The following is a 72,089-nucleotide window of genomic DNA, read 5'->3' as shown; positions in this document are numbered from 1 at the left end:
TTCCCGCCGCATACATAATATACAGTTAATATCTATATTCTACTTTTGCACATAACTATACGCAGGAACATGTGATCTTTCTCTAACCAACACCGGAATGTTACCCTTAAAATATCCTACAGCTGGATGCTAGACATCACCTTATAACCTTCGTCTGTCCCATCCTATCATGCAAAGGCGAATCCCTTAGTCCTGGAATCATTTAAACTGTTGATACTTGCTGATGTGGTGTAGGGGAACTATGTGTACAAAATGCACTATTTGGGTTAAATATGTAATGTTCTGATAACCCTCTATGCGCTCACAAACTCCACCGTAAATACCCATACCACGCGCATGATCGCAGGAGCGATCCTACGCAAATTGCGGATATGTGCACGCACGGCGGAATAAGTGCACGCGCAGCGGGCATGTGTTATGGGGTTAGTACATGGTGTATGCATTACAATATTTTTCGACTTTGACAGTCCACCCTTTGGCAGTCAACAATAACTGCCACTATCTAAACATTAAACAGAAAAATATACAATACAATATCTATAGATGATTGGATGGTATGAGGAGAGGTGTAGGTGAGAAATGTATGACCTAGTGAGATAGTACAAGCATGTATGTATGAATCCATGTCTGAGGGGCATGTATCATCGTGCCGTATATGTTCTAGATAAGCTTCGAGGTATTGCGAAGTATACATTAAATCCTTCTCATCCCGTATTAAGGGTCTGTAAGTTGCCAACAAACACTACCGAGCTCTTTTCGGCTTCTTGTTCCAACAAATGGGGTGCACATTTAGATGATGATACATGGAGGGGGAACATATGTGAGTGTTAATATATGTGGATATCACCTGTCGACTATGTGTGTCACTACCTGAAGGTTGTAGAGATGAAGATAAGACACATATGTACAATACATTCACATAACATTTGCGTAATCATTCTTGGGTGTTGATCGAAGTTTCTTCCGGATGGGTGTATTTTTGCTGAAACACAGGAATAACGGGTGAAAGAAACGGGCCGTGGAATTCTTTTGCAATCCTTATCACAACATCGTTTCTATAGATGGGTCATAAATTAAATCTGCTGCTGTAGCAATGCCCTCGCTCCTTAAACTCATAACTTTTGTACTGCGCTTGCGCCGCGTTAAAATTCGAACACATCTAAATATCAAGCCAATAATTATGACGACTCCCAGGATACAAAGGAGAAACTTTCCTACACTCATAATAACATCTTGAGCCCATTCTCCTAAACCTGAGAACCAATTGCGTGGGTTCAACCATGAGACCCAGCCAGTCAGTTCATTACTCACAGCAGTCAGGGTAAGGTTGTGTCTCCTTCGGAACTCCCACTTCAACTGCAAGATATCGTCCATCTTTTGATCAATTATCTCAGTTGGGTCGTCAGTGCTGTTTGTAATATACGTGCAGCACTTCACACCATATTGAGTTGCCAAGGTGACACAGTACCCGCCTGTCACCGCTGTGATATAATGGAGGACCATCCTGTGCTGGATCAGTTCCATTTTGTAAGCTTGCAACTCCCTTCCTGTATACCTGAAGGTGTCATCATACATCTCGGTGATATTATCTATCAGGTTCGCTAGCGCGTGGATGTACCTATAATTTATAATTCCTCTGGCAGTACGGGTGATATCTAATGCAAGAAGGAATTGAATCCCGGTGGATTCGTGGATCAAATCAGAGGCTACGTGCTCTGTCCTATCTATAAGGTGTCTCTTAACGATGTGTTCATAGTGAGTGTGAGTGTAAGGAGCTTGAGCATTGCGGTGAACGTCTTTCATCTTATTATGGTCATAACTTCTGGCAACACTCTTCCAATGTAACACAATCCCTCTGAGTTTGGGGCAAGCCACTTATACGCCTTCCTCCCACATATGAAATAAGCATCATCGGGGAGAACATATGGGACAGAATATGACATTACCATATTACAAACCTTCCAAGTGAAAAATCCTATCCCTAACTCTCTCATCTGTTCAGTACACGTATCAGGCTGTATGATATGCGCACAGTACCCTGGTGATACTTCTCCAACACGCATGGTCTTACTTCCTTGAGTATACCTGTACCGAAAATACCTTCCACTGTTGGCTATTTGGCGTATAAGTTCAGAGTCTACGGGTGTCCTATCAGCTCTGTGCGAGAATGCCATGGTTTGGTTATTCCATGTCACCTCCCAATTTCCCGGCTTTCGGGAATTGGAAATGTTGAAACACACTAAGGATCTATCTACATGGTACTGGTGGAGCTTCAAACTAGGGGGCCTAGAAATATTAAATTTCTTGTCCACCGGTCTCCCACCCCGTAATTCGAGTACCTCATCTATCGCTAACGGGTATGGTACTAATCCTGACTTGCTCTGACCTTGAGGTACTTGTGAGCACACCCAGCATTCTGTCTGGTTTAAAACCTTACCCACTAATGAGTGATAATCACTCAATGGATGACGGTCCATGTTGATATTAAGGCTGGACTGACATCTCTGGATGCACCCGTCCTTAACTATGTTCTCACAATTCCTACAAATACAATCTTCCTCAGCCAATAACCCTTCACAGTGCCTCCTAGTTTCTAGACTACCAGATCGTTTTCTGATACTTGCCTTTGCTCGATGGATGTGTTGCTCTTGGAATTCTACAAATCCGTCCTTGTCATCAAAACCCATTCCAGATCCTTTCTCGACCTCTCTGGAACTCTCACCGAAACAGACTGTTCTCGTCAACAACAGGATCAACAGGAAAACCCGGAACGCAGTCTCTTGGGGTAAGTCCATCTTGTTAAGGGGAGAGAAAAGGGAACAAGAAGGGGGGAAACGGAAGGTAATGGGAGATGGAGAAAATAATAAAAAGGAGAAAGAAATTTGGTGCGACAACCGCCTCTGATCTTGTTGTTCTCCGCGCTCAAGTGCCGTGACAACAGTCCTGCCTCTCAGCCTTCCCGGAACAGACACTCCAGTGATATGATGTTCTCTACACTCTGCTCTTTGTCACGGGCTTTCTCTGGGTCAGCGACCTTCTTACAGTGGGACGAGTGGACCCAAGTCTCTCTCTCGGCAACCTTTAATGCTGTCGTGCTGGTTAGTAAGACTTGGTACGGTCCTTCCCACCTGTCAATGAGGCAACCTGAGCGTAGAAAATTTCGAATCATTACATAATCCCCAGGTTCAATGTCATGACAATTACTGTCTGGCAGGTCAGGAATCACCAGTTTTAGATTTCTGTTTTGATTCCTCAACTGCTGGCTCATCCTAACCAAATATTTTACAGTCACCTCATTATTGCATTTCAAATCATCCTGGGGGTCAATCATTACGTGGGGTTGTCGACCAAAAAGAATCTCAAAGGGTGATAGGTTGAGTGGGGACCTGGGAGTGGTTCTGATGCTGTACATATACAAGTGGCAAAGCTTCTGGCCATAACAATCCAGTTTCAGCCATCACTTTGCTTAGCTTGTTCTTAATAGTGCTGTTTACTCTTTCCACCTTCGCACTCTCCTGTGGGCGGTACGGAGTATGCAGCTTACTATTAATTCCCATTAATTTGCACATAACCTGAAAGACTTCACCTGTAAAATGGGTACCCCTATCGCTTTCAATAATTCTAGGGATACCATATCTGCACACAAATTCCTGCACAATTTTCTTTGCATTGAACGTAGCAGTATTTGTGGCAGCAGGGAACGCTTCTACCCAATTTGAAAACACGTCAATACAGACTAACACATATTTTAAATTTCTGCAGGGTGGTAACTGTATGAAATCAATTTGTATTACCTGAAAAGGGCCGTCTGTTGGCGGGACTATGGGATGGTTCTGTTGGTATTGACTTTCCAATATTCTTCCTCAAGCAGATAAGACATGTCATTGCTCTCTTACCCGCATGAGAAGAGAATCCTGGCGCACACCAGTAGGCTCTCACCAGCTTACACATACCCTCTTTGCCCAGATGAGTCAGACCGTGTGCCACCTCAGCTAAGCTTGGAAGATATGCTCTGGGGGCTACTGGCTTACCCTGTCCATCTGTCCAGAGTCCTGAGGACTCCTGCCCATATCCTTTTGACCTCCAGACCGCCTTTTCCTGTGGAGAACACAAATTTTGCATTTCACTTAATTTTTGTGTGTTGACGGTGTTGAATACCATCAGTGGTGTGATATTTGTTTGTATGGGGGTGCTGGCTGCTGATTTAGCAGCTTCGTCTGCCCGGCTGTTACCAAGTGACACTGGGTCTTGACTGTAAGTGTGGGCTTTGCACTTGATAACAGCCACTCTGTCTGGTTCTTGTATTGCTGTTAGAAGCCTTTTTATATGGGATGCATGCGCTACAGGTGTGCCAGCTGCCGTCATGAAATTTCTGAGGCGCCATAGGGCCCCGAAATCATGCACTACTCCAAAGGCATACCTAGAATCTGTGTATATATTGGCTGACTTACCCTTGGCCAGTTCACACGCTCTGGTTAGGGCGACCAGCTCAGCAACTTGTGCTGAGTGCGGTGGGCCCAGGGGCTCAGCTTCTATGATACCTCTGTCATCTACGACTGCGTATCCAGTACACAGGTCTCCCGAGTCCATCTGTCTGTGGCAACTACCGTCAGTGTAAAAAGTAAAATCTACGCCTTCCAGTGGGTTGTCACTAATGTCGGGTCTTGCAGTGAAAGTTTGGTTCAGATATTCCATACAATCATGTGTGTCAGTGTCTGTACTAAATCCTCCTTCACCATCATTCTCATCCTCCACCCTTTGTGCCTGTCCAGGCACACCTGGTAAATAAATTGCAGGATTTAGTGCGCTGCATCTTTTTATGGTTATGTTTACAGGGGCCATTAGTGCTAATTCCTACCTTGTAAACCGTGCAGATGAGACATGTCTGGTTTGGGCAGAGTTCAGTAAGGCTGACACTGCATGAGGTGTATGGATGGTCAGGTTGTGTCCTAACACTACGTCTTCGCTTTTCCTCACTAGCAAAGCTATCGCTGCAACACTTCGCATGCATGTGGGGAGAGACCGTGCTACGGTGTCCAACTGTGCACTGTAGTAAGCTACCGGCCTGCTGGCATCACCATGTCTCTGGGTTAGGACACCTGCCGCGCACCCAGCGCTTTCCGTACCGTACAATTCAAAAGGTTTCCCATAATCTGGCATGCCTAATGCAGGTGCCTGTGATAGGCACTCTTTAAGTCTCTCAAATGCCAGTTCGGACTCATCTGTGTGAGAGATCCGATCTGGTTTGTTCGAGGAGACCATTTCCTGCAAAGGTAAAGCCAATATGGAGAACTCTGGGATCCAGTTTCGGCAGTACCCACACATTCCAAGGAAAGTGCGGATCTGTTGCTGGGTTTGTGGCAGAGTCATGTCGCGAATCGCCTGTATTCTATCAGCGGTGAGATGTCTAAGTCCTTGTGTCAAGCAATGTCCCAAATATTTTACCTTGGTCTGGCACAACTGCAACTTGTCCTTTGAAACCTTGTGTCCCGTATTAGAAAGGTGAAACAGAAGCTGTTTCGTGTCTTTCAAGGATGCTTCGAGTGAATCAGAACACAGCAGTAAGCCTACATACTGTATTAATACTGACCCGTTCTCAGGTTGAAAGGATTGTAAACAGTCATGCAAAGCCTGGGAGAAAATACTTGGGCTGTCAATGTAACCTTGGGGTAGGCGAGTCCAGGTGTACTGTACTCCCCTGTATGTAAATGCAAACAAATATTGGCTGTCAGGGTGCAGAGGGACCGAAAAGAAAGCAGAACAGAGGTCAATTACAGTGAAACATTTTGCAGTAGGGGGGATTTGCATGAGAATGACAGCTGGATTTGGCACTACGGGGAATTGGCTCTCAACTATCTTGTTTATCCCCCTTAGATCCTGCACTAGCCTGTAACCCCTCCCCCCACTCTTTCACAGGGAAGATGGGACTATTGGCGGTGCTGGACGTCCTAACTAGGATGCTCTGTTGTAGCAAGCGCTCTATGACTGGGTACACTCCTAATTCCACCTCTGGCTTCAGAGGATACTGTGGGATTTTTGGAGCTATCCTACCATCTTTTACTTGCAGTACTACAGGAGCTACATTTGCCATCAATCCAGTGTCTTGTCCATCTTTGGTCCAAAGGGATTCCGGTATCTGGGAGATCATTCCCTCTACCTTGGATGGACACTTGTCTATAACAGCAGAGTGTGACATTAACCTTTGTGGGGTGTCTAACATATCCTGCACTTCCTGAACGTGATTCTCGGGTATATCTAAGAAGACACCCTCAGGAGTACAATATATGACACACCTCATCTTGCACAATAAATCTCTCCCAAGTAGATTAGTCGGAGCCGATGCAGCTAGCAAAAAGGAATGCTTGGTCTGCAAAGGCCCTATCGTAATCTCCGCTGGTCTACTTAAAGGGTAGTGTTGCACTATTCCTGTTACCCCCATTGCTGAAATTGTTTTGCCCGTGGTTTTCATACCTACCGTTGAATTTAACACTGACCTGGCCGCCCCTGTATCTACAAGAAAAGGTAGTGATCTACCAGCTACATCAACTGTGACCTCAGGTTCATTTCCAAGGCTAGCAATCAACTTCACTGGCTGCAGACTACAGGTGTGGCCTAACCCCTATTGTATGTTGTGACCCTCCCGCAGCGCGCTGGCAGCTACAATATGTGAGGGGGGTAGCTGGGAATTTTCAGAGGACTGCCAGTCCCTCCTAGGTGGGGTACCTCCTTGTTTCCCCTGCATGTTGCTCATAACTCCTCCTATGCGATCCCTGATCCCTATTACGTGTATCATAATGTGGTTCATGTTCTGGTCTAGGGGGTCGATATACCTTATGTGTGTCCTTATACCTACAATTCCGTGCATAGTGTCCTTCCTTCTGGCAGGTATAACATTTTACTACATACGACTTACCATCAGGGGTCTGGGGTTTCGGCTGATGTGGCTTCGTTGTCAGGGCTTTTATACTTACTGTCATCAGCTTATCCCCCTGTGACTCCCTGTGCTTAGTGATGTTCCGATCGTGCTCGATAGCGGACTCTCTTAATGCAGCCACCGAGATACCTCTCCAGTTGGGTTGAGTGGTTTGTACCCTTGTTCTCAATGTTTCTTTTAAGCCGTCCATTAATACTGAGACAGCCACCTTCCTGTGGTATACATTTTCCTTAATGTCCTCGACCCCAGTTTATCTAGCCATTTCCTGCAGTGCTCGATGGAAATATTCAGATGCCGTTTCACCTTCTTTTTGTCTTATGGAAAAGATTTTGTTCCATTTGACAACAGTAGGGAAATATACTCCTAATTGTAGATTGATCTGTCGTACATTCTCCTGAGTGTATTCATCAGTGAGAGGTACTTCTACGTCTAGTTTACAATCAGTAATGAATTTCACGGGGTCAATATTGGAGGGTAAACATGCCCGTAGCACTGTTCGCCAATCTTTGTTTGTGGGTTCGGTGGCGTTACCTAATTCTCTAACAAACCTCTGACATGCGGCTAGATCCTTTCTGGGATCGGGAAATTCAGACATTATTGTCCTTAATTCTGTCCGGGACCAAGGACAATGCATAGCAATGTTCCTGACGGGAGTGACTCCCTGTGCGTCAGTCCTCCCATTGGGGACTGCGATCACCCTGACAGGATTTAGTTCAATTACATCATTCTGAGTTGCTTCTACAATGTGAGGTGCAATTGTCTCTGCATAATGTACTGTACCGTACTTACCTGTGGACACAACCTCACCTACTCCTCCGCTAGGGGCCTTCACTACTCTTATTGGTTGGTCCGTGCCCACCTGGGTGTCTTGTATGGTGGCTGCTAGAGAGAGTGCCGATATCGTGCTGGGCTCATCTTCTTGCTCGCAGTCCTGAGGGAAGTTTAAGATGGGATACAACTTGCACGGGTTAGCATTAATACATTTATCAAGTTCACTCTTATCATATATTAGTATGCCATTGTCTGTAGCCTCTTCTCCCCTGTAATATACGGTGGTGGTGGTGCAGTTGCAATCAGTTTCCTGCTAGGTTTGGAACCGGCTGCGTGAGCTAGTTCCCTCTGCATATCACCCTCTTGCTGCCATAAATGTAAACAGTTTGTGTGTCTGACCCTTTGTTTTCGGGACTTTATCAGACATATCCTAAACCTTAAATTCTGCAACACCTCTGGTTCAAAACTGCCTACCCTAGGGAATGGTTCCCTATCTTCCGCAGTCATACGTTCCCATTCATTGCATAAAACCTGTGTGTGTGATCCGTACTTCTCACACATTATGTACCTCGCTGACCCTTTGGGCCGCGGAACATCAACCTGAACCCTGGTTGAACGTCCCTTACTTGAGCAACTGGCCCCCATATTTTGCAGGTATTGCCTTCTCAGCTAATTCCTACAAAAAAACAAAATACTCAATGTAAGGCAACGGTGAAAGTTCAACGAGTGCTCTCACCCACTCACGCCCACGTTGGCCAATACCCCCAAACACTGTCGTCAGTGCCGGTACGTACCCAACCTAGGGCCCCTGTGTAACCTCTATTTACTGGAAGTATATGGAAGTGACTTATTCTTCCCAGTAAATATTGGTTGTTGGAGATTTCCTGAGTGACCAGCGAAACTCCCTTAAAACAAAAAATTTTTTACACAAATCACGCTTGCGTATGCTACTCAGCGCTTATGATCCCGCGATTTTACGCAAAGCTTGTAAAAAGGGTATCACGTTGAGCTAAGTATTGCACCCACGAACGTGCGGTACAATCGCACAGCATATAAGTAACTGTTACTTATCCGCCGTACGACCAATGGAATCGTTTTTCAGGCTGTGAAACCTCATCCGGAGCGTATCAATCAAATGGCCTATATGGGTTTCTTCGCTAACCCCTTGTGGTTGCGGCACCTAAACAAAACCTCGCTGACCTTTTGGTCTGCGGTACTCTAAACCTTCGCTGACCTTCTGGTCTGCGGTATCTGTTACCTTGCTCCTTTGTACCTTAATAAATGTTAACGTGAGCAAGCCAGTCTCACGCCACCAAGTGTCCACTCACCTGGTGTGGTCTCCTACGGGATCCCGAATTCCCTGGGTCCACAAAACCTTTATTGTTTGCACACTCACATTCGTTCACTCAAATACACTTTTTGATTTTTCTGTACAGAAAATTAACTTTCATTCAGGTGAACAGCCTTAGTACCAGAGGTAATGCAGTAAAAAAGGTTTTATCTAAACTAAATCTTGGACACTGAACAATTTGTGCTATTACCGCGTAGCTACCGTTTCGCGCCTAAATTAAACAATGCTATTGTGTAATTTGTACTTAGCGGCCGTATCCTTACGCACGTTGCGTAAACACGTGATCGTGCGTACGTCTTTACGTTGCGTACGCAGTCCCGTCCTTTGTCCGAGACACGTGTACAAAAGACCGTACGTCCGCAATAGTACAAATCCCACACTTCTATAAATGTAAGCGATATTACCTATAATCGCTCACTTAACACCACACACAGTTTCTTCTGTATAAACCTTTACAACTAGGCCAGGCTGCGTGTGCGTCTTACACTTATTTTTAAATATTAACTCTATATTTAAACTAAATAGCAACAAATTTTTCAGTACAGGTCAAAATGAATCTAATAATCAATACTTATGGCAATAATGCGAGCAGATATGCAAAGTACAAAATACAGGTGTATGCGTGTGTTGTGTGCGCATTTGGCGCCAAACAGAAATTCACAGACTTTAAAAATAGCTTTGCGTTCTTACCTTACGGATCCCACCAGCATCCCTACAAACCATGCAGAGCAGACGCTTATCTTATCAGCACTTGAGAAAGAGTTTACCAGAGTATCCACCATCCAGGAGAAGGCTTACGTGGATACCTGTCCGCCCTTTGCTGATAGATAAAGTCTGCTGTACCCTGCTAGGCTGTGGGTATGAGGAAAAACAGGACGATGCCCCCAATTGATAATGTCGATATTATCTTAAACCATAAAGCTATACCTCTAGATACACTTTTTCATGAATACACACACAATTGATAACACAATTGAATGCACAGCGCGCGCACACACAATTGATAACCTTTAATCCTTATTAGTAATACAATGTAATAATATGGTTACACTTTAAACCTTTATGCAGCAAAGCACTGCAATGATGTTATACCTTAAACCTTAAGTAGCGCTGACGGTATAAAGTACCCGCAGTGCGTACACCTTATCAATACTTATAAACCTTATACAGTTAAATACGCTTTAACCCTAGCAGGGAAATTAGGACACAACACCGATATGTAGTTGAACCACAGGGTTCTAAGGCCACAGTGGATTATTTCAAAAGGTAAAACAGTACAAATTATACACTACAGGCTAACAAGATAAATCTAAACAGAATAATGGCTACAGTCAATGTACATACGTGAGAATGTTCGCAGGCGCAACCCGGCCGGTCCTCCGCTTGTCAGGTAGAAAGCTTTCAGAGTCTTCGGACCAGCCAGGCAACAACGGGCTTTTTATACACTACTTACATACACAATACAATGGTCACTGTAATCTCATTGTCCATTGGACACAGAGGTGCATCTTTACATTACAGGAGAGGTCATAGGTTGATTTGAAAAGGTGGGCGATGTCTTTCTCAACTGCTCTTGGGGGTGGTATCCTCTGGATTCCCGCTGCATACATAATATACAGTAAATACAGTTAATATCTATATTCTACTTTTGCACATAACTATACGCAGGAACATGCGATCTTTCTCTAACCAACACCGGAATGTTACCCTTAAAATACCCTACAGCTGGATACTAGACATCACCTTATAACCTTCGTCTGTCCCCTCCTATCATGCAAAGGCGAATCCCTTAGTCCTGGAATCATTTAAACTGTTGATACTTGCTGATGTGGTGTAGGGGAACTATGTGTACAAAATGCACTATTTGGGTTAAATATGTAATGTTCTGATAACCCTCTATGCGCTCACAAACTCCGCCGTAAATACCCATACCACGCGCATGGTCGCAGGCGCGATCCTACGCAAATTGCGGATATGTGCACGCACGGCGGAATAAGTGCACGCGCAGCGGGCATGTGTTATGGGGTTAGTACATGGTGTATGCATTACAATATTTTTCGACTTTGACAAGAGAAAGGGGTGGTAGTGAAAGGGGTAAGAGAGAAAGGGGTGGTAGTGAAAGGGGTAAGAGAGAGAGGGGTGGTAGTGAAAGGGGTAAGAGAGAAAGGTAAGAGAGAAAGGGGTGGTAGTGAAAGGGGTAAGAGAGAAAAGGGTGGTAGTGAAAGGGGTAAGAGAGAAAGGGGTGGTAGTGAAAGGGGAAAGAGAAAGGGGTAAGAGAGAAAAGGGTGGTAGTGAAAGGGGTAAGAGAGAAAGGGGTGGTAGTGAAAGGGGTAAGAGAGAAAGGGGTGGTAGTGAAAGGGGTAAGAGAGAAAGGGGTGGTAGTGAAAGAGGTAAGAGAGAAAGGGTGGTAGTGAAAGGGGTAAGAGAGAAAGGGGTAGTAGTGAAGGGGTAAGAGAGAAAGGGGTGGTACTAAAAGGGGTAAGAGAGAAAGGGGTGGTAGTGAAAGGGGTAAGAGAGAAATGGGTGGCAGTGAAAGGGGTAAGAGAGAAAGGGGTGGTAGTGAAAGGGGTAAGAGAGAAAGGGGTGGTAGTGAAAGGGGTAAGAGAGAAATGGGTGGCAGTGAAAGGGGTAAGAGAGAAAGGGGTGGTAGTGAAAGGGGTAAGAGAGAAAGGGGTGGTAGTGAAAGGGGTAAGAGAGAAAGGGGTGGTAGTGAAAGGGGAAAGAGAAAGGGGTAAGAAAGAAAGGGGTGGTAGTGAAAGGGGAAAGAGAAAGGGGTAAGAGAGAAAGGGGTGGTAGTGAAAGGGGTAATAGAGAAAGGGGTAAGAGAGAAAGGGGTGGTAGTGAAAGGGGTAAGAGAGAAAGGGTCTGGTAGTGAAAGGGGTAAGAGAGAAAGGGGTGGTAGTGAAGGGGTAAGAGAGAAAGGGGTGGTAGTGAAAGGGGTAAGAGAGAAAGGGGTGGTAGTGAAAGGGGAAAGAGAAAGGGGTGGTAGTGAAAGGGGTAAGAGAGAAAGGGGTGGTAGTGAAAGGGGTAAGAGAGAAAGGGGTGATAGTGAAAGGGGTAAGAGAGAAAGTGGTAAGAGGGAAAGGGGTAAGAGAAAGGGGTGGCAGTGAAAGGGGTAAGAGAAAGGGGTAAGAGAGAAAGGGGTGGCAGTGAAAGGGGTAAGAGAGAAAGGGGTGGTAGTGAAAGGGGTAAGAGAGAAAGGGGTGGTAGTGAAAGGGGATAAGAGAGAAAGGGGTGGCAGTGAAAGGGGTAAGAGAGAAAGGGGTGGTAGTGAAAGGGGTAAGAGAGAAAAGGGTGGTAGTGAAAGGGGATAAGAGAGAAAGGGGTGGTAGTGAAAGGGGTAAGAGAGAAAGGGGTTCGGGATTGAAAACCCCGGGATTGCGCTGAAGGGTAGGTAGCGGTGCGGGAGGGTGTAGGTAGCGGCGGGGAAGGGAGGGAGGGTGTAGGTAGCAGTGCGGGAGGGTGTAGGTAGCTGGGCGGGAGGATGTAGGTAGCGGTGCGGGAGGGTGTAGGTTGCTGGGCGGGAGGATGTAGGTAGCGGTGCGGGAGGGTGTAGGTAGCGGGGAGGGTGGGTGTTAGCACTGCACGGAGGGAGGGAGGGTGTAAGTAATACCACTCCAATCCCGGGATTCAAATCCCGGCATTTTTGGGCCCAAATCCCGGGATCCCGCCGATCGCGATCCCGGGATTGGCCTCCCTAGTCTGAACTTACTCAGCCACTGCGATCACTTCTGCCTGTCCGGTCCCGGAACGTCAGACACCCGCCCTGCAAACGCCTGGACATGCCTGCATTTTCCTCTCCACTCCCAGAAAACGGTTGTTTGCCCCCCCCAACGCCTTCCTGCTGTCAGTCACCTTGCGATCGCCGCTGCGATCGAAATCTTCGTTAGAACATTCGCTGCCTGGCGTTCGCCATCGCCAGGCAGCGACGTGCCTGCGCATTGCGGCCGCAGCGTATGCGCATTCCAGAACCGATCGCATGGCTGCGAAAAACTGCAGCGTGCGATCAGGTCAGAATGAACCACATTGACGTGACACTTTCTCTCATGCACGCCTCGTTGGGCAGACCACCGTAAAGTCATGGCTTGGTAACTGCACTTGGTAGGAGGCAGCTGTTTTGGGGGTTCCACGTCTCCATCTAATTCATAGGAAAGGTCCGGAGTCCTCAATGACCACTGAGAGCTGTTTTTTAATTCATTTGTCTATCAAACGCAGAGCGGGGCCCTAATCCACATCTGGAATATCTCCAGCAGCCATCGCATTAAGAGATGACCCGGGTTCCCCTTTGAGGTTCTGCAATTTACCAGGCGGATGGTCTTCAGCACAGAGATGTTTCCAGGTGATGGAGAACTGGCGTCTGATTGCTGGGAAGGAGCCAGATGCAGCAGCGCTATCCCCCCGTGGGGTATGGTTCATCAAATCGACAGTGTCTAGGTAGACAATGTTTAGGTCGACAGTCACTAGGTCGACATGGATGGAAGGTCGACAGGGTTTCTAGGTCGACAGGTCTAAAGGTCGACATGAGGATTATTATTTTTTGTGTCGTTTTCTTCATAGAGTGACCGGGATCCCAAATTAGTGCACCGCGTCCCCTCGCATGGCTCGCTTCGCTCACCATGCTTCGGGCATGGTGCCTTCGCTCCGCTACCGCTTCGCTCGGCACACTTTACCGTTCCAATCGTAGTCCACGTGGATCGTTAAGTATGAAAAAATTAAAAAAAAGAAAAAAAATGTGAAAAAGTCATGTCGACCTTTAGACCTGTCGACCTAGCAGGAGTGTCTGGCCGAACGCTGGGAGTGTTCGTGACGTCAAAACAGGAACGACACTGACTGAACTTATCGCAGATGCCGAGTAAGTCTGGAGCTACTCAGAAACTGCTAAGAAGTGTCTATTCGCAATTCTGCTAATCTTTCGTTCGCAATTTTGATAAGCTAAGATTCACTCCCAGTAGGCGGCGGCTTAGCGTGTGCAAAGCTGCTAAAAGCAGCTTGCGAGCGAACAACTCCGAATGACCCCCATAATACAGACATCCCCGGGGCGTTCTCCTGACAGATGTCACTCTCAGGCCCAGGCAGCTAATACCCGTCACTCATAGCAGCAGCCGGGGGCGACGCGTCTCCTGCCGGGAAAAACACTTTGTATTTCATAAAGCTATGAGCAAATCTATACAGAAAAACCGAGGTGATGATAAAATCGTGACTTTGGCTGGGCCGACGCTACACATAATAACTGCGCCAAACACAGCTTCTGTCTGCAGAACGTTCTCAGACCGGCAGGCGGGAGGCTGCTGCCCGAGGTGACCCGTGGCTTCGGCTGAAAAAGTTTTTGAAATGACAGACAGAAGCTTTGAGCAACCTCTCCACTTTATCTCTCCCCAAGGCTTGGTACATCTCCCCCTAAGTGAGGTTATGAGGACTTTAGAACGTCACTTTTATGTGTTTGAATATTTTTATCATATGGATATTTGTGCGGTGTGAATGAGATACGCCCAGATGGTAAATAAACAACAAAAAAATATTCAGTCTAAAGCATGGTTGTAAACACCTCCCAATGGGTCGGCCTGTCCTGCAGATGACTGGCAGGTAGGACATCCAATAGGAAGTCACTGCCAATCCCAGTAAGCCAGCGCAGTCTATAGGTGCAATCCGCCACTGGTTCTATGGGTTTGAGAAAGTATAAAAATTACAAAGATAGATTTAACAAATAAATAAATAAATAAAGGTTTATTCCTTGATTTACTAAGATTGTCCATGCCAAATTTCAAGTTGGGACCCCAATGGGATGTTATATTTTTAGAAATTTTTGTTTATGGCAACATGTGAGACATTCTTTTTCTTCCTCTATATTGCAGTCAATTATAAAATAAATAAATAAATAAATATATATATATATATATATATATATATATATATAAATACTGCTCAAAAAAAATAAAGGGAACACTTAAACAACACAATGTAACTCCAAGTCAATCACACTTCTGTGAAATCAAACTGTCCACTTAGGAAGCAACACTGCTTGACAATCAATTTCACATGCTGTTGTGCAAATGGAATAGACGACAGGTGGGAATTATAGGCAATTAGCAAGACACCCCCAATAAAGGAGTTGTTCTGCAGGTGGTGACCACAGACCACTTCTCAGCTCCTATGCTTTCTGGCTGATGTTTTGGTCACTTTTGAAAGCTGGTGGTGCTTTCACTCTAGTGGTAGCATGAGACGGAGTCTACAACCTACACAAGTGGCTCAGGTAGTGCAGCTCATCCAGGATGGCACATCAATGCGAGCTGTGGCAAGAAGGTTTGCTGTGTCTGTCAGCGTAGTGTCCAGAGCACGGAGGCGCTACCAGGAGACAGGCCAGTACATCAGGAGACGTGGAGGAAGCCGTAGGAGGGCAACAACCCAGCAGCAGGACCTCTACCTCCGGCTTTGTGCAAGGAGGAACAGGAGGAGCACTGCCAGAGTCCTGCAAAATGACCTCCAGCAAGCCACAAATGTGCATGTGTCTACTCAAATGATCAGAAACAGACTCCATGAGGGTGGTATGAGGGCCCGACGTTCACAGGTGGGGGTTGTGCTTACAGCCCAACACCGTGCAGGACGTTTGGCATTGCCAGAGAACACCAAGATTGGCAAATTCGCCAATGGCGCCCTGTGCTCTTCACAGATGAAAGCAGGTTCTCACTGAGCACATGTGACAGACGTGACAGAGTCTGGAGACGCCAAGGAGAACGTTCTGCTGCATGCAACATCCTCCAGCATGACCCGTTTGGCAGTGGGTCAGTAATGGTGTGGGGTGGCATTTCTTTGGGGGGCCGCACAGCCCTCCATGTGCTCGACAGAGGTAGCCTGACTGTTATTAGGTACCGAGATGAGATCCTCAGACCCCTTGTGAGACCATATGCTGGTGCGGTTGGCCCTGGGTTCCTCCTAATGCAAGACAATGCTAGACCTCATGTGGCTGGAGCGTGTCAGCAGTTCCTGCAAGACGAAGGCATTGATGCTATGGACTGGCCCGCCCGTTTCCCAGACCTGAATCGAATTGAGCACATCTGGGACATCATGTCTCGCTTCATCCACCAACGCCACGTTGCACCACAGACTGTCCAGGAGTTGGCGGATGCTTTAGTCAAGGTCTGGGAGGAGATCCCTCAGGAGACCATCCGCCACCTCATCAGGAGCATGCCCAGGTGTTGTAGGGAGGTCATACAGGCACGTGGAGGCCACACACACTACTGAGCCTCATTTTGACTTGTTTTAAGGATATTACATCAAAGTTGGATCAGCCTGTAGTGTGTTTTTCCACTTTAATTTAGAGTGTGACTCCAAATCCAGACCTCCATGGGTTAATACATTTTATTTCCATTGATAATTTTTGTGTGATTTTGTTTTCAGCACATTCAACTATATAAAGAACAAAGTATTTAATAAGAATATTTCATTCATTCAGATCTAGGATGTGTTATTTTAGTGTTCCCTTTATTTTTTTGAGCAGTGTATATATATATATATATATTTTTTTTTTGGTCACTTGTTCCTTTATTTATCGCGGCAGTGTTTTATTATTTTCATAATTAGGTTTCATTAACTGTCTTACACCCTGGAGACAGCAACGTTAATAGGTGCAATATATTATACGTAGAGATTCATTATTCTTTTTTTAAAGTTGAAAAAAAACAAAAAAATAAATAAAACCTGATATATTATTTTGCTGATATAATAATCCTCACAGTGAGTTATTTTGACAAATGTAAAAGCAGGAAGATCCGGGGCTTGGTGTTGGCAGGTGTCGTGCAATAATAATCCAGACATCGGTAGAAGTGGAGGCGGTGATTCTAGATTCTAGCTATTATTTATCTAGTATAGTCTAGAAAATGAAAAAGAAAATTGGTTCTGTCCACGTAAATATTCAGCAGCGCTGATATCGATCAAAGCTACAGTTCTGTAGAAATCATTCCGCGTTAATGTAATGGCGCCACATCAGTGGGCCTATCGCAAGGTATAGAACACACAACAGGTGGCAGATTGTCATAGTGGCACCAATTTATCACTAAACTACACGGTTTAGCCACATTACTATGACCACCAGCTAATAGCCGGAGCAACCGCCGTGTTCAGCAGGGACAGCAGCTAGACGGCTGAACTGTCACTATAGACACACGTCTGTTAGCCCCCAGGTTCATTTGCTGGTGAGCTGCTCTGCTGTAGCGTGTCGGTCGTCCCTCACGCACCTTCACAGCCGACGTCCACCTCTCACATCAATGGCACGTGGTGCTCCGCAGTTTCCACGTCGGTTATTGGCAGTGGTGCCATTTGTCCAGTCACGCTACACAATCACCGCAGCAGCACGCGGACCGGTCACAAACTGCGCTGTGTCAGAAAAACCGCCGCCCTTGGGCCAAAAGCCGATAATCATCCCTTTCTGCAACTCGGATAAATCGCCCCTTTTACCCATGACAGCAACGAGTGATGTGTGCAGACAGCCTATCACACCCCTTATATACCCACCGAGCCAGCGCACGACACGTGACGTACTTCATGGGCTACGCACTACCGACGTCACATGTAGGAGCCGGTCATAATAATGTGACTTGACTATGTAGTATAGAAAATACAAAGTCTTGGGTGTTGATCATTGGGTCGGCCAGTCAATAAGGTCGACACACATTTTTTTATTTTATTTGTCATTTTCCATGTTAAACCACACGTGACCCCAATCAGTGCGCCACTTCACTCTCCATGCTTCGGGCAAGGTTACTATTCCCAAGCGTAGTCCATGTGGATGGTAAAGGACGAAAAAGTTGAAAAAAAACTTGTGTCAAGCATTGTCATGTCGACCATTTGAACCTGTCGACCTTGTGTACCTGTCAATCTAATGCATGTCGACCATATGGTGTTGATATCTTGACTGTCGACCTATAAACCAGATACTCAAAATCCCCGGTATTCGTTATAGGAATAGGTCATTATTCTGCATGGAGCTGTTTATACCAGCAGATGGCGACAGAGGGTTTGAAAATGATTCCTATACGCTACAAACAATGGGGGTCATTCCGAGTTGTTCGCTCGTTATTTTTTTGTCGCAACGGAGCGATTAGTCGCTAATGCGCAATGTCCGCAGTGCGACTGCGCCAAGTAAATTTGCTATGCAGTTAGGTATTTTACTCACGGCATTACAAGGTTTTTTCTTCGTTCTGGTGATCGTAATGTGATTGACAGGAAGTGGGTGTTTCTGGCCGGAAACAGGCCGTTTTATGGGTGTGTGTGAAAAAACACTGCCGTTTCTGGGAAAAACGCGGGAGTGGCTGGAGAAACGGGGGAGTGTCTGGGCAAACGCTGGGTGTGTTTGTGACGTCAAACCAGGAACAAAACTGACTGAACTGATCGCAGATGCCGAGTAAGTGTGGAGCTACTCAGAAACTGCTAAGAAGTGTCTATTCGCAATTCTGCTAATCTTTCGTTCGCAATTTTGATAAGCTAAGATTCACTCCCAGTAGGCGGCGGCTTAGCGTGTGCAAAGCTGCTAAAAGCAGCTTGCGAGCGAACAACTCGGAATGACCCCAATGTCTCGCTGTATGTAATATCTGGTTTCTTACTGGCTAATCAATTGCGTCTGTCTCACGATAAGAGAATAAGCCTGATGCAAATAATGTTTATTACTTTTGTAAGACAAAAAGAAAAAGTTGAGCTGCACAGATATTTATATAGCGCACACATATCCGCGGCGCTTCACAGAGAATATTTGGCCATTCACATCAGTCCCTGCCCCAGTCTGTATTCCCTACCACATGTACACGCACACATCCACGCTAAGGTTATTTTTGTTGGGAGCCAATTAACCTACCTGTATATTTTTGGATTGTGGGAGGAAACCCACGCAAGCACTGGGAGAACATACAAACTCCACACAGTTAGGGCCATGGTGGGAATCGAACCCATGACCCCAGTGCTGTGAGGCAGTAATGCTAGTCATTACACCATCCTTACTGCACGTGAATAATTCATTATATTCTACCACAAGGTGAAGATCAATCAATGAATAGATGTTTCCTTCTATCATCTATGAAGTTGTTCAGTCTAATGTGTATTTATCTGTCAGAGATTTTCGATGATCTGCAGCCCTGGGGAATTTATGTCATGACTCTACAAGGCAGAATCAATTAGAGTCCAGACGGGGGGTTTAGCTCCAGGGTTAATTGTCTGCAGCTATGCAATTGCGGGAGACTTTGGATTTTTCAGGTAGCCCCCCGCACCTCCCGCAGCTTACCCACCTTCCTAGTGAAGTGGGCAGGATGTGAAGACAATGCTGTGATTAGCGAGTGTGTGGGTGGGTGTAAATGACGTAAATCGCATCATTTAGTCCCAACCATTCACACGGACCCGTGAATTGTGGCATTTCTCTGCCACAGGGGCGGGGCCTAATGATGATAGAACCCAGCCCCGCCCCCCCCAAACTTGCCAGCTGCAGCGCCTATCCGAGCTTCTCCTGGAGAGGAGAACTTAAAAGTCGGCAAATGTACCTCAGGAGGGCGTAAGCAGAAATATGTGTTAAGTGCACCCTTGGGGCTTGTTGGTTTGGTACAGGTGTAATGGAAGCAGGTCACTTGGCTTAGCCTCGGGGCCGGTGCTAGGATTCTAGGCACCCTAGGCAAAGCAGGAAATGACCGCCCTAATTCCACAATACACTCCAATGCATTTACATAAACCCACACATATGTGTTTGCCAAAGTTTCTGACAATGGGATGGGTCATTTCTCATATGCACCACCAGTCTATAAATGTATTACACTTTGTTGCACCACCAGAGCTCCCAATATCCCCATTTACCTTTGTCCCCCTCAAAACCATTTACCAATTCACCCCCCACTCAGCATTCATTAGCTGACCTCATCAAAAATCCTTTTAACCCATTCCTCTCCAGGAATTCATTAATCAATTCACCATCCCAGAACCCATTAACACATTCAACCACACTATCAGCATCCATTAATAGTTCCACCTAGCACCTATTAATACATTCACTCTGAGTACCCATTAACCCCGCTCTCACAGCACTGATTAAGCTTAATCACACACCAACTCACTGGTAGCCTCAGTGGGCCGCCCCCTCAGGTACTGGTGCCCCAAGGCAGCTGCCTAAAGCTGCCTAATGGCCCTGCTTAGCCTCATCTGGCAGTGTCTCCCCTCCCCCCCCCCCCCCCCCAAAGCTGCAGGGACAGCTGGGTGTTTCTCATGGACCAGTTATAGGGCTGGTGTAAGTGTGCCGTGACGATGATGACCATGACGGGTGTCAAACCAAACATATGGATAGGGGCGGCCCATTTGCAAAGACGTGTACAATGCGGTGAATATACGCATTTAGTTCTGCGCACCTATTATACCGCTGCAATTACCGTTGTCTTATGGCATCGGGCTCTATAAGTCCAAATACGAAGACATCATTTACAATTATCGCAGTGGCCCTTGTGTCAGGGCCGTCTTTTCGTATGGGCTCAATGGGCTCTTGCCCAAGGGCCCCAAGATAATAAGGGCCCTAGGCTGATAGCTGAGAGTCCCCTCTTTCCAGGGGTACCAGCTTTTTGAAAATCGGCTCTGGGGAACCAGAGATATCCGACTTGAAAGCAGTGGTCCCCATCCAAGCCTGTTAATTGCTCTTCCCAGCCAGATATTTCGGGTTCTGTCTGACTTTGAGTATTTCTAAGGGTATAAGCCAAAGGCTGGGACTCTCCCCTTTTAGTGGACACTGGCAGCTTGTTTCTACTATGCCCAGAACCAGAGATATCAGCCTTCAAGCAGCTGGTCCCTGCTCCAGCTCCACATGCCTAATATGCAGTTGTATATATTCATTGGTGAATTGCTCTGGCTCCTGAACTCTGATCCCCAAGTGCCCAGAACCTTCTGAAAGGTGGGACTCTTTAGTATTTTATTCCATTCAAAGCTAAGAAATATATTTTCAGGAACTTGAGATATCTGCAGTCAAGTGAGCTGCCCTCCCACCGTAAAATTATAAATGTTAAGCCCACTCCACTAGCCACCCCTCCCCTACGTATTAAACACCCCCTACCACCCTGGAAGTCATGTACCAGGGCTTCTTCATTCAGCCCAATGACCCCTTCTACAGTTTAGCCCCATCTGTGCAGTAAAGGAGTAATTAGCAGAAATCACTGCTTCAGGTCCTACATGCTGAGCAGAAGATAGAACACCCCCTACCGCCCGCGGGACATCAAAGCTGCTGCTGATAGCTCCTCCCACCCCTACCGCTGGAGCATGGGTAGGGGGCCCAGTGCATAGCTGTGCCCAGGGGCCTACACTGCTGTTAAGACGGCTCTGCCTTGTGTAACAAGTAAAATGGCTCCAGGCATCTGTGATGTGCGCTGGCAATGCCCGCAGGCACCTGGCGCCAATTCACAACGAGTGGTAGGATAACGTGCGCAGCCGGATATGACCAATGCAGAGAAGTTATGGTTCTAGGGATTCATCTCCCAACTGCACAGTCGTTACTACAAAATTATACCAGTCCCTGTGTTAGGTGCCGCGGTCCGCGGCGCCGCTCGGTCTGCTTCCGAACGACGCTCACGGCCGCCGCACCTCCCTCCCTGCCCGCCCGGCGCCTAGCAACGCCAGGACGCCGTGCGTACTGTAGCCGCCGGGTCCCTGGCAACGCTAGGACGCCGGGCGTCCTCAGCCGCTGGGTCCATAGCAATGGGGACGCCATTGGCGGACCGACCGCGTTCCCCGTTGCCAGATAGGATTGATTAGTTGCTCGTGCAGCAGGGCAGCTGCACGGCAACTAGTAATTAGGGTCTGGGGGCTGGTCTTGCTGGCCCTCCTGTCATTGGCCAGCAGGGTCTTTTTATGGGAGCCAGCACACTGCAGCCTCGCCGGTGATAGCTTCCTGTATGCTGTTCCTGCCTTGCAACGTCTGTTCCTGGTCAGCTGTATCTGGTCGATCCTGCTTCCTGTGCTCCTGAGTTTTGGAGTTCTGAAGCCGGTCCTGGGAATCCTTCCTGTTCAAGTGAACCTGTTGCGGTCATCTGGGGGTTCTCGCTTGTTGGGGTTCTCTCCCGGTTTCGTGAGTAGCGGCTTCTGCCGCGTGTTGCGGCCTAGGCCGCTTAGTCCTTGTTTTACTTTTGTGGTTTTTGCGGAGGTTTCCGCTTTTCACTGTCCTCCCCGGAACTGGGCGGTGCAGTGTGGGGGAGTGGACAGTGGTATCTTTTGTTGCTCTTTTCCTTTGGCGGCGTGCCGCACACATATTTAGTTTTTAGGGTAGTTAGTAGCCCCTAGCTTCTGTTTGCTTTAGTTAGAGGTCCCCTTGTTATTATCCTGTCTCGGTTCACGCCTTGTCTCACTCTAAGACCTGGGGGCATCGGAGTTGGGCAGACCTAATCCGCCCTTCAAACGCGGCTGCCGTGGGCCAAAGAAACCATAGTCACTCAGGCGTGAACTGACCACACGGGTAAAACAACGGAGGTAGGGTGCTAGGGGCTATTCCCGTACCATCCCTTATTTCAGCGTCACGTCCTGGTGCTCTGGACTCTCTACACAACATCTCTCTAGTTCTGAGCATCAGGAACGTAACATTATCACCGGCCGGAAAAAAAAAAAAAAAAAGAAGAATATTAAGAGTTATTTGTTTTTGGTGGGCCTTGAAATTTGGCCTCATGAATCCGGCAGTATTAGGACCGAATCCCAGCCAGCTTTTGGCCAACCAGATTCAGGAACTAACTCAGATGGTTCAGGATCTTACTCTTCGGGTGAGATCGCAGGAAGATCTTTTGCGAGCCTCCCCGAGTATGATTCCAGAACCAAAGATGCACCTTCCTGACCGTTTTTCAGGTAACCGATTTTTTTAATTTCAAGGAAGCTTGTAAGCTTTATTTTCGTTTAAGGCCCCGATCCTCTGGTACTGAGTCTCAACGGGTCGGGATTGTGATGTCTTTACTACAAGGCGATCCGCAAACCTGGGCTTTTGGGCTAAAAGCCGATGATGTTGCCTTGCTATCTGTAGATGCCTTTTTTAAGTCTCTAGGCCTTTTGTACGATGACCCTGATAGAGAAGCGTCGGCTGAGAGCCACCTGCGTGCACTTAAGCAAGGGAAAAATCCAGCAGAGGCGTATTGTACCGAGTTTCGCCGTTGGTCGAACGACTGTGGCTGGAATGACCCGGCCCTGCGCAGTCAGTTTCGCCTCGGTTTGTCTGAAGTTATTAAAGACAGTCTCCTGCAGTACCCCGCTCCAGACAAACTCATGGAGCTTGCTATTAAAATTGATCGTCGTCTCCGGGAGCGGAGGGCTGAAAGAGGAGCTAGTTTCAGGCCTAGTCCATGTGTGTATACTTTCCCTGAGGACGTCGTGGAGCCCATGCAAATGGGTCTCTCCCGGCTGTCCCCAGAGGAAAGAACCAGAAGGCTAAATTCTGGTCTCTGCTTGTATTGTGGTGGCAAGGGACATATCGCACGTAATTGCCCGAATAAGCAGGGAAACGCTCTGACCAAGTGAATTGTGAGGGGGTTCACTTGGGTCTGCAATTGATCTCCTCTAATGATTCCTTATTAGTTCCTGTAAAAATTTCCTTTGGTAGCCTCAGTTCGTTGGTGTCGGCCTTCGTCGACAGTGGAGCTGCGGGAAATTTCATGGATCTTGGTTGGGCTCAGGCTTTGGGCGTTCCACAGATACCTTTGGATAAACGTATCACCATGCACGGCTTGGATGGTGGTCCGCTTTCTAATGGGGTAATCACTCACCGCACACCTCCAGTACAACTGACAGTGGGGGCCCTACATTCGGAGAAAATCGAATTTTACCTTACCCATTGTCCGGCTGTCCCCGTAGTTTTGGGTCACCTCTGGCTTGCCTTTCATAATCCCACCATAGATTGGCGGTCTGGGGAGATTTCCCGATGGGGTCCCTTTTGTGTTAAGGAATGTATTTCCCGTCCAGTCCGGGTTGCGGCAGTCACCCCAGAACTTATTCCTTTGGAATATCAGGACTTTGCCGACGTTTTCTCCAAGGGTAATGCGGATATTCTGCCTCCTCATCGGTCCTATGACTGCGCTATAGACATAGTTCCCGGTGCCTCTTTGCCTAAGGGGAGACTATATGCCCTGTCTGGGCCAGAAACTATGGCAATGAATGATTATGTACAGGAGAGCCTAAAAAAAGGCTTCATTAGGCCCTCGAAATCTCCATTGAGTGCAGGGTTCTTTTTTGTTGAGAAAAAAGATGGGTCGCTCAGACCATGTATTGATTATCGGGCTCTGAATAAAATTTCTGTTAAAAACACCTACCCCTTTCCACTGATTTCAGTACTGTTTGATCAGCTCCAGACTGCCGTTATCTTTTCCAAGATCGATCTTAGAGGGGCTTACAATCTCATCCGAATAAAATCTGGGGATGAGTGGAAGACGGCTTTCAGCACACAGTCGGGACATTATGAATACCTGGTGATGCCGTTTGGGCTGTCTAATGCTCCTGCTGTATTTCAAGATTTCATTAACGACGTCCTTCGCGACTTTCTAGGAAAGTTCGTAGTCATTTATTTAAACGACATTTTGATTTACTCTGAGTCTTTTGAACAACATATTACCCATGTGCGACTGGTCCTTCAGAAGTTACGGGAAAATCATTTATACGCCAAACTGGAAAAATGTGATTTCCACATCACAGAAGTGTCCTTCCTGGGGTATATTATTTCTCCTAAGGGGTTTTTCATGGAACCAAAAAAACTCCAGGCCATCCTAAATTGGGCACAACCCACGAACTTAAAAGCAATTCAGCGCTTTTTAGGGTTTGCAAATTACTATAGGCGTTTTATTCATACCTTCTCAGATTTGGTTGCTCCTATTGTGGCATTGACTAAAAAAGGAGCGGTCCCTTCCAATTGGTCGCCTGAAGCCAAGTCTGCCTTTCTGGCCTTAAAGCAGGCCTTTGTCTCAGCTCCAGTACTCAGACACCCTAACCCGGATCTCCCCTTTATTGTCGAGGTAGATGCCTCAGAGGTTGGAGTGGGGGCTATCCTTTCTCAGGAAGACCCGGAGTCTCAGGAATTACACCCATGTGCCTTCATGTCCAGAAAATTCTCCTCCGTAGAATCCAACTATGATGTTGGTAATCGAGAATTGTTGGCAGTTAAATGGGCTTTCGAGGAGTGGAGGCACTGGCTGGAAGGAGCAAGGCATACCATTACGGTGTTTACTGACCACAAGAACCTGCAGTATATTGAGTCAGCTAAACGGCTTAATGCTCGACAGGCACGTTGGGCGCTGTTTATTACTCGTTTCAGGTTTATTATCACCTTCAGGCCCGGTTCCAAGAATACAAAAGCCGATGCCCTGTCACGTTGTTTTCTTCCGGTTCACAATAACCACCCGGCTACTACCCCCATAGTCCCATCGTCTGTCATCCGGGCTGGCCTCACACAGGATTTATTTACACAGCTAGTCCAGCTTCAGCAGCAGGCTCCCAAAGTCACTCCTGCAGATCGTCTCTTCGTCCCTGAATTTCTGAGAAGCACTGTTCTAGCTGAGTTTCATGATAATAAGGTTTCTGGTCATCCGGGTATCACTAAGACCTTGGAGTTAATCTCTCGCTCAGTGTGGTGGCCTAATCTTTCTAAAGATGTAAGGGAATTTGTCCGTTCCTGTCAGGTTTGTGCTCAGTACAAGGTATCTCGATCGTTGCCGGTCGGGCAACTCATGCCTTTAGACGTTCCTCTCAGGCCATGGTCACATATATCCATGGATTTCGTGGTGGACCTTCCTCTTTCAGCTGGATTTCGAGTCATTTGGGTGGTAGTAGACCGTTTTAGTAAGATGGCCCACTTCATTGCTCTCCCCCGATTACCCTCTGCTCAAGGGTTGGCAGTTTTATTTCTCCGCCATGTGTTCAGGCTCCATGGTTTACCCAGGGATATTGTCTCTGATCGGGGACCGCAATTCATCGCCCGTTTCTGGAAACGTTTTTGTGCCTCATTAAATATGAAACTCTCTTTAACATCTGGGTACCATCCACAGTCTAACGGACAAACTGAACATGTTAATCAGTCGTTAAAACAGTATTTACGGCTATATTCGGCCAAACTTCAGAATAATTGGTCTGAATTTCTTCCTTTGGCCGAGTTTGCCTATAATAACTCTTGTCATTCTTCCACCAAGGAGTCCCCATTCTTTTCGGTCTTGGGCTTTCATCCTAGAGCCAATTCTTTTTACCCTCATTTTCCAGTCTCCTCGTTGACCTTAACTTCCCGTCTCAGAATGATTTGGAAAAAGGTGCACCTTGCCCTTAAGAAGGCTGCCTTCCGAGAAAAAAAAATTTCTGATAGGTTCCGACGCCCATGCACTTTTAAGGTGGGAGATAAGGTGTGGTTGTCAACCCGCAACATCAAGCTCCGACAACCCTCGGCTAGATTGGGACCCAAATTTATTGGACCGTTCCTTATCGGTAAGAAGGTCAACCCAGTTGCTTTTCGGCTACGCTTGCCTAAATCACTCAAAATTGGCAATACTTTTCACTGTTCCCTTTTGAAGCAGTATTTTTTTTCCAGGAGATTCCCTCGGAAGACTTCCCAGGGTAGACCTCCGGTGGATGTTCAGGGGCAACAAGAGTTCTTGGTGGAGAAGGTTTTAGATTCCAAAGTTTCTCGGGGCCGGCTTTATTTTTTGGTTCACTGGAAAGGCTATGGCCCGGAAGAAAGGTCTTGGGTCCTGGATAACGATTTACATGCCCCTAAATTTAAGAGATTATTCTTTCAGGAATTTCCTCAGAAACCCGGCTTTAGGGGTTCTTTAACCCCTCCTCAAGGGGGGGTACTGTTAGGTGCCGCGGTCCGCGGCGCCGCTCGGTCTGCTTCCGAGCGACGCTCACGGCCGCCGCACCTCCCTCCCTGCCCGCCCGGCGCCTAGCAACGTCAGGACGCCGTGCGTACTGTAGCCGCCGGGTCCCTGGCAACGCTAGGACGCCGGGCGTCCTCAGCCGCTGGGTCCATAGCAACGAGGACGCCATTGGCGGATCGCGTTCCCCGTTGCCAGATAGGATTGATTAGTTGCTCGTGCAGCAGGGCAGCTGCACGGCAACTAGTAATTAGGGTCTGGGGGCTGGTCTTGCTGGCCCTCCTGTCATTGGCCAGCAGGGTCTTTTTATGGGAGCCAGCACACTGCAGCCTCGCCGGTGATAGCTTCCTGTATGCTGTTCCTGCCTTGCAACGTCTGTTCCTGGTCAGCTGTATCTGGTCGATCCTGCTCCCTGTGCTCCTGAGTTCTGGAGTTCTGAAGCCGGTCCTGGGAATCCTTCCTGTTCAAGTGAACCTGTTGCGGTCATCTGGGGGTTCTCGCTTGTTGGGGTTCTCTCCCGGTTTCGTGAGTAGCGGCTTCTGACGCGTGTTGCGGCCTAGGCCGCTTAGTCCTTGTTTTACTTTTGTATTGGTGGTTTTTGCGGAGGTTTCCGCTTTTCACTGTCCTCCCCGGAACTCGGCGGTGCCGTGTGGGGTGTGGACAGTGGTATCTTTTGTTGTTCTTTTCCTTTGGCGGCGTGCCGCACATATATTTAGTTTTAGGGTAGTTAGTAGCCCCTAGCTTCTGTTTGCTTTAGTTAGAGGTCCCCTTGTTATTATCCTGTCTCGGTTCACGCCTTGTCTCACTCTAAAACCTGGGGGCATCAGAGTTGGGCAGACCTAATCCGCCCTTCAAACGCGGCTGCCGTGGGCCCAAGAAACCATAGTCACTCAGGCGTGAACTGACCACACGGGTAAAACAACGGAGGTAGGGTGCTAGGGGCTATTCCCGTACCATCCCTTATTTCAGCGTCACGTCCTGGTGCTCTGGACTCTCTACACAACATCTCTCTAGTTCTGAGCATCAGGAACGTAACACCCTGATGCTATATGAACAGGAGTGAGGGACACGGGAAGGAGGGACAAGGAAGTAACACTTTGGGCAATTTCTTCACTTTACCGCTCTCCAAGACTTGATACATCCACCCCCGAATGGTCACATTGCAGCGAGATAAATGAATTAAGAATCACCTATTATAAGGCCAGCAGTTACAGATGCTGATTACTAGGGAGCGCAGGACTGTGACAACGGCCATTTCTGATTACTGCGCATCTGGCGTTATCCCCTCCATGCTGAGCAGCCAGGCAGAGCACCAGGGGTCTTTGTTAGCATTACATTATGCTACGGTCGATAAAGCTATAAAGAGCATTTTCTGTAAGTAATGCTGACATCATCTCTGGCGCAGTGATTCTCTGTCATGTCGTGTTGCCATCGGTGACCTTGTAGATGGTATCAAAGGCGCTCAGTGAGTCTGATAAATGAATGATGGGGGAGAGATAATAAGACTTTAGCTCTGCAGCCGTTATACAACTACAACTCCCAGCATGCACTGCCACCCACCCTCAGCTGACAGGAAGGTTGTCCACACTTGTACCCTGTTCCGTCACTTCACTTTGCAGCCATAAGATATAGGAAATCTGCTAAAAAAAGGAGAGTTGGAGGTTTTGCCCATAGCAACCAGTCAGATTCTAGCTGCCATTTTTCAGAATGTACTAGATAAATGATAGCGAGCTGATTGGTTGCTGGGTGCCCCACCCCCATTTGCCCAGTTTAGAAGGATTGATAAATCGTCACATTCTCCTTCCTCACAGGCATGAACTCCACCAATAAGGGGGTCTTCCCTTCTCCATGTATCTGGAAGACACAAGACATCCCCATGACCACATTAGGGAGACCACCACCCAAGGGAGGAGACCTGCCCCCTGCCAGGGTACTCCAGATTTCCTATGTGCAAAGATAACTCCCATCCCACTCCGCCAGCCTGCTCTAGTTGTTATAGAACTACAAACCCCAGCAAACCAGGCATGCTGGGGGGGTTGTGGCTGAAATTATGGCGGAATCCTGACCGCAGGATCCCACACTTTAGAATTCCAACAGGGGTCGGAAAGCACGGTACCCCTCACCCCCTAACCCTTCCTAGACTAACCCCAACTCTCCCCACGCAGTCTACCGTAACTCCCCCCTCCCCGGTGATACCTAACCCTAACTCCCCCCTCCCCGGTGATTCCTAACCTTAACTTCCCCCTCCCCGGTGATACCTAACCCTAACTACCCCCTCCCCGGTAATACCTAACCCTAACTCCCCCCTCCCCGGTAATACCTAACCCTAACTTCCCCCTCCCCGGTGATTCCTAACCCTAACTTCCCCTCCCCGGGGATACCTAACCCTAACTCCCCCCTCCCCAGTAATACCTAACCCTAACTCCCCCTTCCCCAGTAATTCCTAACCCTAACTTCTTCCTCCCCGGTGATACCTAACCCTAACTCCCCCCTCCCCAGTGATTCCTAACCCTAACTTTTCCCTCCCCGGTGATTCCTAACCCTAACTCCCCCCTCCCCGGTGATTCCTAACCCTAACTCCCCCCTCCCCGGTAATTCCTAACCCTAACTTCCCCCTCCCCGGTGATTCCTAGCCCTAACTCCCCCCTCCCTGGTGATACCTAACCCTAATTCCCCCCTCCACGGTGATACCTAACCTTTACTCCCCCCTCCACGGTGATACCTAACCCTAACTTCCCCCTCCCCGGTGATACCTAACCCTAACTCCCCCCTCCACGATGATATCTAACCTTTATTCCCCCCCCCCCCCTCCCCGGTGATACCTAACCCTAACTCCCCTCTCCCCAGTGATGCCTAACCCTAACTCCCCCCTCCCCAGTGATACCTAACCCATCTCCCCCCTCCCCGGTGATACCTAATCCTAACTCCCCCCCCCTCCCCGGTGATACCTAACCCTAACTCCCCCCCCCCCAGTGATACCTAACCCTAACTCCCCCCTCCCCTGTGATACCTAACCCTTACTCCCCCCCCCAGTGATATCTAACCCTAACTCCCCCCTCCCCGGTGATACCTAACCCTAACTACCCTCCCCAGTGATACCTAACCCTAACTCACCCCTCCCCGGTGATACCTAACCCTAACTCCCCCCCTCCCCTGTGATACCTAACCCTAACTCCCCCCCCTCCCCAGTGATACCTAACCCTAACTCCCCCCTCCCCGGTGATACCTAACCTTTACTCCCCCCCTCCCCAGTGATACCTAACCCTAACTCCCCCCTCCCCGGTGATACCTAACCATAACTCCCCCCCCTTTCCCGCAGTCTAACCTAACTCTCTCTCCACAGTATAACTGTAACCCTCCCCGGTGAAACCTAACCCTAACCCCCCCCCCCCCTTCCCGGTGATACCTAACCCTAACTCACCCCTCCCCGGTGATACCTAACCCTAAATCCCCCCCCCCCCCAGTGATATCTATCCCTAACTCCCCCCTCCCCGGTGATACCTAACCCTAACTCCCCTCCCGCCTCCCCAGTGATACCTAACCCTAACTCACCCCTCCCTGGTGATACCTAACCCTAACTTCCCCCTCCCCGGTGATACCTAACCCTAACTCCCCCCCTCCCTGGTGATACCTAACCCTAACTCCCCCCCTCCACGGTGATACCTAACCTTTACTCCCCCCCCCCCCTCCCCGGTGATACCTAACCCTAACTCCCCTCTCCCCGGTGATACCTAACCCTAACTCCCCCCTCCCCGGTGATACCTAACCCTAACTCCCCCCCCCCTCCCTCCGCAGTCTAAGCTAACTCTCCCTCCACAGTATAACCGTAACCCTCCCCGGTGATACCTAACCCTAACTCCCCCCTCCCCCGTGATACCTAACCCTAACTCCCCCCTCCCCAGTGATACCTAACCCTAACTCCCCTCTCCCCGGTGATACCTAACACTAACTCCCCCCCTCCCCGGTGATACCTAACCCTAACTCCCCCCCTCCCCGGTGATACCTAACCCTATCTCCCCCTTCCCCGGTAATTTCTAACCCTAACTTCCCCCTCCCCGGTGATACCTAACCCTAACTCCCCCCTCCCCAGTGATTCCTAACCCTAACTTCCCCCTCCCCGGTGATTCCTAGCCCTAACTCCCCCCTCCCCGGTGATACCTAACCCTAACTCCCCCCCCCCCCCAGTGATACCTAACCCTAACTCTCCCCCTTCCCAGTGATACCTAACCCTAACTCCCCCCTCCCCTGTGATACCTAACCCTTACTCCCCCCCCCAGTGATATCTAACCCTAACTCCCCCCTCCCCGGTGATACCTAACCCTAACTACCCTCCCCAGTGATACCTAACCCTAACTCACCCCTCCCCGGTGATACCTAACCCTAACTCCCCCCTCCCCAGTAATACCTAACCCTAACTCCCCCTTCCCCAGTAATTCCTAACCCTAACTTCTTCCTCCCCGGTGATACCTAACCCTAACTCCCCCCTCCCCAGTGATTCCTAACCCTAACTTTTCCCTCCCCGGTGATTCCTAACCCTAACTCCCCCCTCCCCGGTGATTCCTAACCCTAACTCCCCCCTCCCCGGTAATTCCTAACCCTAACTTCCCCCTCCCCGGTGATTCCTAGCCCTAACTCCCCCCTCCCTGGTGATACCTAACCCTAATTCCCCCCTCCACGGTGATACCTAACCTTTACTCCCCCCTCCACGGTGATACCTAACCCTAACTTCCCCCTCCCCGGTGATACCTAACCCTAACTCCCCCCTCCACGATGATATCTAACCTTTATTCCCCCCCCCCTCCCCGGTGATACCTAACCCTAACTCCCCTCTCCCCAGTGATGCCTAACCCTAACTCCCCCCTCCCCAGTGATACCTAACCCATCTCCCCCCTCCCCGGTGATACCTAATCCTAACTCCCCCCCCCTCCCCGGTGATACCTAACCCTAACTCCCCCCCCCCCCCAGTGATACCTAACCCTAACTCTCCCCCTTCCCAGTGATACCTAACCCTAACTCCCCCCTCCCCTGTGATACCTAACCCTTACTCCCCCCCCCAGTGATATCTAACCCTAACTCCCCCCTCCCCGGTGATACCTAACCCTAACTACCCTCCCCAGTGATACCTAACCCTAACTCACCCCTCCCCGGTGATACCTAACCCTAACTCCCCCCCTCCCCTGTGATACCTAACCCTAACTCCCCCCCCTCCCCAGTGATACCTAACCCTAACTCCCCCCTCCCCGGTGATACCTAACCTTTACTCCCCCCCTCCCCAGTGATACCTAACCCTAACTCCCCCCTCCCCGGTGATACCTAACCATAACTCCCCCCCCCCTTTCCCGCAGTCTAACCTAACTCTCTCTCCACAGTATAACTGTAACCCTCCCCGGTGAAACCTAACCCTAACCCCCCCCCCCCTTCCCGGTGATACCTAACCCTAACTCACCCCTCCCCGGTGATACCTAACCCTAATTCCCCCCCCCCAGTGATATCTATCCCTAACTCCCCCCTCCCCGGTGATACCTAACCCTAACTCCCCTCCCCCCTCCCCAGTGATACCTAACCCTAACTCACCCCTCCCTGGTGATACCTAACCCTAACTTCCCCCTCCCCGGTGATACCTAACCCTAACTCCCCCCCTCCCTGGTGATACCTAACCCTAACTCCCCCCCTCCACGGTGATACCTAACCTTTACTCCCCCCCCCCCCTCCCCGGTGATACCTAACCCTAACTCCCCTCTCCCCGGTGATACCTAACCCTAACTCCCCCCTCCCCGGTGATACCTAACCCTAACTTCCCCCCCCCCCCTCCCTCCGCAGTCTAAGCTAACTCTCCCTCCACAGTATAACCGTAACCCTCCCCGGTGATACCTAACCCTAACTCCCCCCTCCCCCGTGATACCTAACCCTAACTCCCCCCTCCCCAGTGATACCTAACCCTAACTCCCCTCTCCCCGGTGATACCTAACACTAACTCCCCCCCTCCCCGGTGATACCTAACCCTAACTCCCCCCCTCCCCGGTGATACCTAACCCTATCTCCCCCTTCCCCGGTAATTTCTAACCCTAACTTCCCCCTCCCCGGTGATACCTAACCCTAACTCCCCCCTCCCCAGTGATTCCTAACCCTAACTTCCCCCTCCCCGGTGATTCCTAGCCCTAACTCCCCCCTCCCCGGTGATACCTAACCCTAACTCCCCCCCCCCCCCCCCCAGTGATACCTAACCCTAACTCTCCCCCTTCCCAGTGATACCTAACCCTAACTCCCCCCTCCCCTGTGATACCTAACCCTTACTCCCCCCCCCCAGTGATATCTAACCCTAACTCCCCCCTCCCCGGTGATACCTAACCCTAACTACCCTCCCCAGTGATACCTAACCCTAACTCACCCCTCCCCGGTGATACCTAACCCTAACTCCCCCCCTCCCCTGTGATACCTAACCCTAACTCCCCCCTCCCCAGTGATACCTAACCCTAACTCCCCTCTCCCCGGTGATACCTAACACTAACTCCCCCCCTCCCCGGTGATACCTAACCCTAACTCCCCCCCTCCCCGGTGATACCTAACCCTATCTCCCCCTTCCCCGGTAATTCCTAACCCTAACTTCCCCCTCCCCGGTGATACCTAACCCTAACTCCCCCCTCCCCAGTGATTCCTAACCCTAACTCCCCCTTCCCCGGTAATTCCTAACCCTAACTTCACCCTCCCCGGTGATACCTAACCCTAACTCCCCCCTCCCCAGTGATTCCTAACCCTAACTTTTCCCTCCCCGGTGATTCCTAACCCTAACTCCCCCCTCCCCGGTGATTCCTAACCCTAACTCCCCCCTCCCCGGTGATTCCTAACCCTAATTCCCCCCTCCACGGTGATACCTAACCCTAACTTCCCCCTCCCCGGTGATTCCTAGCCCTAACTTCCCCCTCCCCGGTGATACCTAACCCTAACTCCCCCCTCCACGATGATACCTAACCTTTATTCCCCCCCCCCCCTCCCTGGTGATACCTAACCCTAACTCCCCTCTCCCCAGTGATACCGAACCCTAACTCCCCCCTCCCCAGTGATACCTAACCCTAACTCCCCCCTCCACGGTGATACCTAACCCTAACTCCCCCCTCCCCAGTGATACCTAACCCTAACTCCCCCCTCCCCGGTGATACCTAACCCTAACTCCCCCCCCCCCCTCCCTCCGCAGTCTAAGCTAACTCTCCCTCCACAGTATAACCGTAACCCTCCCCGGTGATACCTAACCCTAACTCCCCCCTCCCCCGTGATACCTAACCCTAACTCCCCCCTCCCCAGTGATACCTAACCCTAACTCCCCTCTCCCCGGTGATACCTAACACTAACTCCCCCCCTCCCCGGTGATACCTAACCCTAACTCCCCCCCTCCCCGGTGATACCTAACCCTATCTCCCCCTTCCCCGGTAATTTCTAACCCTAACTTCCCCCTCCCCGGTGATACCTAACCCTAACTCCCCCCTCCCCAGTGATTCCTAACCCTAACTTCCCCCTCCCCGGTGATTCCTAGCCCTAACTCCCCCCTCCCCGGTGATACCTAACCCTAACTCCCCCCCCCCCCCAGTGATACCTAACCCTAACTCTCCCCCTTCCCAGTGATACCTAACCCTAACTCCCCCCTCCCCTGTGATACCTAACCCTTACTCCCCCCCCCAGTGATATCTAACCCTAACTCCCCCCTCCCCGGTGATACCTAACCCTAACTACCCTCCCCAGTGATACCTAACCCTAACTCACCCCTCCCCGGTGATACCTAACCCTAACTCCCCCCTCCCCAGTAATACCTAACCCTAACTCCCCCTTCCCCAGTAATTCCTAACCCTAACTTCTTCCTCCCCGGTGATACCTAACCCTAACTCCCCCCTCCCCAGTGATTCCTAACCCTAACTTTTCCCTCCCCGGTGATTCCTAACCCTAACTCCCCCCTCCCCGGTGATTCCTAACCCTAACTCCCCCCTCCCCGGTAATTCCTAACCCTAACTTCCCCCTCCCCGGTGATTCCTAGCCCTAACTCCCCCCTCCCTGGTGATACCTAACCCTAATTCCCCCCTCCACGGTGATACCTAACCTTTACTCCCCCCTCCACGGTGATACCTAACCCTAACTTCCCCCTCCCCGGTGATACCTAACCCTAACTCCCCCCTCCACGATGATATCTAACCTTTATTCCCCCCCCCCTCCCCGGTGATACCTAACCCTAACTCCCCTCTCCCCAGTGATGCCTAACCCTAACTCCCCCCTCCCCAGTGATACCTAACCCATCTCCCCCCTCCCCGGTGATACCTAATCCTAACTCCCCCCCCCTCCCCGGTGATACCTAACCCTAACTCCCCCCCCCCCCCAGTGATACCTAACCCTAACTCTCCCCCTTCCCAGTGATACCTAACCCTAACTCCCCCCTCCCCTGTGATACCTAACCCTTACTCCCCCCCCCAGTGATATCTAACCCTAACTCCCCCCTCCCCGGTGATACCTAACCCTAACTACCCTCCCCAGTGATACCTAACCCTAACTCACCCCTCCCCGGTGATACCTAACCCTAACTCCCCCCCTCCCCTGTGATACCTAACCCTAACTCCCCCCCCTCCCCAGTGATACCTAACCCTAACTCCCCCCTCCCCGGTGATACCTAACCTTTACTCCCCCCCTCCCCAGTGATACCTAACCCTAACTCCCCCCTCCCCGGTGATACCTAACCATAACTCCCCCCCCCCTTTCCCGCAGTCTAACCTAACTCTCTCTCCACAGTATAACTGTAACCCTCCCCGGTGAAACCTAACCCTAACCCCCCCCCCCCTTCCCGGTGATACCTAACCCTAACTCACCCCTCCCCGGTGATACCTAACCCTAATTCCCCCCCCCCAGTGATATCTATCCCTAACTCCCCCCTCCCCGGTGATACCTAACCCTAACTCCCCTCCCCCCTCCCCAGTGATACCTAACCCTAACTCACCCCTCCCTGGTGATACCTAACCCTAACTTCCCCCTCCCCGGTGATACCTAACCCTAACTCCCCCCCTCCCTGGTGATACCTAACCCTAACTCCCCCCCTCCACGGTGATACCTAACCTTTACTCCCCCCCCCCCCTCCCCGGTGATACCTAACCCTAACTCCCCTCTCCCCGGTGATACCTAACCCTAACTCCCCCCTCCCCGGTGATACCTAACCCTAACTTCCCCCCCCCCCCTCCCTCCGCAGTCTAAGCTAACTCTCCCTCCACAGTATAACCGTAACCCTCCCCGGTGATACCTAACCCTAACTCCCCCCTCCCCCGTGATACCTAACCCTAACTCCCCCCTCCCCAGTGATACCTAACCCTAACTCCCCTCTCCCCGGTGATACCTAACACTAACTCCCCCCCTCCCCGGTGATACCTAACCCTAACTCCCCCCCTCCCCGGTGATACCTAACCCTATCTCCCCCTTCCCCGGTAATTTCTAACCCTAACTTCCCCCTCCCCGGTGATACCTAACCCTAACTCCCCCCTCCCCAGTGATTCCTAACCCTAACTTCCCCCTCCCCGGTGATTCCTAGCCCTAACTCCCCCCTCCCCGGTGATACCTAACCCTAACTCCCCCCCCCCCCCCCCCAGTGATACCTAACCCTAACTCTCCCCCTTCCCAGTGATACCTAACCCTAACTCCCCCCTCCCCTGTGATACCTAACCCTTACTCCCCCCCCCCAGTGATATCTAACCCTAACTCCCCCCTCCCCAGTGATACCTAACCCTAACTACCCTCCCCAGTGATACCTAACCCTAACTCACCCCTCCCCGGTGATACCTAACCCTAACTCCCCCCCTCCCCTGTGATACCTAACCCTAACTCCCCCCCCTCCCCAGTGATACCTAACCCTAACTCCCCCCTCCCCGGTGATACCTAACCTTTACTCCCCCCCTCCCCAGTGATACCTAACCCTAACTCCCCCCTCCCCGGTGATACCTAACCATAACTCCCCCCCCCCCTTTCCCGCAGTCTAACCTAACTCTCTCTCCACAGTATAACTGTAACCCTCCCCGGTGAAACCTAACCCTAACCCCCCCCCCCTTCCCGGTGATACCTAACCCTAACTCACCCCTCCCCGGTGATACCTAACCCTAAATCCCCCCCCCCCAGTGATATCTATCCCTAACTCCCCCCTCCCCGGTGATACCTAACCCTAACTCCCCTCCCCCCTCCCCAGTGATACCTAACCCTAACTCACCCCTCCCTGGTGATACCTAACCCTAACTTCCCCCTCCCCGGTGATACCTAACCCTAACTCCCCCCCTCCCCGGTGATACCTAACCCTAACTCCCCCCCTCCACGGTGATACCTAACCTTTACCCCCCCCCCCCCCCCTCCCCGGTGATACCTAACCCTAACTCCCCTCTCCCCGGTGATACCTAACCCTAACTCCCCCCTCCCCGGTGATACCTAACCCTAACTCCCCCCCCCTCCCTCCGCAGTCTAAGCTAACTCTCCCTCCACAGTATAACCGTAACCCTCCCCGGTGATACCTAACCCTAACTCCCCCCTCCCCCGTGATACCTAACCCTAACTCCCCCCTCCCCAGTGATACCTAACCCTAACTCCCCTCTCCCCGGTGATACCTAACACTAACTCCCCCCCTCCCCGGTGATACCTAACCCTAACTCCCCCCCTCCCCGGTGATACCTAACCCTATCTCCCCCTTCCCCGGTAATTCCTAACCCTAACTTCCCCCTCCCCGGTGATACCTAACCCTAACTCCCCCCTCCCCAGTGATTCCTAACCCTAACTCCCCCTTCCCCGGTAATTCCTAACCCTAACTTCACCCTCCCCGGTGATACCTAACCCTAACTCCCCCCTCCCCAGTGATTCCTAACCCTAACTTTTCCCTCCCCGGTGATTCCTAACCCTAACTCCCCCCTCCCCGGTGATTCCTAACCCTAACTCCCCCCTCCCCGGTGATTCCTAACCCTAATTCCCCCCTCCACGGTGATACCTAACCCTAACTTCCCCCTCCCCGGTGATTCCTAGCCCTAACTTCCCCCTCCCCGGTGATACCTAACCCTAACTCCCCCCTCCACGATGATACCTAACCTTTATTCCCCCCCCCCCCTCCCTGGTGATACCTAACCCTAACTCCCCTCTCCCCAGTGATACCGAACCCTAACTCCCCCCTCCCCAGTGATACCTAACCCTAACTCCCCCCTCCACGGTGATACCTAACCCTAACTCCCCCCTCCCCAGTGATACCTAACCCATCTCCCCCCTCCCCGGTGATACCTAACCCTAACTACCCTCCCCGGTGATACCTAACCCTAACTCCCCCCCCCCCAGTGATACCTAACCCTAACTCTCCCCCTTCCCAGTGATACCTAACCCTAACTCCCCCCTCCCCTGTGATACCTAACCCTAACTCCCCCCCCCAGTGATATCTAACCCTAACTCCCCCCTCCCCGGTGATACCTAACCCTAACTACCCTCCCCAGTGATACCTAACCCTAACTCACCCCTCCCCGGTGATACCTAACCCTAACTCCCCCCCTCCCCGGTGATACCTATCCCTAACTCCCCCCCCCCCCCCCCCTCCCCAGTGATACCTAACCCTAACTCCCCCCTCCCCGGTGATACCTAACCTTTACTCCCCCCATCCCCAGTGATACCTAACACTAACTCCCCTCTCCCCGGTGATACCTAACCCTAACTCCCCCCTCCCCGGTGATACCTAACCATAACTCCCCCCCCCCCCTTTCCCGCAGTCTAACCTAACTCTCCCTCCACAGTATAACTGTAACCCTCCCCGGTGAAACCTAACCCTAACTCCCCCCTTCCCGGTGATACCTAACCCTAACTCACCCCTCCCCGGTGATACCTAACCCTAACTCCCCCCCCCTCCTCAGTGATACCTAACCCTAACTCCCCCCTTCTCGGTGATACCTAACCCTAAATATCCCCCCCCCCCCCAGTGATGTCTATCCCTAACTCCCCCCTCCCCAGTGATACCTAACCCTAACTCCCCCCCCCCCCCTCCCCAGTGATACCTAACCCTAACTCACCCCTCCCTGGTGATACCTAACCCTAACTTCCCCCTCCCCGGTGATACCTAACCCTAACTCCCCCCCTCCCCGGTGATACCTAACCCTAACTCCCCCCCTCCACGGTGATACCTAACCTTTACTCCCCCCCCCCCCCCCTCCCCGGTGATACCTTACCCTAACTCCCCTCTCCCCGGTGATACCTAACCCTAACTCCCCCCTCCCCGGTGATACATAACCCTAACCCCCCCCCCCCCTCCCTCCGCAGTCTAAGCTAACTCTCCCTCCACAGTATAACCGTAACCCTCCCCGGTGATACCTAACCCTAACTCCCCCCTCCCCCGTGATACCTAACCCTAACTCCCCCCTCCCCAGTGATACCTAACCCTAACTCCCCTCTCCCCGGTGATACCTAACACTAACTCCCCCCCCCTCCCCGGTGATACCTAACCCTAACTCCCCCCCTCCCCGGTGATACCTAACCCTATCTCCCCCCCTCCCCGGTGATACCTAACCCTAACTTCCTCCTCCCCGCAGCCTAAACCTAACCCTCCCCCCACAGCTTAAACCTAATCCCCCCCCCCCCCCCCCCGCCCTCTGCGGTTTACCTCTCCGACATCCTGGCAGTCACTCACTCAGGATCCCGGCGCTAGGATTGTGATCCTATTTGGGATGTCGGTGCCGGCATTCTGATCAGTGTCGTGATTCCGGCGTTGGTCTTTTGACAGCGCGGATTCTGACCACTGGGATCCTGACCGGATCCCTGCTGAGGCATGTAGTTACACAAAACAGAAGGGTGATAGGTTGCAAATTACTAGTCTCCTGGCAGGGCTGTTTTAAGAGAGGAGGGGGCAGACTCTAAGTGGGACCCCCCCCCCCCCCCCCTCTCTGTGGTGTTGCAGACTAAACACGCGCAGGTACCTGGAAACATGACACCCGCAGTGTTCCCGGAGGCTAATCTTTAGTGCGCATGAGTGGGTCTCCAAAAACATGGCGCCTGCCATGTTCCCGGTGACAAATCTATATTGTGCATGCTCAAATCACCGGCAAAATGGCCGTCGTGTCAACTTCCGAGTGATTTAACCCGCCGCAGCAGCGCTGATGTGGGACTCTGGAGGGGTAGGTGATTAGACATGGGTGTAGGGTGTGCGATGAGGGCCCCCCTGGGTGCAGGGGCCCCTGTGCACAGCACACACTGCACCCATTGTAGAAATACGTGTCTCCTGGTCTGACTACTCCTACATTGTTTCATCCATCAGATGCTATATAATGCTCAACTTACTCTACGCACAGGCAGCCACAGAGGCATATCTATAATGGGTGCAGGATGTGTGGTGCCCACGGGCCTATGGTGGGCCAGGAACTGCATGCCCTGTGGACCATGTAGCTGCCGCCAGCGGTGCCATGGTCTTCAGAAAGGTGGAGCAAACCCTGGAGATAGCAGACGCAGACAGGGCAGCAGTCTTTGTAGTTTTCATTCACCTTAAGACTAGTCTGCGGTGCAGGGGGATTACTGATACCAATGCCCACTCAGTGGGGTCACTGGGAGTCACTCAGCCATGGGGGAGGCACCAAAAGGCTTTCACGTGGGACATAACTATCGCCTGTCCCTCATTTAGTATCAGTAGCAAAATCTGCTACTAAAAAAAATCCCACACTGAGGGCCGCCCAGCCCAGTGCTGCGATCGCAAATTTAAATGTCCCACAGCGGCCATGTGTCACCCCTAAAACAGTCCGGACACGGAAACTCTCCTTTAACGCCGCATTGATGGCCGCCTCTGTCAATCATATATCGATCGCATCCTTCCGGGATGCGATTGCTATGTGAATGGCTGCCTCTCTGACCAGCATATATCATCCTATGCTAAGCCGCACTACCCATTGCCTCACTGACCAGCATATATCATCCTATGCTAAGCCGCATTACCCATTGCCTCTCTGACCAGCATATATCATCCTATCCTACAGCATACTTGCCTACTTTTGAAAAATAGTTTCAGGGAGATTGTAGGTGATAGCAGAATGCACCGTGCGCCATTGAGGGGGCGTGTCATGTTCCACCCAAAGGGAGTGGCTTGCTCCACCTTTACATACAAACACACTGATATTATACGTCCAGAGCAATAAAGTCGTCACATAACTTTGTATAGCAGCCGTTCAACACTGCTTTCACATATGTTTATATTCTTTGTATTGTCTGCAGAAAAAATAAACTCCTAAGTATCAGAGTATTTTACATGAATACGCCAGCAGTGCTATTCAAATAAAGCGTCAGGTATCAATCCCGCATTCACATAACGTGCTCTATTAGTGCTGTTCATACAAATAAGTGTGTTGTATGCCGAAATTCATCTCAGAGAGGATGCAAACCAAGAATTCTGCTATCAAGAAGAGTAACAAGGGTCAAGGGCGCCAAGAGCAAATATAAAATGTTACCCCCTGAAAAGGTGACTTGTGTTGTGGTCCCCCTTGTATTTTCTGTATAGCAAATCCCTCTGTCTGCACATTCCCCCGTACTGACCCCCTTGTCCGTATATTCCCCGTAGTGACCTCCCTTATCCGTATATATCCCCATACTCACCCCTATATCTGTATATTCTCCGTACTCACCCCTATATCTGTATATTCCCCGTACTCACCCCTATGTCTGTATATTCGCCGTACTGACCCCTATGTCTGTATATTCCCCGTACTCACCCCTATATCTGTATATGCCCCGTACTCACCCCTATGTCTGTATATTCCCCGTACTCACCCCTATGTCTGTATATTCCCGTACTCACCCCTATGTCTGTATACTCCCCGTACTCACCCCTATATCTGTATATTCCCCATACTCACCCCTATATCTGTATATTCCCTGTACTGACCCCCATGTCTGTATATTCCCTGTACTGACCCCCATGTCTGTATATCCCCTGTACTGACCCCCATGTCTGTATATCCCCTGTACTGACCCCCATGTCTGTATATCCCCTGTACTGACCCCCATGTCTGTATATCCCCTGTACTGACCCCCATGTCTGTATATTCCCTGTACTGACCCCCATGTCTGTATATCCCCTGTACTGACCCCCATGTCTGTATATCCCCTGTACTGACCCCCATGTCTGTATATCCCCTGTACTGACCCCCATGTCTGTATATCCCCTGTACTGACCCCTCTCTCTGTCTGCATATAGTGAGCCATCAGTCTGTGTAGTGACCACCTCTTTTCTTTATTATGGCTAATGAGTCCCAACCTCCCCACCACCACTTGTATGTTCCTTATAGGGCTCCTGTTCCCCTATCCAGCTCCCCCCATTAGTTAGTTACTTATTACAGTAGTAGAAGAGCCCCCCTCCTTCCTGTCCTCCGCAGTCTCAGCTCCTCTCTGACAGGCAGCTGACCCATCAGCACTTCCTGATGCTGCCGGGAGACGAGTCATCGCATCTCTCGCACTTCCTCCTTGTGTGTGCCTCCTACAGACAGCCGCTGCCGCTCACACTTCCTCTCTCTCAGTGCACTGCAGCTCGGCCACGGCTACCCACACAACCCCGCGGTGGCCGACCTTTATGTAATATGACGCCAGGCGTCATTACGTCTAACATGCAGTCCTTGACCCCCGTTGACACGCGTGAGAAATCCAGATTTGCGGAGAGGGAAATAAAAACCGGGAGGTCTGCTGAGGTTTGCGGGGCAGCGGGAGGCTCATGTAAAAATCAGGAGCCTCCCGCTGAATGCGGGAGGGTAGGCAAGCCTGTGTAACAGCCACACTACCCATTACCTCTCTGACCAGCGTACATCATCCTATCCTACAGGCGCACTACCCATTGCCTCACTGACCAGCATACATCATCCTATCCTACAGCCACACTACCCATTGCCTCACTGACCAGCATACATCATCCTATTCTACAGCGTCACTACCCATTACCTCTCTGACCAGCGTACATCATCCTATCCTACAGCCGCACTACCCATTGCCTCTCTGACCAGCGTACATCATCCTATCCTACAGCCGCACTACTGATTGCCTCACTAACCCTCATATATCATCCTATGCTAAGCCGCACTACCGATTGCTTCACTGACCAGCATACATCATCCTATTCTACAGCCACAATACCCATTACCTCTCTGACCAGCGTACATCATCCTATCCTACAGCGTCACTACCCATTGCCTCACTGACCAGCGTACATCATCCTATTCTACAGCGTCACTACCCATTACCTCTCTGACCAGCGTACATCATCTTAACCTACAGCCGCACTACCCATTGCCTCTCTGACAAGCGTACATCATCCTAACCTACAGCGGCACTACCCATTACCTCTCTGACCAGCGTACATCATCCTATCCTACAGCCGCACTACTGATTGCCTCACTGACCCTCATATATCATCCTATGCTAAGCCGCACTACCGATTGCTTCACTGACCAGCATACATCATCCTATTCTACAGCGTCACTACCCATTACCTCTCTGACCAGCGTACATCATCCTATCCTACAGCCGCACTACCCATTGCCTCTCTGACCAGCGTACATCATCCTAACCTACAGCCGCACTACCCATTGCCTCTCTGACCAGCGTACATCATCCTAACCTACAGCCGCACTACCCATTGCCTCTCTGACCAGCGTACATCATCCTATCCTACAGCCGCACTACCCATTGCCTCTCTGACCAGCGTACATCATCCTAACCTACAGCCGCACTACCCATTGCGTCTCTGACCAGTGTACATCATCCTAACCTACAGCCGCACTACCCATTACCTCTCTTACCAGCGTACATCATCATATCCTACAGCCGCACTACCCATTGCCTCTCTGACCAGCGTACATCATCCTAACCTACAGCCGCACTACCCATTGCCTCTCTGACCAGCGTACATTATCCTAACCTACAGCCGCACTACCCATTGCCTCTCTGACCAGCGTACATCATCCTACCCTACAGCCACACTACCCATTACCTCTGTGACCAGTGTACATCATCCTATCCTACAGCCGCACTACCCATTACCTCTCTGACCAGCGTACATCATCCTGTCCTGCAGCCGCACTACCCATTACCTCTGTGACCAGCATATATCATCCTATCCTACAGCCGCACTACCCATTACCTCTCTGACCCCCATACATCATCCTATCCTACAGCCGGACTACACATTACCTCTCTGACCAGCATACATCATCCTATCCTACAGCCGCACTACCCATTACCTCTCTTACCAGCGTACATCATCCTACCCTACAGCCGCACTACCCATTACCTCTCTGACCAGCATACATCATCATATCCTGCAGCCGCACTACCCATTACCTCTCTGACCAGCGTACATCATCCTATCCTACAGCCGCACTACCCATTGCCTCACTGACCAGCATATGTCATCCTATGCTAAGCCACACTACCCATTGCCTAACTGACCAGCATATATCATCCTATGCTAAGCCGCACTACCCATTGCCTCTGACCAGCATATATCATCCTATGCTAAGCTGCACTACCCATTGCCTCACTGACCAGCATACATCATCCTATGCTAAGCCGCACTACCCATTGCCTCACTGACCAACATACATCATCCTGTCCTACAGCCACACTACCCATTACCTCTCTGACCAGCGTACATCATCCTATCCTACAGCCGCACTGACCATTGCCTCTCTGACCAGCATATATCATCCTATCCTACAGCCGCACTACCCATTGCCTCACTGACCAGCATATATCATCCTATGCTAAGCCGCACTACCCATTGCCTCACTGACCAGCATACATCATCCTATCCTACAGCCACACTACCCATTACCTCTCTGACCAGCGTACATCATCCTATCCTACAGCCACACTACCCATTGCCTCTCTGACCAGCGTACATCATCCTATCCTACAGCCGCACTACCCATTGCCTCTCTGACCAGCATACTATACATCATCCTATCCTACAGCCGCACTACCCATTGCCTCTCTGACCAGCATACTGTACATCATCCTACCTTACAGCCGCACTACCCATTACCTCTCTGACCAGCGTACATCATCCTATCCTACAGGCGCACTACCCATTGCCTCACTGACCAGCATACATCATCCTATCCTACAGCCACACTACCCATTACCTCTCTGACCAGCGTACATCATCCTATCCTACAGCCGCACTACCCATTGCCTCTCTGACCAGCGTACATCATCCTATCCTACAGCCGCACTACTGATTGCCTCACTGACCCTCATATATCATCCTATGCTAAGCCGCACTACCGATTGCCTCACTGACCAGCATACATCATCCTATTCTACAGCGTCACTACCCATTACCTCTCTGACCAGCGTACATCATCCTATCCTACAGCCGCACTACCCATTGCCTCTCTGACCAGCGTACATCATCCTAACCTACAGCCGCACTACCCATTGCCTCTCTGACCAGCGTACATCATCCTATCCTACAGCCGCACTACCCATTACCTCTCTTACCAGCGTGCATCATCCTACCCTACAGCCACACTACCCATTACCTCTGTGACCAGTGTACATCATCCTATCCTACAGCCGCACTACCCATTACCTCTCTGACCAGCGTACATCATCCTGTCCTGCAGCCGCACTACCCATTACCTCTCTGACCCCCATACATCATCCTATCCTACAGCCGGACTACACATTACCTCTCTGACCAGCATACATCATCCTATCCTACAGCCGCACTACCCATTACCTCTCTTACCAGCGTACATCATCCTACCCTACAGCCGCACTACCCATTACCTCTCTGACCAGCATACATCATCATATCCTGCAGCCGCACTACCCATTACCTCTCTGACCAGCGTACATCATCCTATCCTACAGCCGCACTACCCATTGCCTCACTGACCAGCATATATCATCCTATGCTAAGCCACACTACCCATTGCCTCACTAACCAGCATATATCATCCTATGCTAAGCCGCACTACCCATTGCCTCTGACCAGCATATATCATCCTATGCTAAGCTGCACTACCCACTGCTTCACTGACCAGCATACATCATCCTATGCTAAGCCGCACTACCCATTGCCTCACTGACCAGCATACATCATCCTATCCTACAGCCACACTACCCATTACCTCTCTGACCAGCGTACATCATCCTATCCTACAGCCGCACTGACCATTGCCTCTCTGACCAGCGTACATCATCCTATCCTACAGCCGCACTACCCATTGCCTCTCTGACCAGCATACATCATCCTATCTTACAGTCGCACTACCCATTACCTCTCTTACCAGTGTGCATCATCCTAGCCTACAGCCGCACTACCCATTACCTATGTGACCAGCGTACATCATCCTATCCTACAGCCGCACTACCCATTACCTCTCTGACCAGCGTACATCATCCTGTCCTACAGCCGCACTACCCATTACCTCTCTGACCAGCGTACATCATCCTATCCTACAGGCGCACTACCCATTGCCTCACTGACCAGCATACATCATCCTATCCTACAGCCACACTACCCATTACCTCTCTGACCAGCGTACATCATCCTATCCTACAGCCGCACTACCCATTGCCTCACTGACCAGCATACATCATCCTATTCTACAGCGTCACTACCCATTACCTCTCTGACCAGCGTACATCATCCTATCCTACAGCCGCACTACCCATTGCCTCTCTGACCAGCGTACATCATCCTAACCTACAGCCGCACTACCCATTGCCTCTCTGACCAGCGTACATCATCCTATCCTACAGCCGCACTACCCATTACCTCTCTTACCAGCGTGCATCATCCTACCCTACAGCCACACTACCCATTACCTCTGTGACCAGTGTACATCATCCTATCCTACAGCCGCACTACCCATTACCTCTCTGACCAGCGTACATCATCCTGTCCTGCAGCCGCACTACCCATTACCTCTCTGACCCCCATACATCATCCTATCCTACAGCCGGACTACACATTACCTCTCTGACCAGCATACATCATCCTATCCTACAGCCGCACTACCCATTACCTCTCTTACCAGCGTACATCATCCTACCCTACAGCCGCACTACCCATTACCTCTCTGACCAGCATACATCATCATATCCTGCAGCCGCACTACCCATTACCTCTCTGACCAGCGTACATCATCCTATCCTACAGCCGCACTACCCATTGCCTCACTGACCAGCATATATCATCCTATGCTAAGCCACACTACCCATTGCCTCACTAACCAGCATATATCATCCTATGCTAAGCCGCACTACCCATTGCCTCTGACCAGCATATATCATCCTATGCTAAGCTGCACTACCCATTGCTTCACTGACCAGCATACATCATCCTATGCTAAGCCGCACTACCCATTGCCTCACTGACCAGCATACATCATCCTATCCTATAGCCACACTACCCATTACCTCTCTGACCAGCGTACATCATCCTATCCTACAGCCGCACTGACCATTGCCTCTCTGACCAGCGTACATCATCCTATCCTACAGCCGCACTGACCATTGCCTCTCTGACCAGCGTACATCATCCTATCCTACAGCCGCACTACCCATTGCCTCACTGACCAGCATATATCATCCTATGCTAAGCCGCACTACCCATTGCCTAACTGACCAGCGTACATCATCCTATCCTACAGCCACACTACCCATTGCCTCTCTGACCAGCGTACATCATCCTATCCTACAGCAGCACCACCCATTGCCTCTCTGACCAGCGTACTGTACATCATTCCTATCCTACAGCCGCACTACCCATTGCCTCTCTGACCAGCATACTGTACATCATCCTACCCTACAGCCGCACTACCCATTACCTCTCTGACCAGCGTACATCATCCTATCCTACAGCCGCACTACCCATTGCCTCACTGACCAGCATATATCATCCTATGCTAAGGCGCACTACCCATTGCCTCACTGACCAGCATACATCATCCTATCCTACAGCCACACTACCCATTAACTCTCTGACCATTGTACATCATCCTATCCTACAGCCGCACTACCCATTGCCTCTCTGACCAGCATACATCATCCTATCTTACAGTCGCACTACCCATTACCTCTCTTACCAGTGTGCATCATCCTAGCCTACAGCCGCACTACCCATTACCTCTGTGACCAGCGTACATCATCCTAACCTACAGCCGCACTACCCATTGCGTCTCTGACCAGTGTACATCATCCTATCCTACAGCCACACTACCCATTACCTCTCTGACCATTGTACATCATCCTATCCTACAGCCGCACTACCCATTGCCTCTCTGACCAGCATACATCATCCTATCTTACAGTCGCACTACCCATTACCTCTCTTACCAGTGTGCATCATCCTAGCCTACAGCCGCACTACCCATTACCTCTGTGACCAGCGTACATCATCCTATCCTACAGCCGCACTACCCATTACCTCTCTGACCAGCGTACATCATCCTGTCCTACAGCCGCACTACCCATTACCTCTCTGACCCCCATACATCATCCTATCCTACAGCCGGACTACACATTACCTCTCTGACCAGCATACATCATCCTAGCCTACAACCGCACTACCTATTACCTATCTTACCAGCGTACATCATCCTACCCTACAGCCGCACTACCCATTACCTCTCTGACCAGCATATATCATCCTATCCTACAGCCGCACTACCCATTACCTCCCTGACCAGCGTACATCATCCTGTCCTACAGCCGCACTGCCCATTACCTCCCTGACCAGCGTACATCATCCTGTCCTACAGCCGCACTACCCATTGCCTCCCTGACCAGCGTACATCATCCTGTCCTACAGCCGCACTACCCATTACCTCTTGACCAGCGTACATCATCCTGTCCTATAGCCGCACTACCCGTTGCCTCTCTGACCAGCGTACATCATCCTATCCTACAGCCGCACTACCCATTACCTCCCTGACCAGCGTACATCATCCTGTCCTACAGCCGCACTACCCATTGCCTCTGTGACCAGCGTACATCATCCTATCCTACAGCCGCACTACCCATTGCCTCTCTGACCAGCGTACTGTACATCATCCTATCCTACAGCCGCACTACCCATTGCCTCTCTGACCAGCATACTGTACATCATCCTACCCTACAGCCGCACTACCCATTACCTCTCTGACCAGCGTACATCATCCTATCCTACAGCCGCACTACCCATTGCCTCACTGACCAGCATATATCATCCTATGCTAAGGCGCACTACCCATTGCCTCACTGACCAGCATACATCATCCTATCCTACAGCCACACTACCCATTACCTCTCTGACCATTGTACATCATCCTATCCTACAGCCGCACTACCCATTGCCTCTCTGACCAGCATACATCATCCTATCTTACAGTCGCACTACCCATTACCTCTCTTACCAGTGTGCATCATCCTAGCCTACAGCCGCACTACCCATTACCTCTGTGACCAGCGTACATCATCCTATCCTACAGCCGCACTACCCATTACCTCTCTGACCAGCGTACATCATCCTGTCCTACAGCCGCACTACCCATTACCTCTCTGACCCCCATACATCATCCTATCCTACAGCCGGACTACACATTACCGCTCTGACCAGCATACATCATCCTAGCCTACAACCGCACTACCTATTACCTCTCTTACCAGCGTACATCATCCTACCCTACAGCCGCACTACCCATTACCTCTCTGACCAGCATATATCATCCTATCCTACAGCCGCACTACCCATTACCTCCCTGACCAGCGTACATCATCCTGTCCTACAGCCGCACTGCCCATTGCCTCCCTGACCAGCGTACATCATCCTGTCCTACAGCCACACTACCCATTACCTCCTGACCAGCGTACATCATCCTGTCCTATAGCCGCACTACCCGTTGTCTCTCTGACCAGCGTACATCATCCTATCCTACAGCCGCAGTACCCATTACCTCCCTGACCAGCGTACATCATCCTGTCCTACAGCCGCACTACCCATTGCCTCTGTGACCAGCGTATATCATCCTATGCTACAGTCACACTACACATTGCCTCTCTGACAATATTCTACAACAGGCTTTTTCAACCAGTGTGCCGTGGCACACTAGTGTGCCGCGACCAGTTACAAGGTGTGCAGCGGAGCCAGAGCAGCTTCCTGCACCTTCAGAGTGAACTGTTGGCCCGGGCTTTTCTTAGAGGATCAGCCGTACTCTGGTCGTGACCTATGCCTTGAAAACGTGAAGGTGTGATATCATAAGTCACGGCCACCGTGTCTCACCACCCAGCCAGCCCAGCCTCCTGCATACACATCTTCCAGTTCCCGCCTGCATACACAACTTTCCTTGCCCACCCACATCCGCACCTGCCCGACCGCCCACTGCTCAGTATTCGCAGCACTCCACTATGAACAACCCCCGCCACTGAGGAACAGGGAGGAGGACAGCTGACCGGTGGAGGATAATATTTGTTATTTTATTTCTCCTGTGGGGAACAATAAGATTTCAATAGGCTTTATGTGGGGAGAATAAGAATTTATGGATTTATGGGGGGAACAATGTGAATAATTCATGTGGGGATCAATAGGATTTATGTGGGGAGAAAGGTGATTGATTTATGTGTGAGCAACATAATTTATGTGGGGAGCAATGTGATTGCTCCCCACACCACCAGACGCAATCTTGGGTCTCTCAACCCCACTTTCATGTCCTCCCTCGAGACTTTCCTCTCTCCTCTTTCCACTATGACTTGTCCCAACCAGGCAGCCACCTTCTATAACTCTTCCCTAACCGCTGCTCTCGACTCTGTGGCCCCCCTCTCCTCTGTCCCCCTCCGCCGCTCCAAACCCCAACCCTGGCACACCAAACTAACACGTTTCTTACAAAAATGCTCACGCTCCGCTGAACGCTCCTGGAGGAAATCTCACTCTCTGCCGGACTTCCTCCATTTCAAGTTTATTCTCTCCTCCTACAGCTCTGCTCTTTCCCTCGCCAAGCAATCCTTTTTCCAAGCACTCATCTCTTCTCAGTCCTCCTGTCCACGCCGTCTCTTTGAAACTCTCAACACTCTCCTTCGCCCCCTTCCTCCTCCCCTCTCATCCTCCCTCACTGCCACTGACTTTGCCTCCTTCTTCATCTCCAAAATTGAGGATATCCGACACGACATCTCCCGCCGTCACCCCTCTGCTACCCCCCTGCCCCCTCTATCCCTCCCCTCCATCTATCCCACCCTGTCCTCCTTCCATCCGACTTCAGAAAAGGAAGTCCACTCCCTCATCTTATCCTCCCCCCCCCACCACCTGCCCCCTGGACCCCCTCCCCTCCCGTCTTCTCCGCTCCCTCTCCCCCACTGCCTGCTCCCACCTTGCTCACCTCTTTAACCTGTCCCTCTCCACCGGCATCTTCCCCTCACCATTCAAACATGCTCTGGTCTCACCTATTCTCAAAAAACCCAACCTCGACCCCTCATCACCCACTAACTACCGCCCCATCTCTCTTCTCCCTTTCGCCTCCAAATTACTTGAACAACTAGTCTGCAGCCGTCTCACAAGCTACCTCTCTGACAACTCCATCCTCGATCCACTACAATCTGGCTTTCGCCCACTCCACTCAACTGAGACTGCCCTGGTGAAAGTCACCAATGACCTGCTTTCGGCCAAATCCAGGGGCCACTTCTCTCTGCTCATCCTTCTGGACCTCTCTGCTGCCTTTGACACCGTAGATCATCCTCTCCTCCTCGGCACACTCCAAAACGCTGGCCTCTCTAGCACTGTCCTTGACTGGTTTTCTTCTTACCTCACTAACCGCTCCTTCTCTGTGTCTGCCTCAAGCACCACCTCACACCCTTCCATCCTTCCTGTTGGTGTCCCTCAGGGTTCTGTCCTTGGGCCCCTTCTGTTCTCCCTGTATACCTCTTCCCTGGGTGCGCTCATTAACTCATTTGGCCTTCAATACCACCTCTATGCTGATGACACACAACTCTACCTCTCATCTCCTGATCTGTCCCCCTCTGTCCTCTCAGGTTTCCAGCTGCCTCTCTGCAATCTCCTCCTGGATGTCTGAACGCTCTCTAAAGCTCAACATGGACAAAACGGAACTCATCATCTTCCCCCCATCCAGAGCAACACCCCCGACCAATATCTCCATCATTGTTGACAACACCACCATCTCCCCCGTTCCCCAACTCCGCTGCCTGGGCGTCACTCTTGACTCCTCCCTCTCCTTTGCACCCCACATCCAAGCTCTGGCACAATCCTGTCGTTTCCAGCTACACAACATTGCTCGTATCAGGCCATATCTCTCCCAGAGTGCAACTAAACTCATCATCCACTCACTGGTCATCTCACGACTTGATTACTGCAATGTCCTCCTCACTGGCCTCGCTTGCTCCCATCTTGCTCCCCTCCAATCTGTCCTGAACTCCGCAGCTAGGCTTATCTTCCTCTCCCGCCGCACCACATCTGCCACTCCCCTTCAACAAAATCTACACTGGCTCCCATTCCCCTACAGAATCCTCTTCAAACTCCTCACCCTCACATACAAGGCCATCTCTAATTCCACTGCTCCCTACATCTCCAACCTCCTTTCCCTTCATACTCCCTCCCGCCCCCTACGGTCGACTAATGACCGTCGCTTCTCTACCGCCCTGGTCACTGCTTCCCATGCACGAGTTCAGGATTTTGCACGTGCTGCACCCCTTCAGTGGAACGCACTCCCCCGCTCCATTAGACTCTCCCCAACCTTGCAAAGCTTCAAACGGGCTCTAAAAACCCACCTATTCATCAAAGCGTACCCTTCTAATGCATAACCCAGAGGTGAAGCCGCGCCTCCACCCCCTGCCTCATGCCGTGAACATCTCAGATTTCCTTGCATACTGCCATCAGGCTACCTCCCGCTTGCCTGCACCTCTTGTCATCTGTCTGTCGCCCCTCCCCAATAGATTGTTAGCTCTTCAGAGCAGGGCCCTCTTTCCTCTTGTTATCTAAGCCCTCGTCTCAACACATTTCACTCACAGCTCTCCCATACTCAACGACCATTTTTATCCTGCTAGTAAAGGCTCATCTCCATCTATGACCACCAGCCTCTAGTAGTACGATGATCACTCCCTCAATACTTACATCTTAGCTGTACTATGTCTTGAGAACGTGTGGTGCTCTGTTACCTGTACTCTATTTCTGTTATTTATTTACTGTAATGCAATGTTTTGTCCCCTGTACTGTCCTTTGTACGGCGCTGCGAAACACATGTGGCGCCTTATAAATAAAATGTAATAATAATAATAATAATAGGGAGCAACAAGATTTATGTGGAGAGCAATGTGATTGTTTTTTTCTGTGTAGGCCAATGTATGTTTGGATTTTTTTTTACTGTGAGGGCCAGTGTGTGTGTTTTTTATTTTCTCTGACGTCCTAGTGGATGCTGGGAACTCCGTAAGGACCATGGGGAATAGCGGCTCCGCAGGAGACTGGGCACAAAAGTAAAGCTTTAGGACTACCTGGTGTGCACTGGCTCCTCCCCCTATGACCCTCCTCCAAGCCTCAGTTAGATTTTTGTGCCCGACCGAGCAGGGTGCAATCCAGGAGGCTCTCCTGAGCTTCTTAGGAAAAGTTTAGTTTTAGGTTTTTTATTTTCAGTGAGACCTGCTGGCAACAGGCTCACTGCATCGAGGGACTAAGGGGAGAAGAAGCGAACCTGCCTGCTTGCAGCCAGCTTGGGCTTCTTGGCTACTGGACACCATTAGCTCCAGAGGGACCGAACACAGGCCCAGCCTCGGAGTCCGGTCCCAGAGCCGCGCCGCCGGCCCCCTTACAGAGCCAGAAGCAAGAAGAGGTCCGGAAAATCGGCGGCAGAAGACATCAGTCTTCACCAAGGTAGCGCACAGCACTGCAGCTGTGCGCCATTGCTCCTCATACACACTTCACACTCCGGTCACTGAGGGTGCAGGGCGCTGGGGGGGGGCGCCCTGAGAAGCAATAAAAACACCTTGGCTGGCTAAAGTTACATCACATATAGCTCCAGGGCTATATGGATGTATATTAACCCCTGCCAGATTACAGATAAAAGCCAGCCGAGAAGGGGGCGAAGCCTATCTCCTCAGCACACTGGCGCCATTTTCCCTCACAGCCCCGCTGGAAGGACGTCTCCCTGACTCTCCCCTGCAGTCCTGCACTACAGAAAAGGGTTAAAAAGAGAGGGGGGGGGCACTAATTAGGCGCAGTATAACTATATACAGCAGCTATAAGTGGAAAAACACTCTATATAGTGTTATCCCTACATATATATAGCGCTCTGGTGTGTGCTGGCATACTCTCCCTCTGTCTCCCCAAAGGGCTAGTGGGGTCCTGTCCTCTATCAGAGCATTCCCTGTGTGTGTGCTGTGTGTCGGTACTGCTGTGTCGACATGTATGAAGAGGAAAATGATGTGGAGGCGGAGCAATTGCCTGTAGTGGAGATGTCACCCCCTAGGGGGTCGACACCTGAGTGGATGGGCTTATGGAAGGAATTACGTGAAAGTGTTAACTCTTTACATAAGAAGTTGATGACATGGGACAGCCGGCTACTCAGCTTGGGCCTGTCCAGGCGTCTCAAAGGCCATCAGGGGCTCTAAAACGCCCGCTACCTCAGATGGCAGATACAGACGTCGACACGGATACTGACTCCAGTGTCGACGACGAGGAGACGAATGTAACTTCCAGTAGGGCCACACGTTACATGATTGAGGCAATAAAAACTGTTTTACATATTACTGATAGTACAACAGGTACCGTTAAAAAGGGTATTATGTTTGGTGAGAAAAAACTACCTGTAGTTTTTTCCTGCATCTGAGGAATTAAATGAAGTATGTGATGAAGCGTGGGTTTCTCCTGATAATTCCTAAAAGGTGATTGGCAACGTACCCTTTCCTGCCAGAGGATAGGGCACGTTGGGAAACACCCCCTAAGGTGGATAAAGCGCTCACACGCTTGTCCAAACAAGTGGCGCTACCGTCCCCGGATACGGCCGCCCTTAAGGATCCTGCTGACAGAAAGCAGGAGACTATCCTAAAAGGTATATACACACATACTGGTGTTATACTGCGACCAGCGATCGCCTCAGCCTGGATGTGCAGTGCTGGGGTGGCTTGGTCTGACTCCCTGACTGAAAATATTGATACCCTTGATAGGGACAGTATATTACTGACTGTAGAACATTTAAAAGATGCATTTATATACATGCGTGATGCACAGAGGGATATTTGCCGACTGGCATCAAGAGTCAGTGCGCTGTCCATATCCGCCAGAAGAGGTTTATGGACGCGGCAGTGGTCGGGTGATGCCGATTCTAAAAGGCATATGGAAGTATTGCCTTATAAAGGGGAGGAGTTATTTGGGGTAGGTCTATCAGACCTAGTGTCCACAGCAACTGCTGGGAAATCCACGTTTGTACCCCAGGTAGCCTCTCAGCATAGGAAGACGCCATATTATCAGGCGCAGTCCATTTCGGCCCCATAAGGGCAAGCGGACAAAAGGCTCCTCAATTCTGCCCCATGGCAGAGGGAGAGGAAAAAGGCTGCAACAAACAGCCAGTTCCCAGGAACAGAAGTCCTCCCCCGCTTCCGCCAAGTCCTCAGCATGACGCTGGGGCTCTACAAGCGGACTCAGCTACGGTGGGGGCCCGTCTCAAAAAATTTCAGCGCACAGTGGGCTCGCTCACAGGTGGACTCCTGGATCCTTCAAGTAGTATCTCAGGGGTACAAATTGGAATTCGAGACGTCTCCCCCTCGCCGTTTCCTAAAGTCTGCCTTACCTCCGACTCCCTCCGACAGGGAGGCGGTATTAGAAGCTATTCACAAGTTGTATTCCCAGCAGGTGATAAACAAGGTACCCCTCCTGCAACAAGGAAAGGGGTATTATTCCACGCTATTTGTGGTACCGAAGCCGGACGGCTCGGTGAGACCCATTTTAAATCTAAAGTCATTGAGCACTTACAATGGTGTCTCTGGACATCAAGGATGCTTACCTCCATGTCCCAATTTACCCTTCTCACCAAGGGTATCTCAGGTTTGTGGTACAGAACTGCCACTATCAGTTTCAAACGCTGCCGTTTGGATTGTCCACGGCACCCCGGGTCTTTACCAAAGTAATGGCCGAAATGATGATACTCCTTCGAAGAAAGGGAGTTTTAATTATCCCTTACTTGGACGATCTCCTGATAAGGGCAAGATCCAGGGAACAGTTGGTGGTCGGGGTGGCACTATCTCAAGTAGTGTTGCAGCAGCACGGTTGGATTCTCAATATTCCAAAATCGCAGCTGATCCCGACGACACGTCTTCTATTCCTGGGGATGATTCTGGACACAGTTCAGAAGAAGGTATTTCTCCTGGAGGAGAAAGCCAGGGAGTTATCCGAGCTAGTCAGAAACCTCCTAAAACCAGGCCAAGTGTCAGTGCATCAATGCACAAGGTGTCTGGGAAAAATGGTGGCTTCTTACGAAGCAATTCCATTCGGCAGATTCCACGCAAGAACTTTCCAGTGGGACCTGCTGGACAAATGGTCCGGATCGCATCTTCAGATGCATCGGCGGATAACCCTGTCACCAAAGACAAGGGTGTCTCTCCTGTGGTGGTTGCAGGGTGATCATCTTCTAGAGGGCCGCAGATTCGTCATTCAGGACTGGGTCCTGGTGACCACGGATGCCAGCCTGCAAGGCTGGGGAGCAGTCACACAGGGAAGGAATTTCCAGGGCTTGTGGTCAAGCCTGGAGACTTCACTTCACATAAATATCCTGAAGCCAAGGGCCATTTACAATGCCCTAAGCCAAGCAAGACCTCTGCTTCAAGGTCAGCCGGTGCTGATCCAGTCGGACAACATCACGGCAGTCGCCCACGTAAACAGGCAGGGCGGCACAAGAAGCAGGAGGGCGATGGCAGAAGCTGCAAGGATTCTCCGATGGGCGGAAAATCATGTGATAACACTGTCAGCAGTGTTCATTCCGGGAGTGGACAACTGGGAAGCAGACTTCCTCAACAGGCACGACCTCCACCCGGGAGAGTGGGGACTTCACCCAGAAGTCTTCCACATGATTGTAGACCGTTGGGAAAAACCAAAGGTGGACATGATGGCGTCCCGCCTCAACAAAAAACTAGACAGATATTGCGCCAGGTCAAGGGACCCTCAATCAATAGCTGTGGACGCTCTGGTGACACCATGGGTGTACCAGTCGGTGTATGTGTTCCCTCCTCTGCCTCTCATACCCAAGGTACTGAGAATTATACGGCGGAGAGGAGTAAGAACTATTCTCGTAGCTCCGGATTGGCCAAGAAGGACTTGGTACCCGGAACTTCAAGAAATGCTCACAGAGGACCCGTGGCCTCTACCTCTGAGAAGGGACCTGCTCCAGCAGGGACCCTGTCTGTTCCAAGACTTACCGCGGCTGCGTTTGACGGCATGGCGGTTGAACGCCGGATCCTAAAGGAAAAAGGCATTCAAGACGAAGTCATCCCTACTTTGATAAAAGCCAGAAAGGATGTAACCGCAAAGCATTATCACCGCATCTGGCGGAAATATGTTGCGTGGTGCGAGGCCAAAAAGGCCCCAACGGAGGAATTTCAACTGGGTCGATTCCTGCATTTCCTGCAAGCAGGAGTGTCTATGGGCCTCAAATTGGGATCCATTAAGGTTCAGATTTCGGCCCTGTCGAGTTTCTTTCAAAAAGAACTGGCTTCAGTGCCTGAAGTCCAGACGTTTGTTAAGGGAGTGCTACATATACAGCCTCCTTTTGTGCCTCCAGTGGCACCTTGGGATATAAATGTTGTTTTGAATTTCCAAAAATCACATTGGTCTGAACCACTTAAAACGGTGGATTTAAAATATCTCACGTGGAAAGTGGTCATGCTGTTGGTCCTGGCTTCGGCCAGGCGGGTGTCAGAATTGGAGGCTTTATCCTGTAAAAGCCCTTATCTGATTTTTCATATGGACAGGGCAGAATTGAGGACTCGTCCTCAGTTTCTCCCTAAGGTGGTTTCAGCTTTTCACCTGAACCAGCCTATTGTGGTACCTGCGGCTACTAAAGACTTGGAGGATTCCAAGTTGCTGGACGTTGTCAGGGCCCTGAAAATATATGTTTCCAGGATGGCTGGAGTCAGAAAATTCTGACTCGCTATTTATCCTGTACGCACCCAACAAGCTGGGTGCTCCTGCTTCTACACAAAGGTTGGGTATCTGCACACTCACTTTGTATATTTTTAATAGTGTGAGTGTATGTGAATCATCACCATACAATCATTATATGAAACCCCTTTTAAATTATCTTAATGATATTCAAATAAAAGAAGGGGGTGCTGTCAATTACAGTAGATGTACAGTGGAGTTGGGGGAAAAAGGAAAAGAAGAAACTGTATTTATGACGCACTAGAAAGAGTTAGTCAATCCTAAAATGTAACCTTTATTGAGTATATATTAAAAAATAATTTCATTGACCCAGACTACAGTGAAACATAAGAGTTAAAATCAAACAAACTGACATATATGTGAACCTACAAGATAGGAAATGGTGAATAAAGATTTTTAAAAAGCGTGTCCTGCGTGTGTTTTGTATATATCACCAATAAGATTTTATTCAAAAGAAATCACCACTATGTAGTCCTTTATGGATATGATTCTATTTGAATAATGGCTGTCATAACAGATATTGATAGCTAGCACTCTCCCGGTTAATAATCCTAGAGTGTCAAAATTATCTCATATATATTCTAATTCACTCCACAGAGATATCCCCTAGGAAATCCTTCCAGATATGGGGACTGTGAGTGTCAATAGAAATAAATAGAGAGTTATTTCGATAGTGTATGTTTATAATGCAAGGCCGCTGAAAAAAAGGATGTCAAGACCTCTAGATTAATCTTGGCACAAGGTGTATTACCCCACAAAATCTATGGTCCGCTGCAAATTGAATATCAAGATCTCTACGTTTCTCACAGGGGCATATTATCCCACACTCATAATCACACATATATTTTTATCTAGGCATGTATATGGAAAAACAGAGAGAAAGTTTCCTTTATACTCAAGGGATATGGCAGTCCCCACTTCATATGGATTTTTTAAGGGATATAGCAATCCCAATTTTGAACTTCAATAATCCACATATATTTCTGTCCCAAATAGGTTCTGGATATTATATTTCAGATTTACTTAAGGGATATGGCAACCCCCATATCTGTGTGGGTCTCTTAAGGGAATATAGCAATCCCCAATAATCCACATATGAACTACTAACTTGGGTTCATTCTCTGTTTATTTCGTTCAAAAAAGTGAGGCTATCGCTCCTATTCATAATATATATTTGGCCCATATACAGTATTATGTCCTTTTAATTTAATAAAAAAAAATTTCGTTGTGTGATTAGACCTGCAGTGTGGGGTAATGCCTGTGTAAGAAAATGGTGTTTTCTCTCCACTCACAAGTTGTATATCATAATTTAGGGATACATTAAATACCCCCTGAAGACTGATAGAATATATAGTCCCCACACTTCATAGATTGTCACAATGATAATTATTTCAGTATTCCATTGATTCATGCAGCTGCCAGTGAGTATTGCCTTATAGTATTGGATATGATGTAGAATGCTTGTGTCATATTTTTTCATACAGCTATCATCTATTTTCCAACGTTACAACATTATTACAATATGATATTTTGGGTATTATTACTGGTACTGTCCGATCATTGCCTTATGACAGCTTTAGTGTAAAAATAACATAGCTAATTTATTCTAGCTAATGTCTAAAGCAGTGGTGGTAAATGACTCTTAAATAGTATAATTAGAGTCACCAACATATAATAGTATTGATAATCTATTGGCATAAAGATCCACTTTACTGCTCTTGAAAAAAGTTTTCTGTCACTAGATGTCGTTTGCTATGAGCATGATTAAGATATCAGCTGCTGCTGTCAGCATATGACATTGGAAACATTTGTTGCAAATTGCTGTCTAAGACATATTGGCCCTCATTCCGAGTTGATCGGTCGCAAGGCGAATTTAGCAGAGTTACACACGCTAAGCCGCCGCCTACTGGGAGTGTATCTTAGCATCTTAAAATTGCGACCGATGTATTCGCAATATTGCGAGCACAAACTACTTAGCAGTTTTAGAGTAGCTCCATACTTACTCTGCCTGTGCGATCAGTTCAGTGCTTGTCGTTCCTGGTTTGACGTCACAAACACACCCAGCGTTCGCCCAACCACTCCCCCGTTTCTCCGGCCACTCCTGCGTTTTTTCCGGAAACGGTAGCGTTTTCAGCCACACGCCCATAAAACGCCGTGTTTCCGCCCAGTAACACCCATTTCCTGTCAATCACATTACGTTCGCCGGAGCGATGAGAAAGCCGTGAGTAAAAATACTTTCTTCATAGCAAAGATACTTGGCGCAGTCGCAGTGCGAATATTGCGCATGCGCACTAAGCGGAATTTCACTGCGATGCGATGAAAAATACCGAGCGAACGACTCGGAATGAGGGCCATTGTTGCAGGTTCTGATATTAAATATCCTATCCTCCTGCAATTGTATCTATTTCTGGACAGCCTAGTGAACCTCTCTATTAAGTTACTCTAACAGCCATGGTGATAATAAGATTTTACTTACCGATAAATCTATTTCTCGTAGTCCGTAGTGGATGCTGGGACTCCGTCAGGACCATGGGGAATAGCGGCTCCGCAGGAGACAGGGCACAAAATTTAAAAGTTTGACCACTAGGTGGTGTGTACTGGCTCCTCCCCCTATGACCCTCCTCCAAGCCTCAGTTAGGTTTTTGTGCCCGTCCGAGCAGGGTGCAATCTAGGTGGCTCTCCTAAAGAGCTGCTTAGAAAAAGTTTGTTAGGTTTTTTATTTTCAGTGAGTCCTGCTGGCAACAGGCTCACTGCAACGAGGGACTTAGGGGAGAAGAAGTGAACTCACCTGCGTGCAGGATGGATTTGCTTCTTAGGCTACTGGACACTAGCTCCAGAGGGACGATCACAGGTACAGCCTGGATGGGTCACCGGAGCCGCGCCGCCGACCCCCTTGCAGATGCCGAATAGAGAAGAGGTCCAGAAACCGGCGGCAGAAGACGTCTCAGTCTTCATGAGGTAGCGCACAGCACTGCAGCTGTGCGCCATTGCTCTCCGCACACTTCACACCAGCGGTCACTGAGGGTGCAGGGCGCTGGGGGGGGGGGGCGCCCTGGGCAGCAATGTAATATACCTATTCTGGCTAAAATATATCACATATAGCCCCTGGGGCTATATGGATGTATTTAACCCCTGCCAGGTTCCAAAAAAACCGGGAGAAGAAGCCCGCCGAAAAGGGGGTGGGGCCTATTCTCCTCAGCACACAGCGCCATTTTCCTGCCCAGCTCCGCTGCGAGGAAGGCTCCCAGGACTCTCCCCTGCACTGCACTACAGAAACAGGGTAAAAACAGAGAGGGGGGGCACTTATTGGCGATATTTATAATATTTGAGCTGCTATAAAGGGAACACACTTATTAAGGTTGTCCCTATATATATTTATAGCGCTTGGGTGTGTGCTGGCAAACTCTCCCTCTGTCTCCCCAAAGGGCTAGTGGGGTCCTGTCTTCTATCAGAGCATTCCCTGTGTGTCTGCTGTGTGTCGGTACGTGTGTGTCGACATGAATGAGGACGATGTTGGCGTGGAGGCGGAGCAATTGCCTGTAATGGTGATGTCACCCCCTAGGGAGTCGACACCAGAATGGATGGCTTTGTTTATGGAATTACGGGATAGTGTCAGCACGCTACAAAAGTCGGTTGACGACATGAGACAGACATAGGGGGAGGAGCCAGTGCACACCAGGTAGTCCTAAAGCTTTACTTTTGTGCCCAGTCTCCTGCGGAGCCGCTATTCCCCATGGTCCTTACGGAGTTCCCAGCATCCACTACGGACTACGAGAAATAGAATTATCGGTAAGTAAATTCTTATTTTTTTTCTGTGGGGAACTGGTGGTCTGCCTTGGGAATTCTAAAATATTGTTCGGTATGCCGCGAGTAAAAAAAAGGTTGAAAATCACTGGTCTACAAGCACTGGGAAGGCCGCAGCATCCCTTCCAGCACTCCTGCTCTAGTTACTGTACATATCATTTCTCTGACGTCCTAGTGGATGCTGGGAATCCGTCAGGACCATGGGGGGAATAGCGGCTCCGCAGGAGACAGGGCCAGTGGCGTAACTACTGCCCCCGCAGTCCTCGCGGTGGCTTGGGGGCGAGGGGCTGCGGGGGCGCCACTGATTACAGCAGACTGACATGCGGACGAGCGCCCGCATGTCAGACTGCTTTCTCCTTCCCGCCGCCGCTTGTTGGAGGGACACGGACGGCACAGCGTGTGCCTCTCCTGTGTCCCTCCTGCATCATCTCCGGCGGCCGCGGGTCTAATAGGGGGAAGTGCCGTCCGTGAGCTCTAATTGGCTCACGGACGGCACTTCCCCCTATTAGACCCGCGGCCGCCGGAGATGATGCAGCAGGAGGGACACAGGAGAGGCGATCTGTGCCCTCCGTGTCCCTCCAATAAGCGGCGGCGGCGACGGCGGCACTGGGAGGAATATCTGGCACTGGGGCATATATGGCACTGGGGGGAGATGTCTGGCACTAGGGGGGATATCTGGCACTGGGGCATATATGGCACTGGGGGGGGGATGTCTGGCACTGGGGGGGATATCTGGCACTGGGGGGGGGATGTCTGGCACTGGGGCATATATGGCACTGGGGGGGGGGGGATGTCTGGCACTGGGGGGGATATCTGGCACTGGGGGGGGGGGGATGTCTGGCACTGGGGCATATATGGCACTGGGGGGGAGATGTCTGGCACTAGGGGGGATATCTGGCACTGGGGCATATATGGCACTGGGGGGGGGATATCTGGCACCGGGGGGTGGGGGGATGTCTGGCACTGGGGGGGATATCTGGCACTGGGGGGGGGGTCTGGCACTGGGGCATATATGGCACTGGGGGGGGATGTCTGGCACTGGGGCATATATGGCACTGGGGGGGGGATGTCTGGCACTGGGGGGGATATCTGGCACTGGGGGGGGATGTCTGGCACTGGGGCATATATGGCACTGGGGGGGATGTCTGGCACTGGGGGGGGATGTCTGGCACTAGGGGGGATATCTGGCACTGGGGGAATATCTGGCACTGGGGGCATATGTGGCACTGGGGGGGAATATATGGCACTGGCGGCATATCTGGCACGGGGGGAATATCTGGCACTGGGGGCATATGTGGCACTGGGGGGGAATATCTGGCACTGGGGGCATATGTGGCACTGGGGGGGGGTATATGTGTACCTGGCACATGGGGGGGGCTATATTTGGCACCGGGGGCATGTGAGTACCTGGCACCGTGGGGGAATATCTGGCACTGGGGTCATATGTGGCACTGGGAGCACAGCCCTAGCAACAAGGACTACCTCCTAGCAACGAGCATGACACCCAGTGCATGAAACACCTGACAACGAGCATGACACCCAGTGCATGAAACCCCTGGCAACGAGCATGACACCCAGTGCATGAAACCCCTGACAACGAGAAGGTAATTGAAAAGTAATTAGAAGCCTTACTGTAGGACTTAATGTGTAATGGGCATTACGGTGTGTGGCATAATGTATCACGGACATTGCGGTGTGTGTCATAATGTGTCACAGGCATTACGGTGTATGGTATACTATATCGCGGGCATTGTGATATGTGGTAGAATTTTTTGGCTTGGGGGAGAAAAATTTCTAGTTACGCCACTGGACAGGGCACAAAATTTAAAAGTTTGACCACTAGGTGGTGTGTACTGGCTCCTCCCCCTATGACCCTCCTCCAAGCCTCAGTTAGGTTTTTGTGCCCGTCCGAGCAGGGTGCAATCTAGGTGGCTCTCCTAAAGAGCTGCTTAGAAAAAGTTTGTTAGGTTTTTTATTTTCTGTGAGTCCTGCTGGCAACAGGCTCACTGCAACGAGGGACTTAGGGGAGAAGAAGTGAACTCACCTGCGTGCAGGATGGATTTGCTTCTTAGGCTACTGGACACTAGCTCCAGAGGGACGATCACAGGTACAGCCTGGATGGGTCACCGGAGCCGCGCCGCCGACCCCCTTGCAGATGCCGAATAGAGAAGAGGTCCAGAAACCGACGGCAGAAGACGTCTCAGTCTTCATGAGGTAGCGCACAGCACTGCAGCTGTGCGCCATTGCTCTCCGCACACTTCACACCAGCGGTCACTGAGGGTGCAGGGCGCTGGGGGGGGCGCCCTGGGCAGCAATGTAATATACCTATTCTGGCTAAAATATATCACATATAGCCCCTGGGGCTATATGGATGTATTTAACCCCTGCCAGGTTCCAAAAAAAACGGGAGAAGAAGCCCGCCGAAAAGGGGGCGGGGCCTATTCTCCTCAGCACACAGCGCCATTTTCCTGCCCAGCTCCGCTGCGAGGAAGGCTCCCAGGACTCTCCCCTGCACTGCACTACAGAAACAGGGTAAAAACAGAGAGGGGGGGCACTTATTGGCGATATTTATAATATTTGAGCTGCTATAAAGGGAACACACTTATTAAGGTTGTCCCTATATATATTTATAGCGCTTGGGTGTGTGCTGGCAAACTCTCCCTCTGTCTCCCCAAAGGGCTAGTGGGGTCCTGTCTTCTATCAGAGCATTCCCTGTGTGTCTGCTGTGTGTCGGTACGTGTGTGTCGACATGTATGAGGACGATGTTGGCGTGGAGGCGGAGCAATTGCCTGTAATGGTGATGTCACCCCCTAGGGAGTCGACACCAGAATGGATGGCTTTGTTTATGGAATTACGGGATAGTGTCAGCACGCTACAAAAGTCGGTTGACGACATGAGACAGCCGGCAAACCAGTTAGTACCTGTCCAGGCGTCTCAGACACCGTCAGGGGCTGTAAAACGCCCTTTACCTCAGTCGGTCGACACAGACCCAGACACTGACACTGAATCCAGTGTCGACGGTGAAGAAACAAACGTATTTTCCAGTAGGGCCACACGTTATATGATCACGGCAATGAAGGAGGCTTTGCATATCTCTGATACTGCAAGTACCACAAAAAGGGGTATTATGTGGGGTGTGAAAAAACTACCGATAGTTTTTCCTGAATCAGAGGAACTGAATGAAGTGTGTGATGAAGCGTGGGTTACCCCAGATAGAAAACTGCTAATTTCAAAGAAGTTATTGGCATTATACCCTTTCCCGCCAGAGGTTAGGGTGCGCTGGGAAACACCTCCTAGGGTGGATAAGGCGCTCACACGCTTATCAAAGCAAGTGGCGTTACCGTCTCCTGATACGGCCGCCCTCAAGGATCCAGCTGATAGGAGGCTGGAGAATACATTAAAAAGTATATACACACATACGGGTGTTATACTGAGACCAGCAATCGCCTCAGCCTGGATGTGCAGTGCTGGCGTGGCTTGGTCGGAGTCACTGTCTGAAAATATTGATACCCTGGATAGGGACAGTATTTTACTGACTATAGAGCAGTTAAAGGATGCATTTCTTTATATGCGAGATGCACAGAGAGATATTTGCACTCTGGCATCAAGAGTAAGTGCGATGTCCATATCTGCAAGAAGAAGTTTATGGACGCGCCAGTGGTCAGGTGATGCGGATTCCAAACGACATATGGAAGTATTGCCGTATAAGGGGGAGGAATTATTTGGGGTCGGTCTATCGGATCTGGTGGCCACGGCAACGGCCGGAAAATCCACCTTTTTACCCCAGGTCACCTCCCAGCAGAAAAAGCAGCAGGCTTTTCAGCCGCAGTCCTTTCGTTCCTATAAGAACAAACGAGCAAAAGGACATTCCTATTTGCCCCGAGGCAAAGGAAAGGGTAAGAGACTGCAACAAGCAGCTCCTTCCCAGGAGCAGAAGCCCTCCCCGGCTTCTACAAAGGCGTCAGCATGACGCTGGGACCTTACAAGCAGACTCAGGGGCGGTGGGGGGTCGCCTCAAACATTTCAGCGCACAGTGGGCTCACTCACAGGTGGACCCCTGGATCCTGCAGGTAGTATCTCAGGGTTACAGGTTGGAATTCGAGAAGTCCCCTCCTCGCCGTTTCCTAAAGTCTGCTTTGCCAACGTCTCCCTCCGACAGGGCGACGGTATTGGAGGCCATTCACAAGCTGTATTCTCAGCAGGTGATAGTCAAGGTACCCCTCCTACAACAGGGACAGGGGTATTACTCCACGCTATTTGTGGTACCGAAGCCGGACGGCTCGGTAAGACCGATTCTAAATCTAAAATCTCTGAACCTGTACATACAAAAATTCAAGTTCAAGATGGAGTCACTCAGAGCAGTGATAGCGAATCTGGAAGAAGGGGATTTTATGGTGTCCTTGGACATCAAGGATGCTTACCTTCATGTTCCAATTTGTCCTTCACACCAAGGGTACCTCAGGTTCGTGGTCCAAAACTGTCATTATCAGTTTCAGACACTGCCGTTTGGATTGTCCACGGCACCCCGGGTCTTTACCAAGGTAACGGCCGAAATGATGATCCTTCTTCGAAGAGAAGGCGTCTTAATTATCCCTTACTTGGACGATCTCCTGATAAGGGCAAGATCCAGAGAACAGCTGGAGGTCGGAGTAGCACTAACCCAAGTAGTGCTCCAACAACACGGGTGGATTCTGAATTTTCCAAAATCCCAACTGATCCCGACGACACGTCTGTTGTTCCTAGGGATGATTCTGGACACTGTTCAGAAAAAGGTATTTCTTCCGGAGGAGAAAGCCAGGGAGTTATCCGATCTAGTCAGGAACCTCCTAAAACCAGGAAAAGTATCTGTGCATCAATGCACAAGAGTCCTGGGAAAAATGGTAGCTTCTTACGAAGCGATTCCATTCGGCAGATTCCATGCACGAACTTTTCAGTGGGATCTGCTGGACAAATGGTCCGGATCGCATCTGCAGATGCATCAGCGGATAAAATTGTCCACAAGGACAAGAGTGTCTCTGCTATGGTGGTTGCAGAGTGCTCATCTGTTAGAGGGCCGCAGATTCGGCATACAGAACTGGGTCCTAGTGACCACGGATGCCAGCCTGAGAGGCTGGGGAGCGGTCACACAGGGAAGAAACTTCCAGGGCGTGTGGTCAAGCCTGGAGACGTCTCTTCACATAAATATACTGGAGCTAAGAGCAATCTACAATGCTCTAAGCCTGGCAAAACCTCTGCTTCAGGGTCAGCCGGTGTTGATTCAGTCGGACAACATCACGGCAGTCGCCCACGTAAACAGCAGAAGTCTTCCACATGATTGTGGTCCATTGGGAAAGACCAATGGTGGACATGATGGCGTCCCGCCTCAACAAAAAACTGGACAGGTATTGCGCCAGGTCAAGAGACCCTCAGGCAATAGCTGTAGACGCTCTGGTAACACCATGGGTGTACCAGTCAGTGTATGTGTTTCCTCCTCTGCCTCTCATACCAAAAGTACTGAGAATTATACGGCAAAGGGGAGTAAGAACGATACTCGTGGCTCCGGATTGGCCAAGAAGAACTTGGTACCCGGAACTTCAGGAGATGCTCACGGAAGATCCGTGGCCTCTACCTCTAAGACGGGACCTGCTTCAGCAGGGACCGTGTCTATTCCAAGACTTACCGCGGCTGCGTTTGACGGCATGGCGGTTGAACGCCGAATCCTAAGGGAAAAAGGCATTCCGGAAGAGGTCATCCCTACCCTGGTAAAAGCCAGGAAGGAGGTGACTGCACAACATTATCACCGCATTTGGAGAAAATATGTTGCGTGGTGTGAGGCCAGGAAGGCCCCGACGGAGGAATTTCAACTGGGTCGATTCCTACATTTCCTGCAAACAGGATTGTCTATGGGCCTCAAATTAGGGTCCATTAAGGTTCAAATTTCGGCCCTGTCGATTTTCTTCCAGAAAGAATTGGCTTCAGTTCCTGAAGTCCAGACTTTTGTAAAAATAAGATTTTACTTACCGATAAATCTATTTCTCGGAGTCCGTAGTGGATGCTGGGGTTCCTGAAAGGACCATGGGGAATAGCGGCTCCGCAGGAGACAGGGCACAAAAAGTAAAGCTTTTCCAGATCAGGTGGTGTGCACTGGCTCCTCCCCCTATGACCCTCCTCCAGACTCCAGTTAGGTACTGTGCCCGGACGAGCGTACACAATAAGGGAGGATTTTGAATCCCGGGTAAGACTCATACCAGCCACACCAATCACACCGTACAACTTGTGATCTAAACCCAGTTAACAGTATGATAACAGCGGAGCCTCTGAAAGATGGCTTCCTTCAACAATAACCCGAATTAGTTAACAATAACTATGTACAATTATTGCAGATAATCCGCACTTGGGATGGGCGCCCAGCATCCACTACGGACTCCGAGAAATAGATTTATCGGTAAGTAAAATCTTATTTTCTCTATCGTCCTAGTGGATGCTGGGGTTCCTGAAAGGACCATGGGGATTATACCAAAGCTCCCAAACGGGCGGGAGAGTGCGGATGACTCTGCAGCACCGAATGAGAGAACTCCAGGTCCTCCTTAGCCAGAGTATCAAATTTGTAAAATTTTACAAACGTGTTCTCCCCTGACCACGTAGCTGCTCGGCAGAGTTGTAATGCCGAGACCCCTCGGGCAGCCGCCCAAGATGAGCCCACCTTCCTTGTGGAGTGGGCCTTTACAGATTTAGGCTGTGGCAGGCCTGCCACAGAATGTGCAAGTTGGATTGTGCTACAGATCCAACGAGCAATCGTCTGCTTAGACGCAGGAGCACCCATCTTGTTGGGTGCATACAATATAAACAACGAGTCAGATTTTCTGACTCCAGCTGTCCTTGCAATATATATTTTTAATGCTCTGACAACGTCCAGTAACTTGGAGTCCTCCAAGTCACTTGTAGCCGCAGGCACTACAATAGGCTGGTTCAGATGAAATGCTGACACCACCTTAGGGAGAAAATGCGGACGAGTCCGCAGTTCTGCCCTGTCCGAATGGAAAATCAGATATGGGCTTTTGTAAGATAAAGCTGCCAGTTCTGACACTCTCCTGGCCGAAGCCAGGGCTAGAAGCATGGTCACTTTCCATGTGAGATATTTCAAATCCACCTTTTTTAGTGGTTCAAACCAATGAGATTTTAGAAAGTCCAAAACCACATTGAGATCCCACGGTGCCACTGGAGGCACCACAGGAGGCTGTATATGCAGCACTCCCTTAACAAAGGTCTGGACTTCAGGGACTGAAGCCAATTCTTTTTGAAAGAAAATCGACAGGGCCGAAATTTGAACCTTAATAGATCCCAATTTGAGACCCATAGACAATCCTGATTGCAGGAAATGTAGGAATCGACCCAGTTGAAATTCCTCCGTCGGAGCACTCCGATCTTCGCACCACGCAACATATTTTCGCCAAATTCGGTGATAATGTTGCATGGTTACTTCCTTCCTTGCTTTAATCAAAGTAGGAATGACTTCTTCCGGCATGCCTTTTTCCTTTAGGATCCGGCGTTCAACCGCCATGCCGTCAAACGCAGCCGCGGTAAGTCTTGAAACAGACAGGGACCCTGCTGAAGCAAGTCCCTCCTTAGAGGTAGAGGCCACGGATCTTCCGTGATCATCTCTTGAAGTTCCGGGTACCAAGTCCTTCTTGGCCAATCCGGAACCACTAGTATCGTTCTTACGCCTCTTTGCCGTATAATTCTCAATACTTTTGGTATGAGAGGCAGAGGAGGAAACACATACACCGACTGGTACACCCAAGGCGTTACCAGCGCGTCCACAGCTATTGCCTGCGGATCTCTTGACCTGGCGCAATACCTGTCCAGTTTTTTGTTGAGGCGAGACGCCATCATGTCCACCATTGGTCTTTCCCAACGGGTTACCAGCATGTGGAAGACTTCTGGATGAAGTCCCCACTCTCCCGGGTGAAGATCGTGTCTGCTGAGGAAGTCTGCTTCCTAGTTGTCCACTCCCGGGATGAACACTGCTGACAGTGCTATCACATGATTCTCTGCCCCACATGGGCGACTGCCGTGATGTTGTCCGACTGGATCAACACCGGTTTTCCTTGAAGCAGAGGTTCTGCCTGGCTTAGAGCATTGTATATTGCTCTTAGTTCCAGAATGTTTATGTGAAGAGACGTTTCCAGGCTCGTCCATACTCCCTGGAAGTTTCTTCCTTGTGTGACTGCTCCCCAGCCTCTCAGGCTGGCGTCCGTGGTCACCAGGATCCAATCCTGTATGCCGAATCTGCGGCCCTCCAATAGATGAGGACTCTGCAACCACCACAGAAGAGACACCCTTGTCCTTGGAGACAGGGTTATCCGTAGGTGCATCTGAAGATGCGACCCTGACCATTTGTCCAACAGATCCCTTTGGAAAATTCTTGCGTGGAATCTGCCGAATGGAATTGCTTCGTAAGAAGCCACCATTTTTCCCAGGACTCTTGTGCATTGATGTACAGACACCTTTCCTGGTTTTAGGAGGTTCCTGACAAGCTCGGATAACTCCTTGGCTTTTTCCTCCGGGAGAAAAACCTTTTTCTGAACCGTGTCCAGAATCATCCCTAGGAACAGCAGACGAGTTGTCGGCATTAACTGGGATTTTGGAATATTCAGAATCCACCCGTGCTGTTTTAGCACTTCTTGAGACAGTGCTAATCCCATCTCTAGCTGTTCTCTGGACCTTGCCCTTATTAGGAGATCGTCCAAGTATGGGATAATTAATATGCCTTTTCTTCGAAGAAGAATCATCATCTCGGCCATTACCTTTGTAAAGACCCGAGGTGCCGTGGACAATCCGAACGGCAGCGTCTGAAACTGATAGTGACAGTTTTGTACAACGAACCTGAGGTACCCCTGGTGTGAGGGGTAAATTGGAACGTGGAGATACGCATCCTTGATGTCCAAGGATACCATAAAGTCCCCCTCTTCCAGGTTCGCTATCACTGCTCTGAGTGACTCCATCTTGAACTTGAACTTCTTTATGTACAGGTTCAAGGACTTCAGATTTAGAATAGGCCTTACCGAGCCATCCGGCTTCGGTACCACAAAAAGAGTGGAATAATACCCCTTCCCTTGTTGTAGAAGAGGTACCTTGACTATCACCTGCTGAGAGTACAGCTTGTGAATGGCTTCCAAAACCGTCTCCCTTTCGGAGGGGGACGTTGGTAAAGCAGACTTCAGGAAACGGCGAGGTGGATCTGTCTCTAATTCCAACCTGTACCCTTGAGATATTATCTGCAGGATCCAGGGATCTACCTGCGAGTGAGCCCACTGCGCGCTGTAATTTTTGAGACGACCCCCCACCGTCCCCGAGTCCGCTTGAGAAGCCCCAGCGTCATGCTGAGGCTTTTGTAGAAGCCGGGGAGGGCTTCTGTTCCTGGGAAGGAGCTGCCTGTTGCTGTCTCTTCCCTCGACCTCTGCCTCGTGGCAGATATGAATAGCCCTTTGCTCTCTTATTTTTAAAGGAACGAAAGGGCTGCGGTTGAAAGGTCGGTGCCTTTTTCTGTTGGGGAGTGACTTGAGGTAGAAAGGTGGATTTCCCGGCTGTAGCCGTGGCCACCAAATCTGATAGACCGACTCCAAATAACTCCTCCCCTTTATACTGCAAAACTTCCATATGCCGTTTTGAATCCGCATCGTCTGTCCACTGTCGCGTCCATAAAGCTCTTCTGGCCGAAATGGACATAGCACTTACCCGTGATGCCAGTGTGCAGATATCCCTCTGTGCATCACGCATATAAAGAAATGCATCCTTTATTTGTTCTAACGACAGTAAAATATTGTCCCTGTCCAGGGTATCAATATTTTCAATCAGGGACTCTGACCAAACTACCCCAGCACTGCACATCCAGGCAGTCGCTATAGCTGGTCGTAGTATAACACCTGCATGTGTGTATATACTTTTTTGGATATTTTCCATCCTCCTATCTGATGGATCTTTAAGTGCGGCCGTCTCAGGAGAGGGTAACGCCACTTGTTTAGATAAGCGTGTTAGCGCCTTGTCCACCCTAGGAGGTGTTTCCCAGCGCTCCCTAACCTCTGGCGGGAAAGGGTATAATGCCAATAATTTCTTTGAAATTATCAGCTTTTTATCAGGGGCAACCCACGCCTCATTACACACGTCATTTAATTCTTCTGATTCAGGAAAAACTATAGGTAGTTTTTTCACACCCCACATAATACCCTGTTTAGTGGTACCTGTAGTATCAGCTAAATGTAACGCCTCCTTCATTGCCAAAATCATATA

This window comes from Pseudophryne corroboree, chromosome 2, assembly GCF_028390025.1.
Source record: "Pseudophryne corroboree isolate aPseCor3 chromosome 2, aPseCor3.hap2, whole genome shotgun sequence".
Taxonomy (NCBI): Eukaryota; Metazoa; Chordata; class Amphibia; order Anura; family Myobatrachidae; genus Pseudophryne; species Pseudophryne corroboree.
The sequence above is the reverse complement of the archived record's forward strand: the minus strand, read 5'-3'. Positions refer to the sequence as shown.